The 72089-nt window shown below is 32.1% G+C and overlaps 4 protein-coding genes and 3 long non-coding RNA genes across 11 annotated transcripts in view; 2 read left to right on the top strand and 5 right to left on the bottom strand.

Moving 5' to 3' along the window:
• Positions 1-512, bottom strand: part of LOC103497533 (uncharacterized protein At4g13230) — a 2193-nt gene extending 1681 nt beyond the window's left edge. Inside the window, exon 1 of one of the 2 annotated variants that reach the window (XM_008459753.3) lies at positions 282-512. In XM_008459753.3, coding sequence (XP_008457975.1) covers positions 282-395 — 114 coding nt within the window. In that variant the 5' untranslated portion in view covers positions 396-512. The remainder of the gene's footprint in view (positions 1-281) is intronic. The other variant, XM_051086398.1, reaches the window with a different exon arrangement.
• A 31634-nt stretch (positions 513-32146) lies between these two features.
• LOC127144189 (uncharacterized) lies at positions 32147-33951 on the bottom strand. Its single transcript, XM_051079770.1, has 5 exons — positions 33630-33951; positions 33476-33541; positions 33008-33397; positions 32825-32920; positions 32147-32733 (listed from the first exon to the last, which is right to left on the bottom strand). The coding sequence occupies exons 1-5, from the start codon at positions 33930-33932 to the stop codon at positions 32176-32178; spliced, it is 1413 nt and encodes a 470-aa protein (XP_050935727.1). The 5' UTR covers positions 33933-33951; the 3' UTR covers positions 32147-32175.
• LOC127144193 (uncharacterized) lies at positions 33947-35548 on the bottom strand. Its single transcript, XM_051079774.1, has 2 exons — positions 34456-35548; positions 33947-34192 (listed from the first exon to the last, which is right to left on the bottom strand). Exons 1-2 carry the CDS (start codon positions 35167-35169, stop codon positions 34031-34033), a joined length of 876 nt encoding a protein of 291 aa, XP_050935731.1. The 5' UTR covers positions 35170-35548; the 3' UTR covers positions 33947-34030.
• Positions 35549-36100: 552 nt separating this feature from the next.
• On the top strand, positions 36101-38088 carry LOC127144196 (uncharacterized). Its single transcript, XR_007815754.1, has 4 exons — positions 36101-36528; positions 36632-36837; positions 37648-37705; positions 37782-38088. It is a non-coding gene; the product is annotated as an uncharacterized LOC127144196 (long non-coding RNA).
• A 4396-nt stretch (positions 38089-42484) lies between these two features.
• On the bottom strand, positions 42485-45722 carry LOC103497536 (uncharacterized). Of its 4 annotated transcripts, XR_007815765.1 has the most exons (6): positions 45415-45719; positions 45221-45323; positions 44733-44914; positions 44267-44415; positions 43536-43694; positions 42485-42845 (listed from the first exon to the last, which is right to left on the bottom strand). It is a non-coding gene; the product is annotated as an uncharacterized LOC103497536 (long non-coding RNA). The 4 variants fall into 4 exon arrangements; XR_007815759.1 differs by having other exon boundaries at positions 43536-44415; positions 45415-45722; XR_007815762.1 differs by having other exon boundaries at positions 43536-44431; positions 45415-45722.
• Positions 45723-50051: 4329 nt separating this feature from the next.
• Positions 50052-51865, top strand: LOC103497537 (protein DJ-1 homolog B-like). Its single transcript, XM_008459754.3, has 4 exons — positions 50052-50171; positions 50749-50949; positions 51020-51160; positions 51785-51865. Exons 2-4 carry the CDS (start codon positions 50782-50784, stop codon positions 51863-51865), a joined length of 390 nt encoding a protein of 129 aa, XP_008457976.1. The 5' UTR covers positions 50052-50171; positions 50749-50781.
• Positions 51866-53948: 2083 nt separating this feature from the next.
• LOC127144200 (uncharacterized) lies at positions 53949-55945 on the bottom strand. Its single transcript, XR_007815767.1, has 4 exons — positions 55886-55945; positions 54672-54730; positions 54401-54482; positions 53949-54038 (listed from the first exon to the last, which is right to left on the bottom strand). It is a non-coding gene; the product is annotated as an uncharacterized LOC127144200 (long non-coding RNA).
• Between the last annotated feature and the right edge of the window lie 16144 nt (positions 55946-72089).

The following is a 72089-nucleotide window of genomic DNA, read 5'->3' on the forward strand; positions in this document are numbered from 1 at the left end:
TAGCAATCAATTAAAAACTACTTCATCCTTTTTCTTAATTACAAAGTTATAGGAAATATTTCGTTAAATGTTAATTTGCCTAAAAGCTATACGGTAATGGAATATAGTTAAATTGTTACACATCTCTAGCTCAGACGGATTTAAACACGATCTTTGTCCTCTAATATCATATTAAATTGATTAACTTGAAATATAAACGAAAAATTATGATAAATTTAATTATATCACCATTTTAAAGATTAAAAAAAAAGGTATTTATTATAGGGAATATGAAAACTAACGTGTCTTGGTCTGAGAGAGACAAAAACTTTAGAACTCCATGGGTTGTGTACAATAATAGATCCAGCACGTTGAAGCTTTGGAAGGGTTGCTGATGTTGCCAAAAAGCTTGCCATTCTTCAATCCAACAAATTTTCTTTTTAATCTCTAATTAATTAGATTTTTCACTTTTTTTATACTTATAATCACATTCAGATCTCAGCTGATGAAAATATTTTGTTCTAAAGCTTTGAGTTATTGAACCTATTTATAATCCAAAAAATGAATTTAAAAAAAAAAAAAACTCATATCGGAAGTGAATGTGTGGAAGTCCGTGCCGAATTCCTCTCCGTGGCTGATGGTTAAAATAAAGCCTTAAGAATAGTTCTTTTGTGGTTTCATTTCTTGATATCTTAAGATTTATTCGTTCTCTCTGTTTTTTTCTTTTTTGTTTTTTTTTTTTTCCTTTTGGTTTTTAATTCATAATTGAGTTAAACTCATGAAATCTATTTAGTTTAATTTATTATAAATTTATATATGAGGATTTGTTTTTGGATTTTCAAATTAGATTGTTATTTGAGATGTATGTTGACCTTTGTGATTATGGTAAAGCTTTATGAATGATATATTCATGAACAAATATGTATATCTTTTGGTATATATTTGTTTGATTGTAAGGCTTTTTTCTAGCTTTTTATCTTTTGAATACATCACTTTTGATCCTAAGACATGATGAAGATGTTAGAAGTGTCAACCTAGTTGAGCATGCACGCCAGAACATTTTATATATATATATATAGTGTGACTAGTGTTACAAAATTAAACAATAAGATCAACAGACCGATATACGTGGTCGTCCATTAATAGTGTGTGAACTACGTTCACATAACAGAGAGAAAATAATTTTATTAAAGAAAATATTTCAAAATACAAAACGATGCTACTAGGTTAGATAGTATATATATTGCACTTCTCTAAACCCTAATGACAAAATCATAAATAACCCATAATTAAGTACATATGCTCAAAAGCTTTCAGGGCATTTCCCCAGAACCCCCACAAGGGACAAGTTGTTCCTAGATCTCGGCATGTTGATCAGACAGGCACAAGATCCTTATACTAGGTTACTCGTAGTGTCACATAACCAATTGAAGGCATTTCAACAACCAAATTAATAATCGATCAAGTCCATGGGAGACTTCTTGCGCGTATATGTTACACGAAAGTATTCATTTAAAGATATATATCCTCTTTTTCTTTTGATCATTTGTTTCAATTGCATGTAAGTGATGCAAGCCTAGCAACTCTAAGTTACATACAATTGATGTTCTTCAAATTTGTTATAAACAATTAATGTGCTTTGAATTTGTTATATATACATTGATGCGTAACTATGCAAGAATGTTTTTTAACAACGCAAGAAATATTGATGGACGATATGGTTGCACGCTTTAGTGTACATGCAGCTGATAGACATTGAATTGATAAGTGAATAAAATTTCTACACATCGAAGAAAATGGAAATGAAGGGAGAGTAAAAAAAGACGGTAGTTTTAGGTCTCATTCGACTTTATTGTAGTATGGTTAAAACCTTGATCTATAAACAACCTTCCTCTTAATTAATAGGTTTTTCCATGGCCTTTTGTATGTTTTAATCTCTTTTTGACTTTTGAGTTCTCCTGCTTGTTCGTCTTGTACAAAGTATCTTTTTTGAATGAGTGGATCATTATTGGATTTAGGATATGATTAGGGTACACTGAAGTGTTTCCCAAGTAGGAATTTATGATAACATGCTTCGAAGCCAGCTTACTTCTTCACTAGCAGTGGCTAGTGCTATCATTTCTGACTCCATTGGTGATTGTGCTGAGATGGTCTATTTCTTGGATTTCTATGCAACAGCTCCTCCTACTATATTAAAAATATAACCACTTGTGGCATTTGAATCATCTGAGAGGGAGTTTCAATCAGTATCACTATAACATTTAAGTACAACGAAAAACTTTTGATAATGTAATCTTAGGTTTTGGGTTTTTTTAAGATATCTCATTACTCTTTCTACAACATCCCAGTATTCTAGACTAGGTTTGATAGCAAACCTACAACATAAGCTATGTCTAGTATAGAACCAAAGGGTGCACAAGCTGGTTTGCTTTCAAAATAGTTGTATTTCTTTAGAATCTTTTCTATGTAATGAAATTGATCTAAAGAAATTCCATTTTCAATTCTAATGATTTTGATGCCTAGGATTACATTTGCTTCTCTTAAGTCTTTTATGTCAAAGTTTCCACTCAGCATTGATTTTACATTGTTTATGACATACAAGTTTGATCCGGAGATTAACATGTCATCAACATATAAGCGTATGATAGTACATAACCTATCTTCAGTCTTATAGTAGATACATTTGTCACTCTCATTTACTTTGAATCCTTTGAACATGATTAAGTTGTCAAACTTTTCACGCCATTGCTTAGGAGCTTGTTTTAAGCCATAGAGGAATTTATCTAGTTTACAAACTTTAGATTCTTGATCGTGAATTATGAAACCTTCAGGTTGTTCCATATAGATCTCTCCTTCTAAGTCACCATTTAGGAAGGCAGTCTTAACGATTTGATGTATTAAGAGATTATTCAAGGCAACTATAGAAATCAGCATTCTAATTGAGGCGATTCTAGTAACTGAGAAGAAAGTGTTAAAGAAATATATGTTTCCCCTCTGTCTAAAACTTTTGCTACTAGCCTAGCCTTATACTTATCTATTGTTCCATGAGGTTTGAGTTTCTTCCTTAAAATCCATGTACAGCCTATTGCTTTACAGATAGGGGTGGGTCAACTAGGTGCCAAGTCCTATTAGATTCAAGAGAGTCCATTTCATCATTGATAGCTTCTTGCCATAAGTTGACATTTACTGAGGATAAGACTTTTGTTAGATCTTTTTAGGATCTTTTACATATATTGTACATTTCGAAGTCTTCTCCAAAGTCTTTTATGGTTCTCACTCTCTTGCTTCTTCTAGGCATTCAGGATCTGCTTCCTTATCTTGGTTTTGGATCCTAATTGAAGGTAGACTACTTGAACTTGAGCCTCCACTAGTTTGACTATTTAAGCCCCTACTATTTCTAGATTTAAAAGGAAATCTATCCTCGAAAAAATCTACGTTGTTTGATTCTATGATTACCTTGTTCTCTAAGTCATAGAACCTATAGGCTTTACTGTTTTCAACATATCATACGGAGACACATTCATAGGCTCTATTAGCTAGTTTCTTCTCTTAGGATTGAGTATTCTTACATAGGCGAGACAACACCAAGTTCTAAGATAAGACAGGTTTGATGTTTTATTATTAAGGCGGACTTCATATGGTGAAGTTTTACTATTTGATTTAGGAATCCTATTAAGGACATAATTAATAGTCTTAATTATTTCACCCCACCAAGATGGTGCTGCTTTTGAATCAAGCAAGATAGCAACTACTAACTCAGTTAGAATTCTATTCTTCCTTTCAGCTTTTCCATTAATTTTAGGAGAGTAAGGTGCAGTTGTTTCATCTATTATTCCTTTTAAGTTATAAAACTCATTGAAAGCAACTAAATCATATTTAGTTCCTCTATCACTACAAAGTTTCTTCTTTCTTTTGTTAAACTGATTCTTTATTTCAGTTATAAACACCTTGAACATGTCAAGGACATCACTTTTATTCTTATGCAGGCAAATAAAAGTAAAGTCGAAACAATCATCTATAAAGGTTATAAAGTACCTTTTACTGTTCCTTGTTAACATGTGCCATCAAATTCACATAAATCAAAATGTATTAACTCTAAAGGTTCAGTTACCCTAGTTAGATTTATACGAAGTCTTAGTTATCTTAGCTTGACAACAACATGCACATTTTTCAAATTCATGTAAAGATAACTTAGGAATAAGATTCAACCTACTCATGTTGCTAATTAGTCTTCTATTAACATGACAAAGTCTAGTATGACAACATGTAAGCACAAAACATTTTCTTATTCATTTTCAATTTCAACTTAAACATTTCATTAGTAGTGTAACCCGTTCCCACAAATACATTGTTTTTTGTTAAAGTAAAGAGATATGATCCTATTGTTTGTGTGAAGTCCGCTTTATTGAGGAGATATCCTGAAACCCAATTCTACCGAATTTCAGGAGTTTACAAAACTTCCTTCAGCATAAGTGTCTTGCCAGATTTGAATTTCAGTTCTACTTCTCAAACGCTGACCACCTTAGTTGTGTGATGGTCTTCTAGAAGGATATTCTTATCCTTAATTTTATATTTTCTAAATAAGCTAAGGTCATGACAGACGTGTCGGGATGCACCAGTGTCTAGCCACAAACCTTTAGACCCCCCAATCACGTTTACTTCTGTGATCATAGCTACTAAATCCTCTTCTACCAAGTTCGTTGCACAGTAGGACGATTCTCATTTCTACAATTTCTAGTTATATGTCTAGTTTTATTACAGTTATAACAAATAATTTGTACCGTACTTCTGAACTAAGGTTTATGGGTGTTCTTCTGTTTCTTGGATCCTTTGTTTTAAACTTTCATTTTGTTTCCTTTTAACTTCAGGTCTTGTTTCAAAACTGCTATAGACTGCTTTCTGGAAATCACGTTCACCTCCTCTTTTTTATCATATCTTCTCACCTCCTCCTCTATTCTTAAACGCGTGATGAAGCTTTCTAGTTAGAACTCTTTTTTTTTTTTTTTGTGACTTAGAGTATTTTTGAAATCCTTCCATAATGGAGGCAACTTGTCAATAATAACCTACAACTTGAAATCGATCGTCAAATGGCACATCTTCGCTGATAATTTCATGTGCTATCTTCTGAATTTCATGCAATTGAGCCTCCATGGATCTATCATCAGTCATCTAATATTGCAGGAGTCTACTTACCGCGTACTTACTTGGATCCAACTTCTTCAGTGTCATACTTTTTTTGTAATGCATCCCATACTTCTTTCCCTGTAGACATGGTACTGTAATAATCATATAACTCATCAATAAGACCATTAAGAATTAAATTATTACAGATGAAGTTTGTCTCTATCCACATTGTAAGACTATTGATTTGCTCCTCCGTTGGATTGGTTCTGGAACCTTGGGTTTTTTAGTGGAACATGTGACGGCAACTTTTTTCAAGGTGAGGAAGAACATCTCTTTCTTCCATTTCTTAAAGTGTGCTCCTTCAAAGAGAAAAGGACGATTGAGGTTAGAGGACATCAAATTTCCTTGGAAAGGTCCAGCCATCGCAGCAAAATGGAAACGTATTAAAATTATTGTTGCAAATTGCCTAGGAGTGATGCGTTGAGAAGCCTTAAGACTTAGACAGAATGCGTGCTTCCTTGCCTTGTATCTTGCTTAATGTGTTAGTATCTCGCCTGGTCAGAACGTCTTCTCTAGTAAGCTCGCGTAATGGTTAAATCACCAGAGGATCACCTCACCTAATGGTAAAAACACTAACTGATCAACTCGTCTGTCGCCTGGTCAAACTGCGTACTGCAAAACAAAAACAGGTCAAAAAATGGTTGAGTCACTGATCTCGCTTTCTTTAAGAGGTTACGTGGCTCTGCTTTTTTGTGCAAATAGATTTGACTGTCCCGTTGTCCCCAAGATAAAACAGTCGTGTTATTCAATTAGGACTACATTGAAATTGATCAGAATTCTCAACACTCAAATAGACACTCTAATGCTCAGTATACTGAAGGAGAATTTTGGGAGAGAATGAAATCGTTGTGTTATATTTTTGCGTAGATTGAGAAGAGTAAAAGTCCATGTATTAAAAGTCCATGTATATATAGTGAGCGGGGAGGTTCTCCAACGACCACAAAAGTAATGGACCAAACAAAAAACAGATGATTTAATCTTCATTCAATTTGAAACAGTTTTGGTTTTAAATAAAACATTTATAACATAAGATCAAATGGTTATTTTTAGATTAAAAATAATTTTTAGCAAAAATATATTATATTATTATTCCTCTCCTTTCCTCACCCGACCAACGGCAGTGGCGCGCATGGAGATTTCGGCAAACCAACTTTTGTCTATCTCCTTCCAAAGCTTAGATAGCGTTAGTGCCCAAACCCATGAATGAATGTAGAAGTTTATAAAGGAGACTTCCATTTTGCTATCTAAGCAACATACGTGGAAATGCATGTTTAGAATAAAATAAAAATAAATATTTACTAACTCAAATTTTTTATTTAACAGTCTAGGCATTAAGACTTCACAACTTCTTCTTGGCCAATTGCAACAAAAGAAACATAGGCATAGTACTAATGATAATTTATAAAAGAGAATCACTTTTATTAACATGCCAATAGGATTCTTAAAACATGAAAGAAACATAAAAGTGTGTGCCTGCAGCAATTGTACAATACTTTACATATTGCCACTTCATCCTCAAAGCCTTCATGGGCATACTACACAGAAATGAAGAAATACAATATGTAGGGATATGAAATTTATTATTGAATTGAAATGAAGAAGTTGATATCATAGGAATGAAGAACAACTAATCGCAGCAGCAAGAAAGGGAGGGCCAATTGCCTGTGCATGAACCACCAGCCTCATACCCTGCAATGATGCAAGCTTTATTGCAATTTGGGAAATCCGAACATGATCCCAAACATGTCCCACTTTGCCCCCATGCTGGCACTGGTCCTGATCCTACAATTTATTGACACGATTAAGACTCATCAATGGCTCTCAAAATCTATCTCCCAATGTCATCTTCGATCTCGATTTATTTATGTATGCATATTTCTAAGTTTGACTGTAATAGACTATTGACATCCATCAATGAACTATGTTGGTAAATATTTTGATTCATTTTTCTATATTTGAAAACAAAACTTAAAACAAATATTTGACATGATATGAGAAAAAAGAGAAGTATTCATTGTACCAATTTTGAATATACCTTATGTTAGACATTCAAAACACTCTAGAGAATAAAATATAATTATGGTTGAATAAATATATTGTTTTATTATTATGTAAATTAATATAATTATGGTTAAATAAATATATTGTTTTATTATTATGTAAATTAATCATTGACATAAAGTTATTTCATTTTAGAGTTTATTTCATTTTAGGTAATTACAATAAATATCAATTTTAAGTATAATAATTAAGTGTATAACAATTTTTAAAAAAATTTAATTATAGCAAAGTTTATCAACCATATATTCTAAATAGAAGTATAGAGCCAATGGATTTTAACAAACTTTGGTATAAGTGTAACTTTCAAAAAATATTGTTGTAGATGAAAATATTTTGAATATGATTGCTACATTTATCACAATACTTTTCATTTATTTTTCTCCTTGACCCAAAACAAAATTTAAAGTTGATTAAAAGAGAGAGAAAAAAGTGCCAATTGGTATATAATGGGAGTGTGAATTCATTACCAGCAATGACAAGAAAAGCAATACAAACGATGCAAAGGAATGGAGATCTATGAGCAAAGGAGACGGCCATTTCTTTTGTGGTTGAAACTAAGCTAAATCCATTCCCCTTAAATAGTATTCATTTGCATCAATCTCTCTCTATATCACTCGACTAATTATTTAATTTCCATATTTGAGTTTGTGTATTTTACAGTTATTATGCTTCCATTCAATCATGTTTTCTACCATTTTTTCCTTCTCTGTCATTGAGATACAGTCTTTTTATTCCTTTTTTATACCGATGTTTCCATTTCGGCTCATTTTATTTCATGTAACTGTAGGTCTACTTATGCAATTTTTGTTTGTTGAAACTGTAAAATTTTTTAAAAACTATTTTAAGTTCTTAAACGTCCATGGAACTAAAATTTATTATCTGAACATGTATACAGTTTCTAAGAATTGGTTCCTAACTTCAAATTTAGAACATATTGATTCTAATATTTTTTATGTGTAACAATTAATTTAGTTCTATTAATAGTATTGAGCCCATCTCTATTCCAAGAAAGTATATGATAAGACTTAAATGAGAATTCTTATGCATGCATTGAAGCCTAAAGGTAAAACTGTTAGATTTCACTGTAAATATCAATTATGAGTGTGTGTGTGTATATTATATCAATTATGACAAAGATGTTTTGGTTGGATATTATATTTTCTTTTTGAAAAATGATTTTGTTGCATTTTGTTTATCTTCTCAAATCTCAATCTAAAATTTTTATTTTGATATTTTCAAATTTTAAACTTTAATTTAGTGTTTTTTTAAAAAGATCTTAATTGATTCAGTAATTTTAAACAGTAGATTAGATCTTATTAAGCTTATAATTTTCAAAGATCAATCTTGGACTTCTTCCGGTATATATTTTCAGCACTCTCAAATTTCCTTTGTTATTTTTGTCATTGTAGGAAATGATTTTGTAATTGTTCGACGTTGTGTTTGTTTGACGTGATTTTAACATATATAAAATCACTTTTGTCAATATCATAATCTCTTTCCTCCAAAATACAAATTGAATTTGGAAAACAAAAAAAAAAATTACTTTAAAAAAAGGATTTTTGAAGTATCACTAACCAAGTTATTTTTGTTGTTGTGATAGATATGGAATGAGCTTCGACATTCTTTTCGTACTAAAATTTTAAAACACCCATATTGCCACAAACTTATAAACAAACTACGACCCAAAATTATTAATTAATAAAAGAAAAGATTGTTTTGAAATTAATTTAAGAGTTTTTTTGCATGTCAGCCAAAATAAGTTTAAAAAATGTGGCCAATTACATAATGATAAGGCAATCATAATCCTCAATCCAAAGATCCAAGCTATAAACGTAGGAAGAACCTTTAAAATAAGAAACTAAACACCTCCTTATACTAATTTAGATCAAATATCTAGAAACAAGATTTGAAAATCTTGTTCTAAATTGAGTCACTCCACAATCAAACCATCAAGGTTAGATTGAATGACTCACATGCATTCTGTCACAAGAATTGCAAATTAAGGGAAAAGTCTCAAAAATGAGATTTCAAATTGCATTCATGTCTTCTTATTTTACAAATGGAAGGATATAAAAAATCTTATATAACCTCGGAGATTCTATCCTAATTAATGAAAATATCAAAAAGTCAAAATAAAATATTAACTAAGCTTTCTATCTTCTAACAATTATCTTCCAACCACCATCTTTACTACTAACCTATTAATGGTAGTTACCCTAACTTGTCAAATTTAAACAAATGAAAATGTGATATTAACTATATCATGAGGTCTCCAATGTGTTGGGTTCATGGAACCTTAGGGCCCATTTGGTAACATTCTTGTTCCATGTTTCCTGATTCTATTTTTATTTTTTAAGAAACAGAGGTGTTTGGTAACATTTCTTGTTTCTCGTTCTAAAAAGCAATAGAAACGTTTCTCATTTTATAAGGAATTATTGGGAACAAAAAAAAAAGTAGTTTCTTCTATTTCGTTTTTCATTTATTTCTATTGGTTTTCTTTTTCTCAATTTATTTCTATTTGTTTTCTTTTCCTTTTTCTCAATTGTTTTTATTTTCTTTTTCATTTTTCTCAATTATTTTTATCGGTTTTCTTTTTCTTTTTCTCAATTATTTTTATTGGTTTCCTTTTCATTTTTCTCAATTATTTTTATTTGTTTTATTTTCCTTTTTCTCAATTATTTTTATTGGTTTCATTTTCCTGTTTCTCAATTATTTTTATTGGTTTTCTTTTCCTTTTCCTCAATTATTTTTATTGATTCCTTTTCCTTTTTTTAATTATTTTTACTGATTTTCTTTTCCTTTTTCTCAATTATTATTATTTGTCTCCTTTTCTATTTTCTTAACTATTTTTATTGGTTTCCTTTTCCTATTATCTCCATCGTCTTCCCTAAATAATCATCGTCTTCCTCTTTCACTCATCGTCTTCCTCTACACATCGTCTTTCTCTTTGCTTCTCATCGTCTTCCTCTACAACTCGGACTCTTCCTCTTCGCTATATTGTTCCTCTTCGTCGGATCTATAGTTTTTGCTTGATTGTTCCTCTTCGTCGGATCCATAGTTTTCGTCTGACTCTTCCTCTTCGTCATAACCATAGATTTCATCTTCCTCTTTACATGGATCTGAATTTTCATGGTGAGTTTTTCTCTAAAGCATTATAGGTAGCAGAGTTAAAGGTTAAATTTTGTTTTGTTTCTTTCAATTTTAATATTGAAAATATAATAATTTAAAATTAATATTACATTCTAGATGCCATAAAATATCAATGGGTTGTTGAAATTGATGGATTAAGAAGTGAGTCGACATCATGTAAGAGAAATGACCCGAGTGAGAGATGATATTGTTAATCAAATTTGGCAACATTTGAAGGATAGATACAATTTTATGTTTATGTTATTATTTTTATTCGTGCATTGGTACTTCTTTGTATTAAATGAATAAAATTTTGATAATTTTATTTTTTATGTTTGATGGATGACCTATATTTTTGTTTAATGTTTAATTGAAGTATATGTGAAAAATAAAAAATAAATCTAGAAGAAAATCAGGAAACAAGAAATAGTTATCAAATACATTTTTCGTTTTTGTTTCTTTTTTTCAAGAAACAAGAAATAGAAATAGTTATCAAACACATTCCTGTTTCTTGTTCTAAAAAAAGAAGAAACGGGAAACAGGGAACAAGAAATAAGAAACAAGAAACAGAGAATAGAAACGTTACCCAAACGGGCCCTTAATGTACCTCATAGTCCACTTCAACCAAGAAAACATTGATATTCAATATCCAAATGGTCCTTTGTCTCTTGTATTAACATGTGGCACATGGAATTGAGGAAAAGTCAACCCTATCCACTTTTGTAATGTATAAAGTGTTGGAAGTTTTGTCAAAAAGATTTATTGAGAATCTCTTTATTATTAATAAGGTTAAATTTCAAAAAATAAAATATCTTCCTAAATATTAGGAATCTTTGGCTAAGATCTTATTAAAATTTATACATAAATATTGTCTTACCTGGTGTGAAGATAATCGATTATTGAATGGAATTATTGTCAAATCTGAGAAAGAGAATTCGCTTGAGAGAGTTCGCTGGTTATACGCAGTGAGAAAGGTAGTTATGACCATTGATGATTATATCTTAGTGATGCATATTCACTGATGACATTTTGATAAGCAATATGAAGGAAGACTCTACTTTATATAAATCTGATGATGAATTCAGAGGGAGCAACCATTTGTCTTAAAGAAGATTCTTTCATAAATTCAAGGGAAACCTGAATGTATCTATTTGTCGTTTTAATTAAAGAATAATTGATACATATAAGAAAGAAGTACCTTATTGTATTGATTGTAATTCAACTTAGTTGAATCCTAATAATATTGCTTATCTGAGCTATATCAGCTCCCCAGACGTAAGTGACATTCATCAAACTGGGTTACTAAGGGCCCATTTGGTAACGTTCTTGTTCCCTGTTTCTTGTTTCTGTTTCTTGTTTCTGTTTCCATTTTTTTAAGAAACAGAAGTGTTTGATAACGTTTCTTGTTTCTCGTTCTCAAAAAAAGTAGAAACGTTTCACATTTTATAAGAAATTATTGGGAACAAAAAAAGTAGTTTCTTTTGTTCCGTTTCTCAATTGCTTCTATTGGTTTCCTTTTTCTCAATTTATTTTTATTTGTTTCGTTTTCCTTTTTCTCAATTATTTTTATTTTTTTCCTTTCATTTTTCTCAATTATTTTTATTGGCTTTTTTTCTTTTTCTCAATTATTTTTATTGGTTTCCTTTTCATTTTTCTCCATTATTTTTATTTCTTTTCTTGTCCTTTTTCTCAATTATTTTTATTGGTTTCCTTTTCCTTTTTCTCAATTATTTTTATTGGTTCATTTTTCTTTTTTCAATTATTTTTATTGATTTCCTTTTCTTTTTATCTCCATCGTCTTCTCCAAATAATCATCATCTTCCTCTTTCACTCATCGTTTTTCTCTGCACATTGTCTTCCTCTTCACCTCTCATCGTCTTTCTCAACAACCCGAACTCTTCCTCTTCGTCGGATCCATAGTTTTTGCCTGATTGTTCCTCTTCGTCGGATCCATAGTTTTTATCTTTCTTTTTGTGCAAATCTGTGTTTTCGTTGTGGGTTTTTCTCTAAAGCATCATAGGTTAAGAGTTAAAGGTTAAATTTTTTTTTGTTTCTTTCAATTCTGAATATTGAAGACATAATAACTTACTTTAAAATTAATATTAAATTCTAGATGTCACGAAATAACGATGAGATTGTTAAAATTGATGGATTAAAAAGAGAAATTGCCTGAGTAAGAGATGACATTGCCAATCAAATTTGGCAACATTTGAAGGGTAAATATAATTTTATGTTTATGTTATTATTTTTATTCGTGCATTGATACTTCTTCGTATTAAATAAATAAATTTTTGATAATTTTATTTGTTATGTTTGATGGATAGACCTATATTTTTGTTTAATGTTTAATTGAAGTAGATGTGAAAAATAAAAAATAAATCTAGAAGAAAATCAATAAACAAGAAACAGTTATCAAACACATTTTTTGTTTCTTTTTCTTTTTTTCAAGAAACAAGAAATAGAAACATTTATCAAACGCATTACTGTTTCTTGTTCTAAATAAAGAAGAAACAGGAAACAGGGAACAAGGAACAAGAAACAAGAAACAGAGAATAGGAACGTTACCAAACGGGTCCTAAAGTTCTCTATGTTATTTTTCTTCTGCAGTTTACTTAGCTATTCCTATTGTTATTTACTTCAAAATTAACTAAAGGACTTTTGGTTATCTTACAACATTTTTCAGAATGAATGATTGGTTAATCTTTGATGCCTTAGATCTTGTAATTGGTATGTATGGAACATCATGTTTTTTATCACATAGACTTAGTTACTGATAAACATTTGATATACCTAATATATCTTGATACACCACTAATATACACTTGATACTCGACCAATATCCACTTTGATACACTTGATACACCTGTGACATACATGTAATACATTTGATATCCTTCTACCAAGCATTTGATACACTTGATATACATACACACTTGATACATGTGATATACATTTGGTACATATTTGCTACGTACTTGATATACACTTAATACACATTTGATTTACTAACAAATATATTCTAATTTAAGATAAAAGATTTTGAACTTTTGTTAAAGATAGGGAAAAGCCAAATATATATTACAACTATATAATAATTCAACTACAATAAACTAGGATTGTAATAACTTACACTTTGTACCAAAAGCCTTCTAAAAGAGTATTTCACATTTTAAAGTTGATAAAGGTCAACATAATTTAAAAAAATGTCACATTGTTTTATTGACCCATGTGTCATCAAGCATATTTACTTAATTGTTGTTAAATTAAAAACCTTTAATATTTTGTCATTTTCAACATTTATGCATACAAATATATATATCAGGTTGTGTATCAGATGTATCAAATGTATATGTAATGACCCAACTCTTTATACTAAGCTAAGGTCATTACTACTTAAAGGAAAAATAAAAACTCTATGAACAAAATGGAAAATAAAACTTTCACTGAAAAACCTGCAATGCTCGTTATAATTTTAAATAAATCAAAGTATGTAGAAATAAATCTCTAAAGATAAGGTCCTAGCTCGGGCCCTATCTAATTTTAAAAGAGAAATAATCAAACAATACAAAAATACTGAAATCAAAACTATAAAGTAAAAGCAGAAGCAAAACGTTTCCCTATGGCAAGTCGCGGTCACTTTTTGTCATTCACCAGCTTCCCTCTACTTCTATCTCTACCTTTGCCTGAAAATTAAACATAAAAAGAGTGAGTATAAACATATACTGAGTAAGAGACCTACTACTAGTCCCGCTAGGTGTTTGTTAACTTTCCATTGGGGTCCTATAAAGAAGTACCTGTAACTAGCGTGTTCCCCAACACACACAATCTAATGATCCTGTAAGAACATCTCTGGTCTTCGGTGAACCCAAAGAAACACCTACAACTAAACTGGTCTTTGGTGAACTTGAAGGAACACCTAGGATCAATTGGTATTTAGTGAACCCGAAGAAACACTTAAGACAATCGAGCTGTAGGTGACCCCGTCGGATCGCTCATATATATAACATCTTATGATAGACTGGTGATTCCATCAAAACACACAGTCATAAAAAGATGATGATCTCGAGGGATACCCATATGGGTACGACCCTAACAGATAAATTTAACAAAACTCCCACTTTATAGCATGTAGCATATCATAACATCATAAACATGACATGAATATTAATCATAACACTCTCAATCATGAGATTAAGATTTGATGTATCGTCATTAACATAAATCAGTCATCATCATCAACATAACTCAATCATAACTATCAGTCATCAACATACATCATCGATACATTTACATCAATGCATAATAGAGAAATCACATGCAAACTCTAAACTTTAATACGAGGGTCTAGTAAGAGAGTCTCTTATCTCGAGATTAGCAAACAAATACTAATTCTTTGGTTGACAGCAAATCTCCAACTTACTCAGTCCTAAATATAGACAAAATTAAATTAATAATTTTGCTAACCAATATTTACTAAACATTTAATTAGGGTTTCCAACATACCAAGAAATAAGATTGAAACCAACTCAACCTTTGAGGCAAAATTTCACATATACTTACTCCAAGAATTGACTAAAAGATCCTTCAAGAAAAATAATCCAACTTAAATCCAAAATTAATTTATTTAGTGTCCAAAAATTAATATTTGTTGGGCATACCTAAAACTCAATCAAATACGCACCAAAACTTACCAAAAATAGGAAAATGGCTCAACTTGGCTCATGCAACTCAGTTAAAAGAGATCGACTTGGGCGATGGCTTGGAGACATACATGCGGCTTGGACGCTCGGCTCGCAAAGGCAAACGGTTCGCTCGTTTATGCATGCGGCTCGTTAGGGAAGTGTGATCAACTTGACATAAACGGTGGCTCGCATGTGGGTTACGAATGGCTCGAAAACGGCTTGGATGGAGAATGGACGAACAAAGATAGGCAACTTACAACAGTGGAACAATGGAGGAGATTAACTTGGCAAGGAAAGATCGGTGGTATGCAGTGACGTTGACAGAGGAGATTGACTTGACAACAATAGTTTTGGACGAACGCGACGACACTTGGTGACTAACGACGGCTGGCTCGCAATTGGCTTCGACGTTAAGGCACGACAGGTGACAGATGGATGACAAGCTAGGAGACAATGAATGACTGAGGTGGCAGCTAGGCTTTATTGAAGAAAAAGATAAAGTTAGGGTTTTTTCTTGGAGAAGAAGATGAATACTTATAACACGTATCTCGAGGCCTATTTAAGAAAAATAATAATAATAAAATTTTAAGTTCAGTTTTAGGTTTTGTAGACCGACTTACGATGTATGTCTTTGTTTTTGTTTTTACCCCTATGGATAATATGATCATTCGTCACTCGCCAAGTATGTTTTATGATTTATGATGATTCATATGTTTATGACCTTGCCTGAATTAAACTAGATAAGTATAAATATTATGATTGTATTGTGAAAGACTTCTGGTAGTGGAATTTAGGAAAAATACCACCATGTAGAGGCACCCCTAGAGGTGGTAGGGAAGCTAAAGTAGCTAGACGTACCCAGCCTGAAGAACAACCTATTGTGCAAGCTTCCAACCCCACTACACCTATCACTCATGCGGACCTCACTGTAATGGAGCAAAGGTATCAAAATATGTTAAGAGAGGCATTGGCACCGTTTCAAGCTGCACAGCAAACCTTGACATTCCTTGTTTAGACCCTAGTGGAACCCTAGAGCATGCCAAATTAGCTGTCAACAGAGGTTAAACATTTTAGGGATTTCAGGAAGTACAACACTAAGACATTTGACGAATCCTTGGAAGACCCTACCAAGGCCCAGATGTGGTTAGCTTCCATGGAGACCATCTTTCGGTATATAAGGTACCCTAACAACAAGAAGGTTCAATGTGTCGTATTCTTGTTGACAGATAAAGGTACCGCCTGGGGGGAGATTACAGAGAGGATGCTGGGTGGTGACGTCAATCAGATAACTTTGGAGCACTTCAAGGAGAATTTCTATGCAAAATTCTTCTTTAGCAGCCTAAGAGACGCCAAGCAGCAAGAATTTCTAGAACTACATCAAGGCGATATGAATGTAGAGCAGTATGATGCAGAATTTGATATTTTTTCCGCTTTACTCCTTAGATGGTAGCAACTGGGACTGTCAGGGCCGACAAGTTTGTTAGAGGTCTCAAGTTAGATCTCCAGGGTTTTGTTCGAGCCTTCAACCCAACCACCTATGTTGACGCACAGCGTCTGGCAGTAGATATGAGTTTACATGAAAGCGTTGACACATCTAAGACTGTAGGGAAAGGGTCAACTGTAACGACCCAACTCTTTATACTAAGCTGAAGTCGTTACTAAAAGGAACAATGACAAGAGACACTTTTGAAACGAGGGAAGAATAAATTTTCATTAAAAACGGAATATGAAAACATTGAAACATAAACGCGGAAGCAAAACTGAGTCCCCATATGGCATGTCACGGATCCTTCTCTGTCGCTCGCCAGCTTTCGTCTACCTTTACCCTCGCCTGAAATGTTAAACATAGAAAGAGTGAGTATAAACATATACTCAGTAAGGGACCTGCTACTAGTCCCGCTAGGTGTCTGTTAACTTCCCATTAGAGTCCTGAAAATGGTACCCAATCTCTGGCACGTTCCCGAACACGTGCAACATGCGCTCCCGTAGGAACGAAAATCTGGTCTTCGGTGTCCCGAGGGAGCACCTAGGACATGCTGGTCTATAGTGAACCCGGGGGTAACACTAAGACAATCGGGATGGGAGGACCCCGTCGAATCACTCGAATCATATCTATATCCATGCTAGACTGGCGTCCCGTCGGACCACACAGTCCTAAATAGGTGGTGATCCCGAAGGACACCCATGCAGGTACGACTCTAATAGACAAAGTTAACAGAACACCCTATCCATAGCACGTAGCATAACATAACATCATAACATGGCATGAGTATTAATCTTAACGTTCTTAATCATGTGATTAATATATCATGCATTAACAATCATCAACAGTCATCAACAACATACTACCGGTCATTAACATAACATCAGTCATCATCATCAATCATCAACATAATAATCTCAGTCATCATCATCAACATCAACTATCATCATAATCTCAGTATAATCATTATCATCAAATTATGCATTTTAGCTACCATCAATGCATAATCATAATTACATGCGGTCTCTTGAATTCAGTTCGAAGGTCTAGTAGGAGAATCTCTTACCTGAAGATTTTAGCCAAACAAAGGTACTCCCTAGTTGACAGTAAAATTCTCCAATTAACTTGATCCTAATCATAAAAGGAACACTTAGTATCTTAATTAAATGAAATTAGCAATTGGCTAACATCCAAAAATCCTCCCAAATTAATTAACTTTCTAAAAATTGGGGTTGAAACCAATTCAACCTTGATTGGGAAAAATCCAAGATTTAGATCTTAAAAAGTTTAGCCAATTGAACCTTTAAAGAAAACCCAAATAGATCCAAAATTAAATTAATAAAATATTAATTTAATTTTATTGGCTTACCAAGGTTACTCAGATGGAGGTTGGAAAATCCTCTTATCCTTGATGAAAAAATTCATCACTTTAAATCCTCAAGCTTCCAAAGAGACCAATCCTAACTTCAACTGAGGCGGCGACAGCAGAGGGTTATCTTAGAGAAGAAGATAAATAACCTTTTTCTTTTTCCTTTAATTCCATCTTAAGCATTCCAATGCTATTTATAGACCCAAATAATAACAATAATAATAATTATTATTATTATTTCCTTTTCCTTTTCCTTTTAGGATATATATATATAATACCAAAAAATATACATATATCTTTATTCCCATTATCTTTCCTAAATCAATGCCTTAATCTTAGGCATTTATAACCATTAGTAATAATAATAATACTTCTTTATTATTATTATTTTTCTCTCACCAAAATCTACAATAAATATATATTTATTTAAACCATTATTCTCTCTTATAAATATATATCTTTTTCGTCCAATCAAAATCAATCATCTCTCTCTTCATGAATTATTTTCTTTTCCAAATAAATATAATTATATTCCATAATATAATTAACTACACTTTTCCAAATTATTAATTAAATATATATATCCATATATATATACTCAATTAATTACAATTCCACCAAAACTAACTTTTCCCTCCAAAATCTCAAATTAACTTAAGTCCTCAATTAATTTAATCAATCAAATCTTTTCTAATAAATCACTTATAACTTCCAACATGAATTATCTTAACTCAACCATAACAACTTCACTCCATAAACAATATTTATCTTTCTACAGAATAATTAATTATCATCCACAATAATTAATTATTATTTACCTTTCTTCCAAAATAATTAATTATCTTCCACAATAATTAATTATTATTTATCTTCTCCAAAAATAATTAATTATCTTCCACAATAATTAATTATTATTTATCTTTCTCCAAAAATAATTATTAATTATCTTCCACAATAATTAATTATTATTTATCTTTCTCCAAAATAATTTTTAATTATCTTCCACAATAATTAATTATTATTTATCTTTCTCCAAAATAATTATTAATTATCTTCCACAATAATTAATTATTATTTATCTTTCTCCAAAATAATTATCCTTTTACAAATAATTATATTTTCCCAAAATATAATTATTTTACTTTTTCTCCCTTACCAAATATCTTTTCTCCAAAATACAATTACCTTTTCCTTAAATAGTTATATTTCAACAAATATAATTATCTTTTCCCTTAACATAATAATTATATATATATTTCCACGTATACATATAATTATCAAATCTCCAACAAACTTTCCACCTTACGGTTTAATTAAATAACGTCCATAATTATTTAATTAAATTCAACTTCAACAACACTAAAAATCCACAACCTTACTTAATCCTCTTAACCTACCATTTAATAAAAACTCAACAAACACCACGTGTCAAAACCTCTAATTAATTAAATATTCATCCAAGAAATATTTAATTAATTTTAATTCCCACATAAATCAAATAATTCTCATTAAATGGATTCAAAATAACGCCCAATAAATTAAATCTAGATAAACAAAATTAAGATAACTGACTCCAAAATTATCTAAATTTTTGGGGAGTTACATCAACCTCAGGTCAGAAGAGGAAGGCTAAGTTGCAGCCTACTATACATCCACAATGGAACCTGGGGGCAAGTGGTGTTTTTCAGCGGCATCGTCAGGAGATTGTTGAAGCAGAAAATACCTTGAAAGAACTACCTGTCTTTCGTAGCTGTGGGAGGTCTCATGGAAGACGTTGCTTAGTGGGCAATGGAGTATGTTATAAATGCAAGCAATCAGGGCACATAGCTTACTTTTGCTCTCAGAAACTATTCATGGCTGCCTCGAACCAGACTTCCACTTCCTAACAGGGAAGAATACTTATCACTACTCGTTAGGAGGCCGAGCAAGATGGCACAGTAGTGACAAGTACCCTCCCAATCTTGGGGCACTTTGCATTTATGTTGTTTGACTTTGGGTCTTCTCACTCTTTTATATCCTCAGTATTTGTTCAGCATATGTGTTTAGAGGTAGAACCCTTGAGTAGTTTCTACTCCATCTGGAGAAATCATGTTATCGAAAGAAAAGATAAAAGCATGTCCAATAGATATAGTAAACCATGTGTTAGATGTAACTTTATTAGTTTTAGACATGCGAGACTTTGATGTAATTCTAGGCATAGATTGACTATCTGCTAACCATGCAAGTATAGACTGTTCCTGCAAGGAGGTAGTTTTTAACCCTCATTCAACGACTAGTTTCAAGTATAAGGGGGCAGGGATTGTGGTCCTACCCAAAATTATCTCAGTAATAAAAGCTAGTAAGCTACTCAACTAGGGTACTTGGGGTATCTTGGCTAGCGTAATAGACACTAGAGAGCTTGAAGTTTCCTTATCATCTGAATCGGTGGTAAAAGAATATCCTGATGTTTTCCTAAATGAGCTTCCAAGACTTTCACCGAACAAAGAGATCGATTTTACTATTGAGTTAGAGCCAGACACTGTCCCCTTATCAAAAGCTCCATATAGAATGGTCTCAGCTAAGCTGAAATGGTTAAAGGTCCAGTTGCATCAATTATTGGACAAAGGTTTCATTCGACCTAGTGTGTCACCTTAAGGAGCACCTGTACTGTTTGTGGAAAGAAGGATGGGTCGATGCGCCTTTGCATTGATTATAGAGAGCTGAATAAGGTGACAATCAAGAGTAGATATATGCTATCCATAATTGATGATTTGTTTGATTAGTTACAAGGAGCCACTGTATTTCTAAGATTGACTTATGTTCAGGCTATCACCAGATGAGGATTAGAGACAGTGATGTTTCTAAGGTTGTTTTTCGTTTCAGATATGGGCATTCACTATAAGAGATGGGGGTACTCCCGACGCTCAAAAACGTCGGTGAAAATAAGAAATACGTCGGGAAAGCATATGCCGATGTATATCACGGCATCGAGATAAATGTCAGAAGAACCGAGTCGGGAGAGGCACTCTCGATACCGTGTGAGTACGACGTCGAGAATGCCTCTCCCGATGCCTAAAAAATGTCGGCAAAGGTGGCATCGGGAATGCTTCTTTCCCAACGGACCTTATGTCGACGCACCTCACGGCGTCGGGAATGCCTCTTCCAACGTTTTTTCCCGACGTCTTTTGTGCGTCAGGACAATCTTCTCCGACGTCTCTTATGCATCATAGTCCCGACATTTCATTGCGTTGGGAATTCTTTTATATATATATATAATATTTCATTTCTATTTTTAATACCATAGTTGTAGTACAACAAATGATCATACGCATCTCAACAACCTAGAAGCAGGGAGAATCATTTTTTTTTTCTTCTTTAGAGGGTACATAAACTTGACGTAAAAAGAAAGTCAAATAATTGTAGAAATGAGGGACAACAAAAAAAAAACAGATCCTAAAGCCAAAAGAAATTTACATGATACCAAGGCCTTCTAATATTTTCTTTTAATTTAATCTTCTCTTGGGGAAAGTTGGTTGGAGGTCGAAGGGAAAAACCTCTTCAAGAATTTTTTTTTCTTTTGTCCATCACTGTGAAGTCCCACAATCACATCCTTGGAGCTGCATTGATAATAAATTTAAAATTAAAACAGATGTCCAAAATATTATTAACTCAAAATAATTTTCATGGGGATTCTTACTTTTGAAAATTTCAAAAGAATGTACTTAATAGTTGAAATGTCAAAAATAATAAACACTCATGTAACGTGACCAATTATTTGATCTAAGTTTTGTTCATAATGAAACTACAAGCCCGCAAAAAGGGAGCTAACTAAAGAAACTAAAAAAGATGCCCTCCAATTATTTCATCACATAGAATCTACCGAAATATGAACCCCATCGAAACCCTATTAACACATATTATTATTCCTCTACAACGTCCCCACAAAACTCACTAGGTGAGAAGTTTTGTCAATAGAAACCCAAAGAGAAACTATAACTTCTCCCATGCCATCAACTTACTCTAGAAACCATAATCTGGTTTCCCCCTTTCCAAGTGCCATTAGTTAAATAAACCCATTGTCAAGAAATTCGAGCTTTCTTCACTAAGCTTAGAGATACCAAGGCCACAATATCCCACTAAAATGGAAGATGGACAAAAGTAAGGTGCTTTCTGTAACAGGTCGAAAGACCAAATGCTTCCCTAGAAGTATATCACATGAAAAGCATCATGAATAAAAAGATGGTGGTAACATTCTTTTGCTCTCTTAGAGTATCCATTCATTTTGACCACCATATTAGAAATAAGATAAATCGAAGGACCTTTTATGAATTCAATCCAATGACCTAACAAGAACTGAAATAAAATTGTTTCTTATATGGATTAGACATGTTGTAGCCTACCTCCTCCAATTGTTGCCTCAGGCAACTGCTTAATCGAATATTGATGTCGAGTTATATATATGATGGGTACGCTAGGGATCTACAAGAAAATAGGTGAGTTACTACATCTAAATCCAACATTGTGTGTTCCCAACTATTGTGATCTGATCATACCTTGCGAATCCTACGCTTCAAATCTCTATCACAAGTAGCAATGATATAACACTTATGCTGCACAAAAAGAAACCTTCTGTTAAAAATAATAAAATAATAAAAAAGGGTGAAAAAGCAGGATGTAGCCCACTATCTCTACTTCAACTTTACAACACATTCATTCTTTTCTTTTAATAGTATTTATCTAATAGAATGTGAGAGCTTGGTTCCTCATTCCTCCAATAACTTAATACATTGTTTTTTTATTCTTGTTAAATATATACAAATATAATAAATCGTACCATAAGCCTAGTAATTAAATATCTGCTACTTTTTTTATGAATATCAGCAGTAAGAAGATAACTATGATTTAAACTAGTTTACAGTGTACTATTCTATATTTGATGGTGAAAAAATATTTTAACTTTCCCCTTTTTCCCATCATTAAAATCTTCGCATCTTACAAACCCCCCCTCCAATTTCAATTTTCATTTCAACTATAACCCCCCCCCCCCCCATCCCAATTCAATTTTCAATTTAACTATAACCCCCTCCCCCCCCCCCCAATTCAATTTTCAATTTAACTATAACCCCCCTCAATTCAATTTTCGATTTAATTATAAACCCTAAACCCTAAACCATTGAAATTTCAATTTAACTATAACCCCTCGCCCCAATTCAATTTTGAAATTAACTATAAATCATAAACCCTAAACCCTTCAAATTTAAATTCAACCACAAATTACACACATTCTATACAAAAATACATTTAACAAACAAAAATCTATCCCAAAAGAAAATCCTAAAACAATTCTCCTAAAAAAAACCCTAAAACATGAATTTAAACTAAACAAACTTTATATTTAAACTTACCTAAGGTGGCAGACGACAACGGAACGACGGCGAGGGACAGCAACGACGACGAAACGGAAGGCAACGATGGCAATGATGACGAAACGGAAGCCTCGGTGAGGTTCTCTCCTCCCTTTCCTCTTTCGGTTTCAGTTCTATGAAATACAGAACTGAATCGTTTATAAAGGGGATTTCTCGACGCAGTCGCGCGGCATCGGCAAATCCCCAAAAAGGCGTCGGGAAAACCCCTTATTCCCAATGTCATTCCCGACGCACTCTGCACGGCGTCAAAAATAATGTATTTTTTAAAATTAACTTGGCCTATTCTTGATGCGGTGTAGCCGATGCGTGTTTGATGCGTCGAGAAAAAGTGTATTCCTGATGCCTCTCTCGATGCCATGTTCATAGCGTCAAGAATACACTTTTCCCGACGTTCTTTATGCCGACGTCTTTGTTGGCGTCGAGAAACCTTTGTTTTTTTGTAGTGATTACAAGTTCATTGTAATGACTTTTGGCTTGACAAATGCTCATGTTGTATTTATAAATATGATGAACAGGGTGTTTAAGGATTCTTAGACACTTTTGTGATAGTTTTTATTAATGATATTTTAGTTTACTCCAAGATAAAGGTTGAGCATGAGGAGCATTTGCATCAGGTTTTGGAGACTCTTCGAGCCAATAAGCTATATGCTACATTTTTTAAGTGAGTTATAGCTGAAGAAGGTGTCCTTTCTTGGCCATGTAATGTCTAGTGAGGGAGTTTCTGCAAACCCAACAAATATTGAAGTTGTTACCAGTTGGCTTGAACCTTCTACAGTAAGTGAGGTTCGTAGTTTTCTAGATTTAACAGGTTATTACAGGAGCTTCATGGAAGATTTCTCTCGTATAACAGTCCTTTGACTTAGTTGACAAGGAAAGGGACTCCTTTTGTTTGGAGCTCAACATGTAAGAGCAGTTTCCAAAGTCTTAAGCAGAAGCTTGTTACTGCACCAGTCCTTACAGTGCGAGATGGATCTGGAAACTTTATGATTTATAGTGACGCCTCTAAGAAAGGACTAGGTTGTGTTTTGACGCAGCAGGGTAAGGTGGTTGTTTATGCCTCTCGTCAGTTAAAGAGTCATGAGCAGAACTACCCTACCCATTATTTAGAGTTGGCAGTAGTGGTTTTTGCACTGAAGATATGAAGGCATTATTTGTATGTCGAGAGGATACAAATTTTTACTAATCATAAAAGCCTAAAATACTTCTTCACTCAGAAGGAGTTAAACATGAGACAGAGAAGATGGCTTGAGTTAGTAAAGGATAATGACTGTAAGATGTTGTACCACCCAGGTAAGGCAAATGTGACAGCTGATGCTCTTAGTAGGAAGGTATCACATTCAGCAGCATTTATTACTAAGTAGGTTCCCTTGCACAAAGACTTTGAGAGAGCTGAGATTGTAGCTTCAGTAGGAGAAGTCACCTCACAGTTGGCTCAATTGTTAATGCAGCCGCCTTTGAGACAAATAATTATTCTTGCTCAGTTTAATGATCCATTTTTGGTTGAAAAGTGCTACCTAGCAGAAGCAGGGCAAGCTGAGGAGTTCTCCATATCCTCTGATGATGGACTTAGGTTTGAGAGACGATTATGTGTGCCAGCAAACAGTATAGTTAAGACCGAGCTTTTGACTGAGACCCATAGTTCCCCATTTTCTATGCATCATGGTAGTACAAAGATATACTACGACTTGAAGCTAGTTTACTGGTGGCAAAATATGAAGAGAGAAGTGATATATTTCATTAGTAAATGTTCGATGCACCAATAGGTGAAGGCACAAATGCATAAGCCAGCAAGTTTGTTGCAACCCTTGAGTGTGCCAGAGTGGAAGTGGGAGAATGTGTCTATGGACTTCATTACAGGACTAGGACCCTGAAGGGTTATACCATAATTTAGGTTGTTGTTGACAGGATCACGAAGTCAGCACATTTCAGGAAAATCCACTTATACTGCTAGTAAGTAGGGACAGTTATATATGACTAAGATAGTGAGACTGCATGGAGTGCTTGTATCAATTGTTTCTGACAGAGATGCTCGTTTCACATCAAAGTTCTAGAAAGGACTTTAAATTTCTTTGGGCATGAGATTAGATTTTAGCACAACATTTCACCCTCAAACTGATAGTCAAACAAAGTGTTTGAGCCAAACTTTGGAGGATATGCTGCGAGCTTATGTGCTGGAGTTTTCAAGGCGTTAAGACTCCCGTTTGTATTTGATGGAGTTTGCTTATAGTAACAGTTATCAGGCTACCATTGGCATGACACCGTTTGAAGCTTTGTTATGGTAAGTGTTGTAGATCTCCTATTTGTTAGGGTGAGGTTAGTGAGCAGAGAATGTTAAGTCCGAGCTAGTTCAGACCAACAATGAAGCCATACAAAATATTAGAGCCCGTATGTTGACAGCGCAGAGTAGACAGAAGAGTTACGCTAATGAATGGCATAAGGATCTCAAGTTTGACGTAGGAGACATAGTTTTTCTGAAGGTAGCACCTATGAAAGGTGTTTTGAGATTGGAGAAGAAGGGAAAGCTAAGTCCACATTTTGTAGAACCATTTAAGATACTTGGACGGATTGGCCTCGTAGCTTATCGTTTGGCGTTGCCTCCGTAAATTTTTGCAGTTCATGGTGTATTCCATCTCTCTATGTTGAGGAAGTATATGGCAAATCCAACGCATATAGTTGACTTTGAACCATTGCAAATTAATGATAATTTGGCTATAAGGAGCAACCCGTTGAGATTTTGGCAAGAGAGGTCAAGCTGCTTCGTAACAGAGGAATTGCACTGGTTAAAGTTCTTTGGCGAAACCATAGAGTTGAAGAGGCCACAAAGTTAAGAGAGGATGACATGAGAGCTCAGTATCTCGAACTGTTTGAGGATTAGAACTTTTGAGGACGAAAATTTCTCAAAGGAGGGAAGATTGTAACGCACCAAAGTAAGGTAATTTAATTTAACCATCTTGGTTTAAATTTTAATTATGTTGGATTTATTAGGATGTTAAATTGATTTTAATTGAGAATTTATTTGATTTTGTGAAAATTAGGATTAATTAATTATTGGATGAGATTTCAGTGTTATGTTGATTTAAGTTGAATGTTATTCGTTAATTGGTGAAATTTAAGAAATTAGATTAATTATATATATATATATATATATATATATATATATATATATATATAGATATATATAGATATGTATATAATTAATTTTAAAGGAAGGGTAAAATAATTATATTAAGGATAATATAACCGTTAAGGATTAGTATATTATGATTTTTGGAAAAAAAAGTTGATGTGATAGGAGGAGTTAATGATGAGAGAATATAAAAAGTTAGGTCGTTATCTAGTATATTAGGTGTATATTAGATGTATCATTTGTGTCGGACTTGTGTTTTATTTTTTTTGCTATATCTAAGAATTCTTAGGTATAGCAAAAAAACTGCCAAATTCTAAACTTAAATTGGCACTAACTATAATTTCCTTTGATTTTATAACTGTTTTAGAATTAACTCAATTAATCATAAACAATTAATTTTTTGAATTAATTTCAAAAGATAATAATTTTCTTCTTATGCTTGGTTATTAGTCATTTTTAATAGAATATCATCGAATTAGGTTATCGATATTTGTTGTGATTTTGTGTTTGTTTTCGATTTGATGTATTTGATTCAATAGGACATTGAGTCTGTTTTCAATTGTCCGTTGCTAAATTCTCTTATTTGACATTTGTGATTGGTGTGACAATCAATCTTTAATTTTTTTTAGGTATCACAATTTTTTTTGTATTAATATTTATTGAAAATTCGTAACGATTTAGTCCGTGTATTTTCAAGTATTCTCAATTTGTTTTAAATTAGACCAAATATCCTATGGGTTTTATGGACTATGTTATCATTAGACTCCTTGTAGTTCAATTCCATATATATCTGAAAACAAATTGGCAATATAAAGAATAACATATTTATTTTTTAGAAGATAAAACATTGAAATATAGACTTTTGTAAACTTCACACGAAAGGCCAACTTGATGTATGGATCAGATATATTTTAAATATGTGAAACATTAATCACAAATAAGCACTCGTAATATATGATGGTATCATTTTATAAATATTCCAGTGTTAGTAATTACTTGAAGTAAAATAGGGTGTATCATTTTATGGATATGCCCAGTCAAAAGAAAAAAAAAAGAGGCTATATCAAGTAGTGTGTATTGGTATCAATTATTGATTACTTGGAGTAACACGACATACGTGTATCATTTTATGGATATTTAATGCGTAGAACCAATATATCTCACAACAATATCGGGAAATTGCCAAAAATAGGTTAAAAAAAGAGATTTAAATGAATTTTGGGACAAGTTTTCAAAAGAAAGACTTTTAGGACAATTTGGGTGTGAATAGACAAAAATGCCCTTCCTTTCCTTTCCCTCTTCCACGTTGCTTTCCCTTCTCTGATTCGTTCTCTTTCGCGTATAGTTCCGTTTCCCTTCTCTTTTCTTTCGTGTAGAACACTTGAACCTACTCCGGCCATCGTCAGTTGTTCATCGTCACTTGCCCATCGTCGCTTGCCCATCGTCGTTTGCCCTTCGTCGCTTGCCCTTCGTCGCTTGCCCTTCGTCGGTCGTTGTCCAGTGCATTTCGTCGCTCCTATTCGGACCATTCAATCAACTTCGAGCGTCTTATTTAGGTGAGTTTCATGTATAACCGATTTTCAATTTATCTGCTGTAAGTAAATGTTTGTTAGGGTATTTGGTGCTATTTTCATCCGTAATTGTCTGGTTTTTGGAATTGGACTTATTTGCCGTAAATTAGTTTAGTCAAATTTTGGTTTTAGGTTCTTAGAAAGTTCAATGTTCAATGGCTAGTGAAAAATGAATTGAACTAGAGGATGAGGATTTAGTTGGATCAAATAGAGGAGGAGTAAGCAATAGGAATAGAAGGAATTAAGGTTTTTTTTTTTTATCTCGCATTTTTTTTTTATCTCGCACTTATCTCGCACGTATCTCGCACGTTCCAAACTTTCACTATTTATTTCAAAATCAACTTGGTACACCTCCTAATCCATTTAGAGCTATTCTTTGCATGTTTAGTAACTCTCTTAGGCCCTCATGCTTTATCTCGCACGTATCTCGCACGTATCTCGCACACATCTCGCACGTTCCGAACTTTCACTATTTATTTCAAAATCAACTTGGTACACCTCCTAATCCATTTAGAGCTATTCTTTGCATGTTTAGTAACTCTCTTAGGCCCTCATGCTTTATCTCGCACGTATCTCGCACACATCTCGCACGTATCTCGCACACATCTCGCACACATCTCGCACGTTCCAAACTTCCACTATTTATTTCAAAATCAAATTGGTACACCTCCTAATTCATTTCTTTACATCTTGCACGCATTTTGTAGGTTCTTAAGTTCAAATCAATTTTTTAAGATACAAAAGTACTTAAGGTAGTTTAAGGATGGCACATGTTCGGATTTTAGTGCGTCACGGTGGTGAATGGGATGAGGGACGAAGAAAATATGAAGGAGGAGTGTTAAAAGGCATTGTTGTCCCTAAAGAAATAACACACAAAGATTTACAGTCTGAACTATATGACCTTGCAGAAGTTGACCCTACAAAGTTTGACATAAAGATAAGATGTATATATGAGATCAAAGGGGAAAAGGAAGCTCCTCCATTTGAGTTAAGCAATGACCGTGATTTGAAGTTTTATATTCTTAGTGAAAATCCATTGGAGGTCCCCCTATACCTATCGTTTGAGCCTACAAGCAATCGAAGCATGAAAGTGTTAAACAAAGATTACAATTCAGTATCTGGGAGCAACCAAGTTCAAAATTTAAACCCTCATCCTCCTCCAATTGGAATGGATAGATTAGATGAGAATGAAGTTGATATTGGTGAAGTCGAGGGTGGCTTGTGTCATAACATGATAGGGACCAATTCGGCTATATGGGAATCATATGAGTCATATCATTCAATAGATGATACTTTTACATTGGAGTCAGTTGAGATGTACAATGAATTGTTTGACATCCCAGAACAAAGAGATGCTCCTACAAAAGATTGCAAAGGAAAAGGTAAAGTTGACTACAGGTCCTCTAGTCGGAAGTTGAAGACAAAAGGAAGTGGCTGGTCGGAAGAAAGCTCTACAAGTGAAGAGTTGGATGTAGGACAAATATTTTTTTGCAAGAGAGATTTGTCAATGAGATTAAGTGTGTTGGCAATGAAAAAAAAATTTCAGTTTGTAGTAAAAAAGTCTACAAAAGAGGTTCTTTTCGTTAGATGCATCGACAACAAGTGTGGTTGGAGATTGCGAGCGGTTAGACTGAAGGATTCAAATATATTCAAGATTAAAAAGTATGTGAAAGTTCATTCATGTTCTCTTGAGTTTTTGAATCGTGACCATAGGCAAGCAAAATCTTGGGTTGTTGGAGAATTAATCAAGTCCAAATTCAAGGGGCCCGGTCGCATATACAAACCACGTGATATCATAGAAGACATGAGGCAAGACTATGGCATAAATATGAGTTATGAGAAAGCATGGCGTGCCAGAGAAAATGCATATGAACGAGTGCGAGGGTCTCCTGAAGAGTCATATAATCTTTTGCGTAGATATGGTGAAGCACTCAAATTTACAAATTCAGGTACAATATTTCACATGGAACTCGAAGATGATCGTTTCTTTAAATATCTTTTTATGGCTGTTGGTGCATGTGTTAGAGGATTCTTAAATTGCATTAGACCGGTCATAGTCATGGACGGAACATTTCTTAAGAACAAATATCGGGGTCAGTTGATAGTGGCCGTTTGTTTAGATGGTAACAATCAGATCTATCCTCTAGCCTTTGGAGTAGTTGATAGAGAAACAGATGACTCAATACAGTGGTTCTTAGAAAAATTGAAAGGTGCAATAGGGGAGGTGCCTAATCTAGGCTTTGTGACAGATCGGAAAACATGCTTCGCCAAGGGTATTTCATCAGTTTTCCCATCTGCATTCCACGGCCTTTGTGTCCAACATTTGAGTCAAAATTTGCATGATAAATATAAGAATGACACGGTTGCTACTTTGTTTTATAATGCATCGAGAACATATCGTGAATCAACGTTTGTTGAAGCGTGGAGACATCTTCTTTCATTTCCTAATGGTTCAGGGAAATATTTAAATGATGTTGGAATAGCACGATGGTCTCGTGTTCACTGCCCAGGAAGACGGTATAACATGATGACAACAAATATAGCGGAGTCCATGAATTCTATACTGAAAGAACCTAGAGATTTGCCTATTGCTTCATTCCTTGAAAATGTTCGAGCTTTGCTACAACGTTGGTTTTGGGAGCGTCGAGAAGAAGGCATTAAAGTGACGTCTACATTGACCAAATGGGCAGAGTTAGTTATTCAAAAGAAACAAGAAGGAGCTTTGACAATGAAGGTCAACCCAATTGACTGTTACCAATTTCATGTCAAAGATTTAGATAAGGAGGAGGTCGTAAACCTTCAGACTAAAGAATGCACTTGCAAGGAGTTTCAAGCTGAGCAACTACCATGCTCACATGCCATTGCTGCAGCACGGGTTCGTAATATAAATGTTTATAGTTTATGTGCTAATTATTACACTAATGAATGTTTGTTGGCTGCATATGCGGAGGCCGTCTACCCAGTTGGGAATCAGTCAGATTGGAAGACAAGCGAAGACTACGTACATATGACTGTTTTACCTCCAAAAGTAGTCAAAAGAGTTGGTCGACCGAAGAAAAAGAGGATTCCAAGTGTTGGTGAAGCTCCGAAATTGCATAAGTGTGGTCGGTGTAAACAAATAGGTCACAACAGATTAACGTGTACCAATCCAATTTCATATACCGACAAGTCGAGCATACAAGATTAGAAATTTCCCTACCAATGTACCAAGTATTACACTAATTAATGAATGTTTGTTAATGATGTGTTTTCTTAATGATTTGTCCCAACATTCTTACTTTCTGTGCGTCCAAATGGATGAAGAAGACGAAAATAACGATTGACTTATTCATTTAAGAACACAAACACTGGTTTTATGATCGTTTAAAAATAACTAAATGTTCGTTTAAAAATATGTAAACGATCGTTTAAAAATAACTAAATGTTCGTTTAAAAATATGTAAACGATCGTTTGAATGCCTTGTAACTGCTAGTGACCTTGGTTGTCTAACTGTGCCAAACATGAAACTGTTTAGACAACAATATGTGCTGGAACTTTGGGCCAATAAATACTTTTGTTAATATTTGTATTCGTTTATATAATTTTTTTATGTAATTTTTATAGATAGAATAACATATTATAATTTTAAACTTTGTTATAAAATAAATACTTTGTGATATTTTCAATTAAACGCGACCAAAATTGAGAAAGAATATTTGAGTTAATATTTGTATTCGTTTAGATACATATCACAAAATATTCGTGTAGAGAAATACTCATCGCGCACATATGTATAAACGATCTTCTTAATAAACGATGTCTAAACGATCTTCTTAATAAATGTCAAAATATTAAGCGATCGTTTAGTAAAGTCTAAACGATCGTTTGGTAAAGTCTAAACGATCGTTCGGTAAGTGTAAACGATCTTCTTAATAAACGATGTCTAAACGATCTTCTTAATAAACGTCAAAATATTAAGCGATCGTTTAGTAAAGTCTAAACGATCGTTTGGTAAAGTCTAAACGATCGTTTGGTACAGTCTAAACGATCGTTTGGTAAAGTCTAAACGATATTCTTAAAATCATAAAAAAATTCAGCGATCGTTTAGCTACAAGTAGTTTTGCAACATAGAGAATAATCGATACTACTAATTGAAATGCAACATACACAATAATAGAACAGCCAATTGATACTTGTGATTTATGTTAATATTTCAATACATAGGAGTGTTGGTTGGTCCATACTTGAAATGCTAATTGTTTTCTAAAGTATGACATGTTTTCTTGACATAATGTATCTAAACCAACACCAGCAGCTATGTACTCAAAATACTTAATTGCGAATACGCCACAATCACAATTATTTCGTTGAAGTGGAATTGGGTCAACAATGACAACTGGCCAAGGTTCCTTGTATGTCGATGATCTACCTCTCCTATCAAAGAAGCCAGTACTATCTAACAACTTTGGCACCAACTGTCGAATGGGCAGTAATATGTTTGTCATCTCTTCGGCAGTTGTAAGTGACGGAAGCGAATCCCATACCTTCACTTGACAACTTACCAAATCCAAGCATAATAGAACCCAATGGTTGCCATGGACATTGAATGGAGAGTAAACGTAATCAACACTTGCCCAAGGATCTTGGAAGTCCACTTTTGACCCGACAACATAGTCAACCAACCTATACTCTTCGTCCCAGTCAAACGGGCGATTCTCTTTAATACATTCTTTGTATAGGGGCCACTTCGAAACTAAAATGCGCTGCAAAGAAAAACATACAAACGCAAATATCAGACCGAAAGACAAATATCAAACGCAAATACATACATAAAGTAACGAGACGATTACAAACCATAAAGATTGTGTCCGCAGTTGTGAAGTTCTGAGAAGAAGGTATCCCGGCTGCCTTAATCTTCAAGCGAATGAAAAGAAAAAGTGCATCCAAATGCTAATACAAACAAAAGTAAGCAGTAAATGTATAGAACCATAACAATGATAAAATTATAATTGCATAAATGATAAGATAATCCCATACCTCATCCGACAACCACCGGCGACACATAAACAAGTCTCTGAAAAAAGCCTTCGATTTTTTCCCATGAAAGGTTTCACGCAGCTCATCGTCTGTACGCTTGTCTGTAATCCACGCTCGAAGTCTATCTAAATGGACGTCAAGTATTTTGTGCATAGGATCATAAACAATTGCTTCAGACTCAGAGGTGCTGGTGGTTGATGTCAGAGACCGTTTAGGTAGAGTTGTGAATGGGGTTGATAGGTAAACACTTGCACGCTTCCTACGGGCGGGCCGAACGTGTGGTCGTTGAGTGAGAAATGGTTCTATCTCTATGACGTCCTCATCGTCAACGACATCTATTGGCTCCTCTAAACCAATATCAACCTTCTTCTCCAACACATCTTCGTCACCCTATGGAAGCTCATAATGCATTAGTGTATATAATGATAGAAATTAAACATCAATATTAGCATGAACATGGAACCAAACCTTCTTTTTAACTTCAATGTGTTCATCCTCCAAGCCTTCGGACACCTTGTGGTCCCCTTCGTCACCCTATGGAACCTCAAAATGAATTAGCGAGAACATGGTTACGAAATATGAAACAACTAACGTGAATACACTTAACAGTTTCATTCCTAACCTTTCTTTGAAGTCCAATGTGCTTCAATATGGTTGACATCAGGCCCTTCAATTCGTCAATATCGGATTTTATAGTATTAAGTTGGCCTTCAACAACCGCTACTCGATCTTGGAGATTTCGAATAGCCTTTTTCATCTTAATCTTGGACTTCTGTTTCTTACTCTTTTTCAACTCATCTTCATCGTTAACAACTTCTCGTACTCTTTTTGAACCACCATTCTTCGACTGAATAATGGTAGATGAGCGGAAGTTTTCAAAAAGTTCACCTGAAGCAATTTTCAATTGCTCCTCTTCAGGTGTCATCTCAATGACCGCCTTAATTATAAACTGCAAATAGAAAAAGGCAAATGTATTTAGGACAAAGAAATAAGCACAAAATCACGCGATCCTTAAGTAAGTTACTATTGCTTGCTACTTACCATTGGCGAGTCAAACACCTGGCTTATAGTTTGGGACTTTGGTGATTGTTGGCACACCCACCTCAGCATTCGTGGTATGGCATGATCGTTTACTTTATCTACACCACATCCAATGATGGTTGGTATAGACTCATATGCCCAAACCTATTCCACATTTGACAAACAAGTTTAGAAAGTGCCACAAGATATATATAGATATATAAACAAGTGGTTATACAATCGTTTGAAAACAACTATACGATCATTTAACATAACTAAACGATCGTTAAAAAGAACTAAACGATCGTTTAAATAACTAAACGATCGTTTAAAATAACTAAACGATCGTTTAAAATAACTAAACGATCGTTTCAAATAACTAAACGATCTTTTTAAAGTTTTGAAGTAAGAAGTAAGAAGTCAAATACCTGTAATGCATGCGGAAATCCATTGATAGTATATTTTTTTGTCTGTGTTGATTTCTTCTTTCCCTTGGCATATTGCTTGTCCAAGGCTCTTTTCAATGCACTTAGCGTGCGTACAAAAACAATCCGACCCCAATCATAATTATTAAATGAATTCCAATCATCAGCAATCTTCAAAAAACCAATGTCCACTTTGGTTCGCCTATCTTTTCCCAACAAAGATATCTCTATAAAGTAGACTAAAGCTAATTTGACGATATCATCGTCATCACCCTCGTATTCCAAAAATATATCTTCTAAGTCGCTAACGTAAACACAGTCCTTGTCTTTGAAAAACTTCTCCAACAGTCGACTGTTCCCACCCAACTGAATATAGTCCTCTTTAGGACCCCATAGTCCAGTTACGATGTTAAACTCTCTCCTACCGAAAGTACAAACAACGCCCCCTAGTAGGAAACTTATAGAATCCTTTCCTTCATCTTCCACCTCCCTTAACAGTAAGTAGTGGATGAGTGGCCCATTGAAGACAATATTTAGGTCCAAAAAGTGCCCAAACTTTGTTTTCCTAAATAAGGCTAATTGATCGGGTTTGAGTTTGGCCTTAATATTATGTGTTGTCTTTTCCAAATGAGACAAACAGCTTACTAGGGAATAAAAATGATGGGAAGGATTAATCTTGTAGAAGGGTCCGTCGGTCGATGTTGAAGTCGATGTCATGATTCAAGCCAAGAAAAAGCAAATATATTGAAAATGGGTTACAGATAAAACTCACTGAAATAAGAGAACACGCTCAAAGTTGATTCTTAGGTTCGAAAAGGAGAAGCGACGAAATGCACTGGAGGACCGACGACAGACGAACAGTCGGAGTATCTTCGAAGAGCAGAGCGGGAAATTTGAAAAGCCAAAGAAAGGAGATGTTTTTTTTTTTTTTACTTCAGGTGTTCTATGCGAAAGAGAAGGGAAAGCGAACGTGGGTAGGCGAAACAATCAATAGAGAGCGATAGAAATTTAATGAAGGGCATTTTTGTCTATTCACACCCAAATTGTCCTAAAAGTCTTTCTTTTGAAAACTTGTCCCAAAATTCATTTAAATCTCTTTTTTTAACCTATTTTTGGCAATTTCCCAACAATATCAACATTCATTTTACTAATATTTCAAGTAAATGATTTCATTCGATATTCATTTCAATAAATGGTGTATAAAATTATTGATATTTTAAGTACATTAACGTTATACCAAAAATCTCTTACGTTATAATTTATCTTTTATCTTTACTATATTCAAAGGATAAATTTGGAAGAATAACTTTTTTTTTTTTTTTTGTCTTCTTTCTACCTTCTATATTGAAAATTCCAATCATACCCATATTCAAACATGTCTATGTAGGTTATATATTGAAAGTGGAGATTTCAATTAATATTGATCCACTTTATGACTTAATAATAATGTAATGTCCCAAGGTTTCGAGGTACGTTCTCAACATAGTTACCTTTCGTTATTGAGAATTTAATTTGTAGTGTTAAACTATTTAAGTTTAGAAAGGAAAAGAAAAGAAAAAAAGAAGGATATAAATTTTATAATAATATGATATAAAATAAAATAATATAATATAAATTATATTATTATTGTATTATTATTATTATTAATTTTTTTAAAAACCCTAAGAACCCATCCCCTCCTCTTCGTGCAGCACCCCCCATCTTCTTCTTCCTCAACCAATTGCCGCCACCCCACTCCATCTCCTCGCTTCTCCACCGAACGTCGCCATTAGCCCCTCTTCTCCTACGACCACCCACCCACAGCCGTCCGTCGCATTTCCGCCTGTAAGCCTCAGTCTCGTCCGCCTCTGCCTTCAGCTGAACGCCGTCAGCCACTCTGCGCGGTGTCGTCCGATTTTGGAGCGTCTGCACAACTTCGACGTCGTCGCATCTCAGGTAACCACCCGATCCCTTTTTTCTTCTTCATTCCGCCAATTCGTAGCTGTCGTCCTCTCTTCGTGCACAGTCACACTTGGTCAGTCGTGTTCGAACCTTAAATCTGAGTCGCCACCTCTGCCTTGCATGCTGTGAGTCATTGTGAGTTCTCTTGTCAATTTTGATGTGCGTTTAGATGGGTTTTTTTTATCCATTAACGTTTGGTTAAGGATAAGTAAGTTAATTAGTTTTGGAATTTATTTAGGTTTCTTCAAGGGACCAATTGGAGATTTTTACAGCAGATTGTGGACCTTGTAGTCAAGGAGCGATTTGGTTTCAACTTAATTTGGCAAGCTGAATTGGAAAATTTAGTTGTTGATAGTTAATAATTTTATTAACCCCTTATCTATGTTTAGGACTGATTCATCGACAAAATTTACCTTTCAACTAAGTAAAGTAGCTAAATCTAAGGTAAGGGTTCCTACTACTGGACTCAAATATGAGATTTAAGCTTAGTAAATGAGATGAAAGTATGTTTTAGAGGTTGCATTAGATTGATGGTTATTTGTTCATATAAAAAGTAGTAATGATATACTCTTGACTGGTTTTGGATAACATGACTGCTAAGTGTAGTTTCTTTTTTTTCATTGATGGGTCGTGCTGCTGACTGAATATAGATGATGAGGAATTGACTGTTGTTCCTAACTTAGAATTATTGTTGGGTAGTGTTGTTGATGGAGTAGTGTTATCCGAATGTTCTGTGGTCTATGCATATTGTTGAGTTGTGTTGTGGATGGACTAAGTATTTGGGACCGTCATATGTAGGTTGTATATTTACTGATGGATTGTACTGCAAACTGAATTTAGACGTTATGCATAGTATAGATCACTTGTATTTTGTGTTATTGTTTGGGCTGAGGCAATGTAATCGTCAGGTGTAATTACATAGTGATGATTTGTTTTGTTGACTAGATTCAGGTAGTGAGACTGTATTGTGTGAATTGGATAAATGTATAGTGACAGATAATACTATTGACTAAACCTAGATTATCTGACTGATTATGCTTAGAGACTAGATTGTTAGTTCGAGCTATATTGTGATGTGACTGTTTTAGACTATTTAGAATGAACTGAGGGGTAACAATTAGCTTTATCTGTGGGGTAGTGTACCTTGCAGACACGATGTCCTACGGAATCACCACACATTGTGTATCCTTCAGGATCACTAGACTGATGTGTGTATCCGATGGGATCACTAGACTGATATGTGTATCTCTTCAGGATCACTAGACTGATTGATGTGTGCATTCTACGGGACCACTAGATTGTTATGTGCAAGGTACCCTTTAATAGGAAGCTAATTGTTATTACCCTAATGGGATATATACTCACCCTTTTATGTTTAACTTTTTAAGGTAAGGGTAATGTACGAGGCAGACCGGCGAGAGGCAAGAAGGATCGTGAATGCCATATGAGGATGTCTACTTTAATGCTTCCGCTAGACGTTTCTTTTGTTTTGTTTCGTTTTTTATCTTAAATTGTTTTGAGGATGGGAGTGAGTCTAATTTTAGGATATTTAATTGTTTTGTTTGATAGTTTTTCCTAGGCGGTTATATGAACATTTGAATTTTGTTTTAAACAGGGTCCGAAAACAGTTTTTCTATAGTTCGGATGTTATTTGAATTTGAACAGAATTTATGAAACTACTTTTCATTTTTGTGACGTGTTTTGGTAATGAAGTAATGACCTCAGCTTAGTTTGAAAAGTTGGGTCCTTACAAATAAGCAATTGAAAAGGTTACAAATTAATTGATGCATTCTTCACCAACCATGCATCATCGAATACAATTGAAAAGATTTGTTATTATTATATTATAATTATGTTTGTAAATAATGGATGAAATCTTTCTACTTTCTAAACCTTTAAATTTTTCTCTTAACTTTTCAAATTCTACAACAAATTGAATAGGGTATTTTTCTCTTCCATTCCTGTAAATAGTTTTACATATTTCTAAGGGTTTTATTGCTAAGTAAAGAAGAATTGTATCAAATGGCATTGATTCAAGGTATATCTCAATCTTATATTCAATTTCTTTTTTTTTTTAAAGAAAATATTTATGTATTAAATTGAAAGTAGGCTTGAGAAAATGTCATTGTTCATTATTATTATTTTTATTTGGTTAGTTTTATAATATGAATTTGTTTTGTAAAAAAGTTTTTATTTGTAAAGGAAATTATTACAAAAAAAAACATGCATTTTTAGTATTACTTTGGTAACAATCTATCTTTATCTTATCTTATTACCTAACATGGAGAATCATTTTCATATCATTTTATCCAAATGATAATTCTCTAATTTCAATTATGTTCTTTACTTCGTTCTTGTTTATATTAATATTTTATATGCTTATTGATCAAGAAGTTTTAGGATCAATTAATAATGTGTTTCTTAAAACATTTAATCTTAAATTTACGATAATAGCATTTGTATTTAAACATAAAAATTGTTGTTATTGGATATTTTAGGGTAGGTTGGTTGTTTAAAAGAAAACCATTCACGTACACAATGCAATGAGTCTGTTTTTTAAATAAATAAAAAACATTGCTTATGACATATTAAGGTTAAAATGATTTAATTATTATTAATTATTAAAAATAAAATAAGAAACATTACATTAAAGTTAAAATGATTTAATTACTAGTATTATTAAAAATAAAATAAAAATATTAATTTTTTATTATCTTTTAATGACAGTCTCAAAACATTTCTTAACCTAGTTATAAAGATTTTAAGAGATAAAAGAGGTCAAAACATGAAAGGTCTATCTCTTTGTTTCAATAATTAATTATTGAATTTCTAGAATAATTCATATAAGTTTAGAAGGTTTTGTAAATTCTATTTTTGTTAACAATATAAAGAACTCTTCAACCATTTTTCTTGCAAACATTTGAATATTCAATTCTACGTAGGCTTTCTTTAATTTTTTTTTTTTTCTTATTACTCACTCTTAGTCTCATAATTTCAATGATTGTTCAAATTTAACATCATTCTAACCTTGCTTTTATGTTGTAGTATTGTAACTAATACTTTGTAATAGGTTAGGGAAGACTCAAAGATATGCATGTAGCTATTGATTATAATTATTTATTTTTGTATGTAAGAGAATAAGAAAACGATATACAATATATTATCAATTGTGAAGTCAACTTTAACAAAGCTTTGAATTTTGTAATTTTATATATTTTAATTTGATCTATAGGATGATATTTACAAATCAGTCGGGAAAAAAAACACACAACTTTATTTTTGAAATTGATTAGGAGGAGAATCTCCTTTTTTCTTTTAACTATCTTACCCATATTTGTCAAAATCTTAAAATACTTTACTATTATCAATTAAGTTTTTTTTTTTTTTTTTTTTATGTGTTGATAATTAGAAGAAAAAAGAGAACCTACCAGTCACGTACTCAGTGAAACCTTTTCTTTAAAATAATTTTTATTGTGCATACAAGTTAAAATAATAAACAATATGTATTAACTATTTATTTTCTTTTACATGGTCTCATCCTCACATTTATTAATTACTTACAATTATATTTAAACAATAATTATACTTTAATATGTTTTGCTTTTCAGACAACCAAAATTCAAATTAGTATAATACTATAAAAAATTTAGATGTTGGAAATGTAAGAAAAAACATTATACATGAAAAAATACTCATTTAAGCTCTATTATATGTCTCTAATATTATTATTTTTTAAATTTATGATTACCTCACTTTAGTAAAAATATATATTAACAAGGTTCTCATTTAAAAATTTCTAGTTTTGAAAAAAAGTAGGTATGTTTTGTTCTACGGAATAAATCAAATAGCAATCTAAAACATGAATGAACATTTATTTCTTTTATTGATACTCAAAAAGTATATTTGACAGTAAATCTAATAAGAATCCGCCACTAATCAATTTTAAATACTTCATTGTATAGTCTATGTATCGTATATTAGTATATGAAGTACAGATTCAGAATCCAAAAAAGTATATTAGGTAGTAATTCGTTGGGCTTTATTTATCTTGCAGCCCAATATGGAGAAGATATAGATACCCTATTCAAAATCTGAGATGACATATAAATATAACAGCTTATGAGGTGTATAAAGTCGTTGGAAATCAAAAAGTATCTTCAGTATTCATTATATTTCAATTGAAATTTCACTATAGTGTATAGTGTACGATTTAGAGAAGTGAATCGAATTTGAGTGAAGTAGTAGGGTTATCAGAATTACATGAAACATAAAAATGTATAGTTGTTCATTTAGATATTGTAGTTCATCTACAATATGTAAAGATAGTAGTTTTATTGGATTGAAAACAAGAAGTTGATAGGATGGGAATTAGAAATTATTGCAACAACAAAGACCATCAGAATAACATTTACCACCCTCCTTGTAACCTTGGTCGAGGCAAGTTTGGTTACAATTTGGAAAACCTGAGCACACTCCCAAACATGCTCCAGTCGTCGTTTGGCCACATATTCTCTCCGGTCCTGTCCCTGCAATTTCATATAATATCATCTCCATTCACTCTTCTTGCATTTTGATTGTTTATGCTACACTCAAGAATGTTTTTGGTTTTTCTTTAAAATTTCATATTTGATTTGCACATCACCCTTTTTCTTTTTCTTTTTTTTTTCTTCTTATTAGATGGGATTAACGTAAGGAACTTGAAAAATATAATAAAAATAATATTTATAAGATTATATATCATGCTCTGTCAAATAATAGATCGTGATAATCATGAATGAACATTTTGATTCTTGCACGTTCATTTTTAGAAGTGACCATTTTGATTCTAAAATGAAAATGAAATGAATTAGAGTGATCACTTTTTTAAAATACAAGAGAACTAAAGTTAAAAGTACATCACAAAAATGAACATTTTAAAAATAAATATGATTCATCTTAAAAGTATATATGAGTCAAAATAAACTAAAGTGGAATGTATAGAAACTAAAATCTAACCTCTTTCAACATTTTAAACAGATAAGAGAGTGTGAATTACCAGCAATGACAAGGAAAGCAATACAGACCATGCAAAGCAATGAAGATCGGTTGGCAAAGGAAACAGCCATTTCTTTTGTGATTGAGACTTTGTTAACTCCATTCCCCTTAAATGATATTCATTTGCACGAAATTCAATTCATTATTTAGTTTCTTTCCATATTTGAGTTTGTGTACTTTACCATTATTATGCTTCCATTTGATCTTGTTTTTATTTACCATTTTTCTATCTGTATCATTGAGATACAATCATTTTTGTTCGGTGTTGTTTCAAATAGGTCTCTTACTTGATCCTTGAGGCTTTATAATGGATATTTTTAGTTCTCGAAGGTTGAATGTTAGTTATTATTTTTACGGATTTGCAGGGATGTTAAATGATGATGTGTACTTAGCTTAAAATTTACTAGAATAGATTATTTTATTAGATGAAAATGTTTAATGAGTTTAAAAAAAAAAGAAAAAGAAAATGAGTCTTCAAAAATAGAACAAATTGACAAAGTATTTACACTTTATAGAACAATTTTGACACTACTACAAAAACACTCTCTTGACAGTTTTAAACTGTCGAAATTCTTGACGGTTTTAAAACCGTCGTTGAAGCAATTGTCAAGAAAGTCAAAGTTCTTGACGATTGGTAAAAACGTGAAGAATAATAAACGTTGACAATTTATAACTATCAAATATACTAATTTTCGTGATAGTTTAAAACCGTCAAAAGTATAAATGTTTATGACAGTTTAAAATTATCAACAATATGAGTATCCATGACAAAAACCATCAAGAGTATGCTTTTTCATGACATTTAATAACCGTAAAAAAAGTGATTGTTTGACTTCTAAAAACCATCAAGAATGCAATTGTTTGACATTTTAAAATCGTCAAGCATTTTTCTATTTTTTTTAATTGTAATTCAATTATATTTTTATTTCTGTATTATGCTCACATCGGTCATGTATAATAGTCCAACAATTATTCCATAAATATATATAAATGATTATTCATCAAATATAAAACTCTTCACCATATCATTTCCAAAACTTTACAAATATTCATATCATTTACAAAATCAATATAAATAATTCCATCAAATTTCCAAGGATTCAACTCAACATCCTCTAATTAACTAACTTAACCCAAAAGCATATCATCTTTATACATAAAATTTCAGAATGGCAACCGCAACAAAGTTTCAGGATGGCTACCACAGCAAAGTTTCAAAACAATTCAACTCTTAAGAACAATTCACCTATCAACCCTCCATATGAACAATTCACCTATCAACAATTCAACTCTTATGAACAATTAACCTATCAACAAAGTTTCAGAATGGATATCACAACAAAGTCTCAAAAGTATACCAATCAATCCTCCTCTCCATATGAACAATTCAAAAAATCAGCCACAAAAAGATAAATTTCCTGTTTCAGAATCACAAATAAGTCGGCAATCATATGTATGAATCCAAAAAAATCAGCCAACTCAACTCGCACCTCATCTAAACTCGACATGTGTGTATGGTTTCATGTATCAATGTAAACATGCAAAATAAATGAATTCATGAAAATTATTGTAGTCGCAAAAGAAATAGTTTGATATATAACATACTGAATCTAATATGACAATGGTTCCCCTATTTACAATTTCTCTCATAAACTTCATGACATAGTATCCACACTTGATACTCCCGACTTGTAGTGGACACTATAAAAATAACAAATTAGAATAACGGACTAATCCTAATTGCTAGTAGTCTACAAAATACAATGAATTTAAATATTTATACTTGTCTTTACTGTTTGCCATAAATTTGTTTCCTGCTTTTATTAATATTATTTTGCGAGTGAAACATCGCTATTGCTCTGTTTTGCTAAGATAAGATTGCACATATTTCATAATATTGTACATGCATTAGAATTAACAGTACTACATGATATAGAAGGTTAACTTACGTGTCGGTTACATATTTTGTAGTTGATTTGGATATCATCGTTAGCAAGTCAAGGCAAAACATTGTATCCTTATACGCATTTATGGTAAGTAGTGTCCAACGACCCCTAATATAAGTACAATTTTATTGTCAATGCAACTGATAAACTAACTTAACTTACCTAGGATTAAAAGGAGTGAGAACTACTTGGTTTGCTTTTCACACATCAATTAGATGCAATCTTCTTAAAGGTGCTTTAAATGCCAATTGATCTCGTAATCATCCTTGAGAGCATCAAACTCATGGAGTTCATTGGATGACAACTATGATCCATATCGTTCTACGTCAATTGAAGTTAGAGGTGCAACAAACATTAGAATATTTAAAATGAACAGAAAGAAGCAGCATTCAAGAATTAGAATCAAACTAATTACCAAATCAGTTTCTATATATTATGAATTCAAGACATTTATTTCCCATAAATCAAATAAAGCCAAGGTTATTCACCCCCTCATTTCCAGTAGCAAAAACTGTGGAAATGAAGAAGATGCTGAATTCTTTGGTCTTCAAAGCTTAAAAATGATTCAAAAAACCTACAAGAAAATTGCTTCATAAAGATATAACAAAAGAACTAATGCATGATGCATCAAAATTTGTTCCTCCCTCTCAACATACTAACAGAAATCTATGCCAGAAATTGCAAAAAAAGAAAGGTGGAAGTAAGTTTATAACTTAATTTTAAGAAAAAAACTGACATTTTGTCCCTCCTTCCTGTTAGAATTTCGTGTGGATAAGACTACAATCATCACATATTTTATAACGTATTAAAATAAAAGGCCATTGACATCTCTTATCTCACCAAGTCAAATATAAATATTTCCCAAGCAAGAGAGAATGCAAGATGAACAGCACCTGATGACCAACATCCCACAAAATTCTGTCCTGTGGAGCATTGAAGACATAGTGAAGAGCCACCGAGAGCTTCACCACGCCAAGGCTGGAACCCAAGTGACCACCAGTTTTAGAAACGTTGAAGATGACATCGGATCTTACTTCATCACCTAGTTGATAAAGCTCCTAAATCAGCAATACCCCGACAAGAAATCAACATTTCAAAGAGTATCAAACGGATCAAGAGTTCAAAAAATTAGTTCCAGACACCATAAGTGATTGTACATATTAATGGGGTAGACGAATACAGTAGGTTGAACACAGAAGCTTTCATAATTCATTTTTTTACTTTAGTACCATTTTATTCAACTATCACAAAGTTCAAGGGTTTCAAGTCAAAAGTTAAGATATGAAGTTTTTTTTGGTTATTTACAAAGAAAGTGGAAAGCTTGATTTGATATTTGTGATTTGGTTTTTTATTTTTCACCTTGATAGATAGATTTTTCATATGAATTGGATAGTTTATTGTATCCAAAAGAGGAGTTGGTGTAGATTTTTCATATGAATTGGATAGTTTATTGTATCCAAAAGAGGAGTTGGTGGCCTCTGCGAAGGATACTCTCCCGTCTTTGAAAGTGATGCACAGATCCCACCTGGCCTTTTCTTGACCTGCCTTGAAACAAAAAGCCAACAACCACGCCTTTCAAATTTATTTATTTATCTTTGTTTCTGAATTTAAAATAATCAAAATAGAAGGTCAAAATTCAAACAAAGATAACAAAAAAATTTTAAAAAGTGAAATGAACATTTTAGTTGTAACTCTCCTCGGAACAAACGTCAATTGAAAAGGTGAAGAAAAGCCACAATTTCCAATTTTCAATTGCAAAAAGATCGGAAAGATTCCTTTCTTCTCACTTGGGTTTTCATCAAACACTTGGTGCGCATAATTCCCTATCTTATTTTTCTAAGCAGTACCTGATTAACCCTTTTCTAAAATCAGAAAACCAGATCCGTTCCCCATAAGAACCGAGAAGAAACAGCAACACTTGAACCATCATGCTCTCTCAATCCAACTCGGCTAACATGAGCAGGAAAAGTTAGCATACAGAGCGCCATTAGTAGAACTCTCAAAATCAAACTACTTCAATCGCAAAAATCAAAACCCTCACCATATCAAATAAGCATTAATCTACTCATTCAAAATCTCCCTTTTTTAATTTTCTTGTTCCAATTCGATAAAGTAAGCTAGGGTTCTTATAACTTCCGTTTCCATCTTCGTTCTCTCGCCACGGAAATAGTTGGGTGCGAACCGACGGCAACGACGGAGGACTGAGTTTTCGTGAACGGAGAAGACGAAATCTGGGAAGTAGACGACTGAGTTTTCGTGCGAGAGATTTTAGGGCGACGGCGGAAACGAACAAGGAAGACAAAGAGACTTAGGCGCGCGCGACGAAGAGATTTCAAAATTTAGGGCTTTTTTTAATTTTTTTATTAAAGAAAAGTTTAATATTTTATTTTTTAATTATTAGTAAATCTTGACGTTTTAACGTTTTTAAAAACGTAAAGGAAAAGTATCTTACCTAACGTTTAACAAACATCAAGAAATTTGAAAGATAACTCCCCTCCGCATTGTGGTGTTTTAAAACGTCAAAAATTAATCGATATTAACTGACGTTTTTAAAACGTCAAGTAAGTACATATCATTTGACGTTTAAAAAACATCAAAAATTTGGAATTTACAAAAATTCTTAACATTTTAAAAATGTCAAGAATTTAATAGATAATACTTGATATTTTTAAAACGTCAAGGAAATATGCATATTACTTGACATTTTAAAAACGTCAAGAAAGGTGAAAATTAACTACCATTCGCCTTTTCATAAAAATTATTGACGGTTGTTCTTTTAAATCACCCATTTCTTGACTTTTTTTTCAAAAACCATCAAGTAATTAAAAATAAAACCGTCAAGAAAAACTCTTTTTCTAGTAATGCGAAAACGAAACAAACTTACAGATCCACAATAGAAAATACTAAAAAAAATCGCAATAACCACACGATTAATCGACCACACGTGCGACTAATTTTCTTCTAAACAATTGTGTACTATAGCCTAAACGAATGGTCTAAGATCGTTTGGGTCATGATACATAAGATTGTGTAGTTCTTTTTAACGATGGGAAAAAAGCTTCAATTTTAAACGATCGTATTGACCATACTAAACAATCATGTTAACTATGGTAGGCGATCATTTGTATCATATCTATACAATCATATAGTTCTTTTTAAATAATAGAAAAATAACTTCAAATCTAAACGATCATGTTAACTATGTAAATGATCATTTAGATCATATCAACATGATTGTGTAGTTCTTTTTATACCATGGGAAAAGGGATTCAAATTTAAACAATCGTGTTGATAATGGTAAACGATCGTTTAGATCATGTCAAAATGATATTTAAACGATCTTGATATTCTTAAGTATGAGGAAGATGAAGAAGATGAAGTAACTTCAAAGAATCTTGTCGAAAATGGTGAAGATGAAATAAGAGATTTAAACTGTTCACGGAGTTAAACTTGTGTTGAGTATTTATGTTGATTTGATGCGATGTGGTTCGATTTCTAGAATTTGATCCTCTGATTCTCTCTCGACTGGATGCTTATACTTGATTTGAGGAAGCGAAACATTGGAGTCTTGGAAGAAAGACTGTATCTTCGAAGAAGCTTCAATCTTCGAGGGTGTTCTTGAATTTGAAGATTTGAATCTTTTGAAGGCTTCTATCTGTTGGGAGAATTCTCTCTAGATTTTCTGGAGTCAAAAATTTACAACCCACAAATGAAGAGAACTCCTCTATTTATAGAGTTCCCTGGTGGGCTTTTATGGACTTAGGTCCATGGACCATACCCATGGGTTCAATCACATGGATTTGGGTCATATTTTATTTTAGGCTAAATTAAACTTATTTTTTGGCTCAATTGAATTTTAGTCTAACTAAATAGTATTTAATTGATCCAAAATAATTAATTTGACCCAATTGTCATAATAAAAACACGTGACACCATTAGAATTGTCCAATTTGTCTTTAAATTTAATTTGGAACACATGTCAATTTTTAGTTAATCCCAAATATAATTATTTTAGTAAATGATGTGGCAATTTGTGATTGGTTCCAAAATTTCTTAACATAAACAAAAGAATAAATCATTTAAAAATAGAAGAAGAAATCGCAAAGAAAATAGAAGAATAAATAGAAGTGCCGCAAGGACATATCTACAATTATAAAAATATTTTGTCGACTTCATAGACTTTTATCTTTCATTATATGAGGCATAAATATTTTTTGACTTTATTATATTTATATAAATTAAGCAAAACAAAAACAAATATATATGCATGTCCACACTAACATTTTTTTTAACTTCTCTTTATAATTTTATTTAGAATTGGATTTTCTGTCCAACTTTTATTATTATTCTTCTTTTTTTTTATTAATTTTCACAAATACGACAAACCACCAAAATATTTACAATCCAGGTAACAAGATGAAAAAGCCCATAAAACTAAAATTGATAGAAATTTTTCATAAATTCTAGATTTACCCTTGACATTGCTGAAGATTCATGACTTCTCATTATTCTTCTTCAAATAAATAGGAATAATAATTTGTACCAAGATTTTAAGTATCTATGACCAAATTAAAGAGCCCGTAAAGACAAGTATAGTCATTTGGGCTAAACAAAATTTAATTTCAAGATTTGGTTAAAAAGAGCATTTGAGTGATATTTTCCAAATATCATAGGAAGCACTTCATCAAAGCCCAACCGACATTAAAAGGTTTTGATAACACTATCATAGATGTCAGTTGCCTACCGACATCTATCCTTTTTAATGTCAGTTTTAAATCGATATTAAAGCCATGTTTTGTACTACTAGTGAAAATTGGTTGTATTAGAGAGAATAACCTAAAAATTAGTATAAACGTGTTTATGTAACTGTCGGAGTATCTCGAGGTTACGTGTTTTGCACGAGCAAGGTGGGATTGCAGCACAACTGCACTCTCTTTAGGGGTAACTTTACAATTTTGGTGCTCTCTTCCTCAATTGATTGAATTAAGCTCCATTTTGGTCTGTTTTAGGTCCATTTCGTCAATAATGATCCATTCCATTTTTAGGTGCTTGAAACCTACAAAATAATCAACCCTAGCAAAGTGAAGCTAGATAACACATTTTCGATGCTATCATAGTTATTGTTTATTTTAATTTAAGTAACGTTGAGAAAAAAATTTTCTTTTGACGCTGTAGAAGCTCCGTCGGAAAAGATTGGCAAACCCGACATGACATAAGACGACATCTATATAAGGTAATTTAATGAAAAAATTGTAAACTTCTCCCAACGTAATGCATAACGGCATCGGGAGAAGTTTATAATTTTTTTAATATATTTAACTTCTCCTGATGCCATGCATACCAGTGTTGGGAGTTTCCTTTTAAAACCTGAGAGAGAGATAGAGAGAGAGATTTCGAACTTCCGAAAAAGGAAAAAGATTCCTATCATCGTCCACTGTCCGATCTTTGCCATCAAACTCCATCGGAGTCTTCGCATTCGCTTGTCGCCCCTCACCAATGGTAAGCTAATCTCTCTCTCTCTTTTTTTTTTTTTTTTTTTTTGGTTTAGGGATTAAAAATATTATTAAATTTGGGATTGTTTTTGTGTTTTTCTTATTGTACATCAAGGGCGTCTCGATGTGTTATTCTAATTGCTGCCACCGCTAATCCTTTTTTTCACTTGTCGTTGTCGCCAACCCACCGATATATAATTCTTTTGTATCAATATAATAATGTTTAAACTATGTGTCATTTTGTTGTGGATTGTGTAAATTTTGTTTTTCTTGTTGATTTGTTGTTTTTGATTTATTGCTATTGTTTCTTTATGTTGTCGGTCCTCCCTTCCGATGCTACCGCTGCACCTATCTCTTCCGGTTAGTTATTTGTTTAAGTTAGATTTTTGCTCTAAAATCCTAGATCCTACTTCTAATTTTGCCTTAGCTTTGTTAATTTTTCCATTCTTTTGCTTAGATCTCGTTCTCAGTTTTGTAAAAAAAAAAAATAGAGGATCTCTCGATGCACAAATATAGTGTCAGGAGATCCATTAATATCTCTCTACACTTTATTTCGTGCATCGAGAGATGTCAAGGGATCTCCTGACGTTATATTTTGTGCACTGGGAGATCCTCTACCAGCTAATTTTTTCTAACTCGATCACGACACGAATTTATGTGTCGAAAAAGGATTTTCTGATGCTTTTTCATATATCTCCCGACACCTTTGTGCATCGGGAGACCTCCTTTTCTTGTAGTGTTTTCCAACGCAACCCTAAACATTGGATCCCAAAGTAATAATTTAAAATTGAGTAGTGCATTAAATAGTGTTCTTAAGAAGCATAAGAGGACAAACCCTTAAACTTAAACACTGCTACAAAATTGGATTTACTTGACGCTTTTATAATTGATATACTCGACAGTTTTTATAACATAAAAAAGCGTCAAGAATAAGAAATAGTGAAAAAATCTATAATTTTTGTTTTTTTTTGTTTTAAATACTTGACAGGTTAAAATTGTCGAGATTATTTTTAATTACTTGACATTTTTAAATGTCAAGTAATATATATTTTTCAATATTTTAATTAAATTTTTTCTTGTTTTAATTTTATAACTTTCACAAATTTCCTCTTTTCCCCCAAATTTTGTAAAAGAACCCTAACTTCCCCCATCATATTTCTCTTCTCGATCGCAAGCCCCCATTCATTGCAAGTCGTCGCTGAAGACGTTGAGTTCGTCTGCCGCTGAAGATTTGGTGTGTTCGTCCGCTGTCGTTCAAAACAGGTTCGTCCGCCGCCGCAACAAGTTCATCTGTCACCATTCACATGTTCGTATTGTACATTTTTATGGCCTTTTAGTTTCAATTTTTGGGTACTTTAAAATCAGAAAAGTGTTTGTTATATTTTAGGATCCATTGAAATGTTTGAAAATCTCCTGTTCTTATAAGAACTCTTCAGGTTTGGTGTTCACGATCTATTGCGATTATATTAAATTTTCTTTACTTGAAGCTAATGGAATGAGATGACCTGTTAATTCAATGGTATTTTGTGGAATTATGTTTGTACTTGGTAAGAGTCATTTATGGCTTAGCTCCTAGAATTTTGATTGGCATTTACTTGTGAAAATCTCTTTAATTCAATTTTATCTACGTCATTGGAACCCCAATGATTCATGAAGTTCTTCATCTTTACCCATTCCAAGATTAATGTTTCTTCACTTGTTCGAATTTATTTGGTAGACTTAAACATCTTAGCGCCACATGTTAAATATGTTTTAAAACGATAATTTCATTTCAATCTATTACCTCAAGCAAACCCTATGATTCCAACTAAATGATAGGCCTCTTTTAATTTGAAATTAGAATTACCAGGTGATAGTGAGTAATATTCATACTTTGCTTTCAGATTCTCGTACCTATTGCTAATGGTACTGAGGAAATGGAGGCTGTTATGATCATTGACATTCTTCAAAGAGCTAAAGGGAAAGTGGTGGTGGCTTCTGTTGAGGACACACTAGAGATTCTTGCATCACGAAAAGTTAAACTGGAGGCAGATTTACTTCTTAACGGAGCTGCTGAACAGTCATACGATCTAATTGTTTTGCCTGTAAATTTAAATATTTGGATTGTATGTATTAACGATTAAGTTGAACTAATTTTGTCCTACATGTTTGCAGGGAGGGCTTGGTGGCGCAGAAGCATTTGCAAAATCTGAAAAACTGATTAATTTGCTAAAAAAGCAGAGAGAATCAAACAGACCCTATGGAGCAATATGTGCATCCCCAGCTTTGGTCTTAGAACCTCACGGCTTGCTAAAGGTATCATCTGAACATATTTTCAATTACTTTTTTCTCCTGATTACGGCCATCTACACTAAGATCACACCAAATTGAAAATAATAAATCTCATACTGCACAATTTTAACTGAACCAAAGTGTGCATCGCTTGTAATCAATCAACCATCGGTTTCATGCTTTTTCATACAATCGTGAGCTCAGAAAATTGCATGATAAAATTTTTAAAATGAGACACTGAAATCGTTATCATCTATTCTCATTCAGACTTTATTAAAAAAATAGGCGGTTAACCATGGTACGCAATGATTTGTTGGAGAGTGAAGGAGATTGCCATGATTTTGGCTGTGGCAGATAGCTTTAGACGAAATGTTTTGTTTGATCTGTGTAATTTGTGTATGCGTAAACATTAGGGGCTCATTTTTCATGATCTGTTTCTCACATTTAGGCTGTGATATTTTTGCATTTTCCATGATTTTGGTTGTGATGTTCTGCATTTTACATTGTGCAAAACTTAAGTCGAAAACATTGTACCTTTCTATAAGTCTTATAAAGTTTAGCAATGTTGTGTTTAAATGATTGTTTGAATTATTTTATACACTTCAAGTAATCAAAGTATTAACTTCAATATTTTGGGTTTCATATCAGATTGATAGAAGGAGCGTATACCAATTTGAGTTGGATGAAGTGCGAATGGAGCGTATTGATTTTTTGGGTGGCCACATGTAATTATGGTGATAGTTAAGTTCTTTTGGGTTAGATAGACAAGTTTTGTTGATACTGGATATAGGCGAACTAGTTTTGTTGATATTTTGTTGATACTAGATGTAGGTGAGAAAGATAATTTTTGATATGGTACACTTTTCAGGCTACACATATATTTTGTTTATATCGACATAAATGTAAAGCTTAGACTCTTGTTAGAAAGTTTGGACACTGCACGTGTATATTTTGTAATAAGTATGTAATGACCAACTTATATATGTATGGTTCATTGGTATATATATATATATATATATATATATATACAATTTCTTCGATGGAAAGTTTGAGTTGATTTCAATTTTAATGTGTATTTTAATATTGTTGGACTTCAAAATAGGTGCAAGATAAATTATATGGATGTTTTTAAATATATAATTTTTCATTTGAAAAAAAAACTTGACATCACAAATACTTGACATGTAAAAACTGTCAAAAACAAAACCCTCTTATTCTTGAGACTGGATTACTTGACGCATAAAAACTTTCAAGAAATCTTATATACTTGACAAATACTTGACAGGTAAAAGGTGTCAAGTAAACCCAATTTTGTAGTAGCGAAAACATAAAGATCAAACATGAACATCTAAAGAAAACCACAGAACATATATTTGAAGGCATGCTACAAAACAGTTCAAGCTTATGTAGATTAAACCATTGATACAAAGAAAAAAACAAATGTAAGAGTTTGATCAGCCTGTGGTTCATTTGAGTGAAAGTGTAAAAAGGACAAGAAGTGACAACAACATGACTCAACAAGGTGTCTGAAATTAATAAATGATTTTTTTTTTCTAAAACATACAAACTTCAATTGAAAAGATAAACGCAGTGGATACAGGTAAAAACTTGCAAGCTCATTGTGGGCTCCTTGAGATTGATCTTTGTCTCTACATTTTTAGCCAAACTCACAATAACCCAAAATCCATCACTTCTTTTTTGAACCATATTTTACTTTTCTTGGGAAAGAAAGAAATCATCTAAGTGTAAAAGAAAATCCAATCTACGCAAATTTTCAACTTTAAAATTTTGGTTCTAAATTAATACAAAAGTGATATTATTCCTCTAAGCTATTGACCACAGGAAAAGAGAAAATAAAGGTTTTGTAAAACATGTTTGATTTGACTTTTATATATCTCTTCTTTTTTTAAGGATATTACTTTAATAAAAAGTTATGACTCAGCAATCAAATTAAAAAATTTATTAAAAATAAATATCATTGAAAAGTGACAAAATGGTACATCTACGATTGTGAATTGTATATCCATTGTTTTATATGTTAGTTTTACATAATAAAAGCTTTGAACCACGTGGATTCAATTGTTACATTTTTTCTAGAAGTTTTAAGATGAAGTATATGGACTTTTTTTTTTTGCTAGTACTACAATTTTGAATGAATAATACACTTATGGACACTCACAAGATATTTCACTAGTAGAAAAATAGCCTACGATGACAGTTAAATGTTGTCATTAAAAGCTTTTGTGACAGTTTTTTACAGTCATTGATGCGGCAGTCATGGAAAGTATTTTATGACAGTTCTCCAAACTGTTACGAAATGTGGTTTTTCATGACATAAAATAAATGTCACGAATTTGATATCTTATGACAAATTATAACTGTCATTATTTATTTTCGATGACAGTTAAGAATTATCATTGTTTATATTTTATGTCATCGGATAACTGTCATTGTTAATATTATATGATAGATATTAAATGTCATTATTTATCTTTTATGACACTTATTAACTGTCATCATTTCACTTTCCATGACATTAATTAACTGTCAATAAAACTTTTTCGATGACAATTTTTTTTTTTACATTTAAATGTCATAATTTTGTTTTTAGTCACTTTTTTTCTTGCACTATTTTTTATTGAATTCTGTTTTTCATGTTGCTCTGCCATTACACAGACCAATACAATCACATATGGAAAGAAACGGTAAACACTTTAATATAAAGAAACATACACTTTATAATATCGCTTTAAGTGTTGGTACATACATGGTTTGTTACAAACAAGTTATTTAAATAACTACATTTAAACCAGAAATTTTCTTACCAAACCCACAAAAATGCCTATACATCAATAAATTGTCGCAAATATGGCTTCGTTGCTCCAATGGATTCTAGCAAAACCTAGTAAGAAAATAAAATGAAACAAAATTGATTCGACAATACAACATATTCACTTCAACAACACAGCACATAAACACTTCCACAAAACATTTACATTTAAAAATGACAACCCTACAACCAGGCTAATAGTTATAGATGCAATGAATTTATCAAGGTAATTTGAAGAAAGCCACCAAGAAACAAATGAAACCCCACTTAATAAAATCCAAAAATAATAAACCGAGATCGAAAAATGAAAAAAAATGAGAAGCAAATGAAGAAAGCAAATGAAGCAAACAAAAAAAATATTTGATCCATAACATTCCACCACATGGAAGCAAATGAAGAAAGTATTAAGAACAAAGAGAAAGTGAAGAGCTTACTTCTTCTATTGCAGACAACATATGAAGAAAGAGTTGCAGCAAGAGATCAACTGCAGAAGGAAACAATGTGTGCCAAGGAGTACTGGAACCAACATGAAAAATGATGGTCGTTGTCAAGTTACTATGATATTGTAAAAGGAGAAGGAAACAATAATGCCAATCCTACTATGATATTATGTACATAACTAAAAAAATACTATTGGAAAAAAAATTGAATAGGAAGGTTTCACCATCAACACACTGTTTAAGTGCAGATAATGGTTAGTATCACCTTAAGAAATGAGTCAAAAGCTGATATCTACCACACAACCTTGTGCTTGAAAATCATTACTGCTGAAAAAAAACACAGCATTCTATTAGACATTGTTAATACTCAATAATATTCCATTTCACATCAGCAAAAATGTAATACTGGCATATAAAAACAATAAAAGCGCTTTAAAAAGGGCAAAAAAAAAAAAACCTGGAGCAAATTCTTGACAAGGTTCAATTAACTAACCTTATACCCCTAACCCCCATACATGATTTATAAAACTCACGAGCTGGTTCAATTAACTAACCTTATACCCCTAACCCCATACTAGAGAATACCTAACAATTTCTTAAAGAAATGTGAAAATCATAGTATGGACATTTTGGGAGGAAATGAACATAAATTTCAAGAGTAGAAAACTAAAAACTAAACCTTTATCAAATGGGACCAAAAGTTTATCTACCAATAATTATTTAATGAACTTAACATGATTTAATATTTGGAATGTTAGAAAAAAGTGGGCAAGGAATGATCTCTTAATAGGACAGATACAACAAAACAAATGCCAGATTTGCAAAGAAAAGATTCCAAAAGTTTCTACATCCAAAAATCACAAGGCAAGATACAGATTCTAGAACCAAAGAAGAGGGTGTACACATTGCTAACTAAGTCATAAACAATAATTAAGTATCTGAAAACCAAAATTCAAAATAGGTTTTTTAATCAAAAAGTTGAAAATGTAAGACTCTTAATTCCGTTACAAATTTTTTAGTTCAACTATATCGGGAATGGATTTTCATATCACTTAACCTGTGCGATATATCTTATACTTCATTGTTTGAGTTTTATACCATTGTTTGAGAAGTTTTATACAACAAGATGAATTTCATTGTTTGAGAAGTTGCAAAAGAAGCTCAAATAATGATATCAGGAACAGCTACACACAACAAAAGTTAATTAGGTCATCAAACTCGAAGGTTAATAATGCTAATAAGCAACAAAGTGACATAAGGATATGAATCACAAGCCCCTTGCCCCACATTAAGCAGTAAAAATAAAACCACTTTCATATTCTTTTTTTTTAACAAGGAAACAAAATGCAGAACTCTGATATTTATAACATAAGTTCAATAATTGATCCATTCAAAATTTTGGAAATAAACAAACATTATCTTTTACTCAGGCTTGCTATTCGAAAGACAATCAAAAGCTTACTACTCTTCTTAGCTTACAGCATAGAGAGATCAACGTTTGCCACCGCAACCGCCAAGCTTTAATCCTTTGGATGCAGCTCCCCTACCAAGGTTACCTAAACCCAAACAAAATAGGAAATGCAATGGAAGTCTAAACTCTGAGGTTTTGTGGGTGATGCCACTGCCAAGTAGAAATAGAGACTAATAAAAAATGATCAAGCAACATCAGTTTTACTTAATTAGCATCAAATTTTATTTCTTGATTAAAAATCATCCAAAAGGCCCCTTTAGAGTTTTTAGTTACACTATTTTAAGCTTTGCAGTTTTAGGAGTCTCATACGTATATTAAGAACTACTTGAAATCTATTAATTCTACCTTAGCAAGAGAAGTTCAGAAATTCTACCTTAACTACATATGATATACCATAAAAATTATACACATTAGAGGATAAAAAAACTAAAAATCATGGCAAGGGAATGAATGTCCTAAAAACTAAAGTAATAGCCAGGCATCAATGAAAATCCATAACAAATGTCAAAGAAAATCCACAATAGCATACCATCCTCCCATAGGCATGAAATCTCCCTTGACCTTGATTTTCTAATTCAAACAAACAAAAATCAATTAAAAATCAACCAAATGCTTCATTGAGGCATTTCATGAAACAAATTGTAAGCTACCAAAATGCTTCATCATATAGCGAATAATATATTTCACAAAACCATCAATATACAAATAAGTTCCAATCAATCACCTATCATACATAATCTTGCACTTCCAACTTCCAATTTTATGCATTGACATGAAATTCTTTTGAACCTAAAACAAGAATTGATCTAACATTGTGCTAAGAAAATATAAAAAGTTTTTTCCCAATTTACACTAGAAAAATTAACAATTACAAACAAGAAAACGTATTCTCAAGACCTTGTTATTCGAAAGTAGAACTTCACTCGCTAGTGATACATAATAGGAAACTAAAACAGAAATACATGTGGTTTTCCTTTTTCTTTTGGACAACATTATGCTCCAGCTATCACTCCTTCAAAAAATTTCCCAATTTCAATTCAAGCTCTAGTAAAATGGGGTTGTTCAGAAAATGATGTAGTGCATCGGGAAGTCAGACCATGGGAGAATTTAAAGAAATAAACAAAATCAAAGCTTATGAATTTAAAGAAAAAAGTTTTGAAGATAGAAGAGCAAATTATGAGATTGAAAGATAAAATAGATCAGCTAGAAGTAGAAAAACAGCATCTACGAGACCAAACTTTCTTGCCGGAGTAGAGGCCAAAGGAAGGAAGAAAGGAAAAATGTCTATACAATACCTTGCAATAAACCATCGTCCGAGAAAAAAGCCGGTCACCACAGACGGGAAGGAGAGTGTGCGTAAGGGTTTTGCTTGAGGGAGGAGACGAGAACGTGAGGAATTTTGAAGAAGGAAAGGGGAGTGTGCGTGAGGGTTTTGGGTGAAGGAGAGATTTTACCTTTTCATTATTTTTTATTTTAATAAAAAAATTAATTAATTTTTTTAATGCCCTTACATATTATGACAACAAATAACTGTCATGTATTTGGGCATTATGAAATTACCGTCTTTTCCCGCCAAAATCCCACTTTCTGACATTTGATGACAGTTATTTGTTCCATCCTTTCAATTTGGAATGGAACCAACTGTCATAATAGGGGAGTTTTCTTGTAGTATTTGGTCATCCACTTTATAAATGGATGTTAAATAATACGACTTTCAATAGTGTTTACCGACAAAAAATGGCACATTCATAACAAAAATTCATCTCACAATTTTATATATATCCAAATCATAGACCTCTTTGGTTCAACATATATTAACTTTAGATGTTATAGTTCAATTCAATATATATCTCAAATATTATGAAAGAAGTACGTTTACGATCAAAACTTTTGAATAAAGTAATTCAAAAACAAATTGGATGATGAGAGTTTTAACTATAACTATTTCTTAGAGTTCTTAAAACCATTTTTACCATGTTTTATGAGTACTATACTTTTGAATGGAAAAAAGCACATATTCCCTTCCCAAAATCATACCAACTTCATTATATATGTATATAAATAAAAGTAGTGTTATAGTCGAAAGGAAAAGGGGTTTAGCCAGAGAGAGGTTAAAGACAAACTTTGTAACTTGGAGGGTTTTCCTTTTATTTTTGTTTATTTAGTATTATTTTGGTCAATATCTTAGTAGGAAAGGAAATTTAAAGTAAGAAGCACAAGTATATATAATATATACCTCTGATTGACAGCCATTGAAGTATGGGGAAAAAGGAGCTATATAATTGATGTGAGTGTAGAATATATTCTTACCAAAAACTTAATGAGTGTCACATCAGCCAAACTCTTATCTTTTCTAAAATGAATATGAAAGATGTAAAGTGAATCCATACTTTATTTGTACAATTAGGTTCCTTTCTTCAAACTTTGTTTAAAAATCTTTTATGTGACCTCACTTCATTCTATTTGAAATTTCTCTTCGATAGAGAAATTGTATTTTAGACTAAACTCATCTTTAACTATCTATTCAAAGGTATTTTTGAAAATATGTGAAATATAAAAAAGAAAAAGATCATACCCAATTTATTTGAGGAAAAGATACTTGTTTTAAGATGTTACGTTTTTCAAAATTTAAAAGCACTCGTTAAGTAACACTTGACCTATTCAATTACATAAAAATGTTAATTCCAAAATACTTTCAAAACAAAGAACATAAAAAGCTTCCACATGTGATTATTGAAGGAGCTGTAGGCAAAAATATGTGTGAAATACCTAAGTATTTTTCTGTAATTTGATAAATTAAATTACCTAATATACAATAATAATTTTTCCTTGATAATTGCAAAACATTTTTCTTAAAAAGAATACTAAAAAATTGACCTTTCCGAAGGCAATATCAGCATAAGAAAGAAGTTCATAAACTATTTATTTACAGTCACCTAATTCTTTGTTTTTTTTTTTATACAAGCTTTTAAAGATGTCAAATATTGTGGCTCATAAAGCTTTGATTACACAATTTTGACATCTAATTCATGGAGCCTCAATATTTGACATCTTTAAAACTTTGTGTGATAAAAGAACTTTAGTTTGGGTTAAACAATTTCCCATAGTTAATTTATAAACTAATGAAGGAAAAAATTAATCATTAAAAACATAGAAAATTATTTAGAGAAACAAATAAAGACATTAGGCTTGTTTTGTGTCTCCAAAGTTAGTCACTAGTTTTTTCTTTTTTTCTTTTTTTTCTTTTTCTTTTAAATAATTATAAAAATGGATAATAGCAAATTGTAATCAAATAATAGAATCAAAAAATTATTAGGTCCACAAATTGACTTTTGTTAGCCAAAATTCAAGGAACAATCTCAAGCCAATCAGGATTTTGTTGCTTATGGAAACTAACCAAAATATTTGGAACCCTACTCTCTTAAAGAGAGATAAGCTTCAATCTTCTTCCAAATATATTTTGAAATGCCCTATAAACTCTATGAGGTTGGCAGAATGTCAACATTATGTCATTAAACCCTAAATATTATAAAATTAAGAATAATATTCAAATTTAGTTCCTATTGGAAGAAAAATGAATTTATTATAAATATTATTAAGTAGATGTACCTCCATATGATTATTATTGAAATGTCATGTGTCGCTCCTTCTACACCTTATTTAAATTGTCATGTGTCTTGAAGATACTAAGACACTTAAGACATTTGGGGCATAAAGTGGGTCCTTATTGTCTGTGTTTGGAATGTAGAGTATTATAGCCTAATGTTATTATAGTCTGTATTTAGGGTGCAGATTATTATTGTCCAATTAATAGCAGTCTATAAATAAACATCGATTATCGTGTCTATTTTTTCATTATTGTTTTTTTATCATACACATATTTGGTACATGAAATACAATTTTTAGAAAACATAATTGTACATTCGACTAATTTATACAAACTAGTTATATATTACTACTTTTGATTCAATGATTTTGAAACAAAACTACCCAACAAACAATAACTACCAACTATTCCTTATGAAAATGCAATAAACAAGTTCAACACTGTCATCAAAATACTTGATGATATATACCATTAAGGTCGAGATTTCCACAAATAAATCCTTAATCAATTGAATGATGTGATAAATGATTAAGGAGGAGATTTTATTCTGATGATCTTTGTATCATGATCGTGATAGTTTTAATTCAGTAAAATTGTATCGCTGATAATATAGAGTGAAGATATGAATGTAAAAGCTCTATACTTGACATCATAAGATTGTACTCATGATTTATTACTCAAATAATAAAATCTCTCGTATCTGGTCAAAGACCCCCCAAACGTAGATGCAATATCATCGAACTGAGTTACCAAAGTACGTGTTCTTATTGTGTCTCCTTATCTACTCATATTGTTGTTCCTACTGTTAACTAACTAAAGGCTCATCCTCTTTACTGTTGTTGATGTTTTCCTTCTTTATCAAAGTCTTCACTGTAACGACCCAGACTTTTAAACTAAGTTAAGGTTATTACTAAAAAGACAAACATCAAAAGACACTTTTTTGAAAAGAGAATAACTAAAATATTTATAAAATTAATATCAAAACGTTCACGAAAACATAAGATTTTCAAAATTAACAAAAATAATTTGAAAACGTGACCCCCGGGTTCTAACAATTTTAAACAACTAAAAACAAATAAATAGGACAAAATCTTTAAGTAAAATGGTTAAAATTTAAAAATATTAAAAGACATAGGAATGAGTGCGGAAGCTGAACTGTGTCCTTATATGGCATGCCACGGATCCCTCGCTGTCGCTCGCCAGCTTCTTAAGTTCTTTACCTTAGCCTGAAATATTAAACATAAAGAGTGAGTATATAAATATACTCAGTAAGGGACCCACTACTAGTCCAGCTAGGTGATCTGTTAACTTTTCATTAGAAACATAATCATAACGTTGTGTGTCCAATGGAGCATACCTGAGTGAGTGAGACCTTACGAACACCCCTAAATAGTGCGAGTGATCTCGAAGGAACACCCCTAGTCGTGCAAGTGATCGCAGGTACACACTCCATAAACATATATGTAATACGTAGGTACACCCCTAATTGTGCGAGTGGTCCCGTCGAAACACCCCTAGTCGTGCGAGTGATCCCGTAGATAGAACCACAATACATGTGAGGTAAAAAACTTAACAGACAAGGTTAACAGACACACCACAATCCAAAGCATGTAACATCATCATAAACATCATAACATGACATGAATATTAATCATAACGTCCTTATTCATGTGATTAATATATCATGTATCATAAACATAATAAACATATCAGTCATCACCGTCAATCTTAATATCAGTCATCATCATCAATTATAATATCAATCATCATCAACACAATATCAATCATCAACTATAGCATCACATTATGCATCTTAGCTACCATCAATGCATAATCGTAAATACATGCAGTCTCTTAAATTCAGTTCGAATGTCTAGTAAGAGAATCTCTTACGTGGAGATTATCTAAAAATATTTCTTTACTGACAGTAATTTCCCAATTAAAGCAGATCCTAAACAATAAGGGAAAATCAATAACTTAATTAATAAAATTTACTTAATAAAATTTACCAATGGCTAGGATCTATAATTTTCCAATTTAACTTATCCAAAATTTAAGGATGAAACCAATTCAACCTTGATTGGGAAAAATCCAAGATTAAATCTAAAAATTTAACCAACTGAACCTTTAAAAAAACTCCAATTAGATCCAAAATTAAATTAATAAATTATTTATTTAATTACCTTGGCTTACCAAACTTGACCAAATAGAGGTTGAAAAATTATCTAAACCTTGATGAGAAAATTCATCAATTCTTCAAGCTTTGCCAAAGGGACCAATCATAACTAAAATTGGTGAAGCAACGGCGGCAGAAGGTTATCTTAGTGAAGAAGATGAAGAACCTTTTTCTTTTTCCTATATATATATATATATAATACCAAATATATACATATATCTTTATTTCCATTATCTTTTCTAAATAAATGCCTTAAATGCACAAAATCTTAGGCATTTATAACCACTAATAATAATAATAATAATAATAATAATAATAATAATAATACTTCTTTATTATAAATCCTCAATTAATCTAATCAATCAAATCTTTTCCAATAAATCACTTATAACGTGAATTAGCTTAACCCAGCCATAACGTCACTCCATAATCAAGATTTATCTTTCTGCAGAATAATTAATTATCTTCTACAATAATTAATTATTATTTATCTTTCTCCAAAATAATTAATTATCTTCCACAATAATTAATTATTATTTATCTTTCTTCCAAATAATTAATTATCTTCTACAATAATTAATTATTATTTATCTTTCTCGAAAATAAATATCCTTTTATAAATAATTATATTTACCCAAAATATAATTATTTTTCTTTTTTCTCCCTTAAAAATATCTTTTCTTTAAAATCAAATTATCTTTTCTTTAAATAATTATGTTTCAACAAATATAATTATCTTTTCCTTTAACATAATAATTATATATATATTTCCACATAAACATATAATTATCAAATCTCCAACAAACTTTCTAATCTACAATTTAATTAAATAACATCCATAATTATTTAATTTAATTCAACTTCAACAACACTAAAAATCTACAACTTTACTTAATTCTCTTAACTTACCATTTAATCAAAAACTCAACAAACACCACAGGCCAAAACCTCTAATTAATTAAATATTCATCCACGAAATATTTAAATAATTTCAATTCCCACATACATCAAATAATTCTTATTAAATGAATTCAAAATAACCCCCAATAAATTAAATCTAATTAAACAAAACTAAGATAATTAACTCCAAATTTTTTTCGGGGCGTTACATTCAATGCCTAGCATAGCTCCTTCAACTACAATGCCTGGCTTGCTCACCTTACCTTTCTTTACTTGGTCTCAACGCCTTGAAAACTTGGGGAAGGGAAACTTAAACAATAAGTTAAATACTTAGTGAATGCGATTTTTGAAATCCTTTTGGGGAATACAATGCAATCACATAAATTCATTTCATTTTCATAAACAGGCTCTCAATGCCTTATTTCAATAAAACATATAAATCACAATTCACACTGTAACGACCCAACTCTTTATACTAAGCTGAGGTCGTTACTAAAAAGAAACAATGACAAGAGACACTTTTTGAAACGAGGGAAGAATAAATTTTTCATTAAAAACGGAATATTAAAACACTGAAACATAAACGCGGAAGCAAAATTGAGTCCCCATATGGCATGTCACGGATCCTTCTCTGTCGCTCGCCAGCTTTCCTCTACCTTTACCTTCGCCTGAAATGTTAAACATAGAAAGAGTGAGTATAAACATATACTCAGTAAGGAACCTACTACTAGTCCCGCTAGGTGTCTGTTAACTTCCCATTAGAGTCCTGAAAATGGTACCCAATCTCTGGCACGTTCCCGAACACGTGCAACATGCGCTCCCGTAGGAAAGAAAATCTGGTCTTCGGTGTCCCGGGGGAGCACCTAGGACATGCTGGTCTGTAGTGAACCCGGGGGTAACACTAAGACAATCGGGATGCGAGGACCCCGTCGAATCACTCGAATCATATCTATATCCATGCTAGACTGGCGTCCCGTCGGACCACACAGTCCTAAATAAGTGGTGATCCCGAAGGACACCCATGCAGGTACGACTCTAATAGACAAAGTTAACAGAACACCCTATCCATAGCATGTAGCATAACATAACATCATAACATGGCATGAATATTAATCTTAACGTCCTTAATCATGTGATTAATATATCATGCATTAACAATCATCAACATCAATCTACCAGTCATTAACATAACATCAGTCATCATCATCAATCATCAACATAATGACAGTCATTATCAGTAGCATCAAGTTATGCATTTTAGCTACCATCAATGCATAATCATAATTACATGCGGTCTCTTGAATTCAGTTCGAAGGTCTAGTAGGAGAATCTCTTACCTGGAGATTTTAGCCAAACAAGGTACTCCCTAGTTGACAGTAAAAATTCTCCAATTAACTTGATCCTAATCATAAAAGGAAAACTTAGTATCTTAATTAAATGAAATTAGCAATTGGCTAACATCCAAAAATTCTCTCAAATTAATTAACTTTCTAAAAAAAAGAGGTTGAAACCAATTCAACCTTGATTGGGAAAAATCCAAGATTTAAATCTTAAAAAGTTTAGCCAATTGAACCTTTAAAGAAACCTCAAATAGATCCAAAATTAAATTAATAAAATATTAATTTAATTTTATTGGCTTACCAAGGTTACTCAGATGGAGGTTGAAAAATCCTCTTATCCTTGATGAAAAATTCATCACTTTAAATCCTCAAGCTTCCAAAGAGACCAATCTTAACTTCAACTAATGAGGCGGCTGCGACAACGGAGGGTTATCTTAGAGAAGAAGATGAAGAACTTTTTTTTTTTCCTTTTACTTTCTAACTTAAGCATTCCAATGCTATTTATAGACCCAAATAATAACAATAATATTTATTATTATTATTTCCTTTTCCTTTTCCTTTTAGGATATATATATATATAATACCAAAAAATATACATATATCTTTATTCCCATTATCTTTCCTAAATAAATGCCTTAATCTTAGGCATTTATAAACATTAATAATAATTATCTTTATTCATTATTTTTCTCTCACCAAAATCTACAATAAATATATATTTATTTAAACCATTATTCTCTCTTATAAATAAATATATATCTTTTTCGTCCAATCAAATCAACCATCTCTCTCCTTATGGATTATCTTCTTTTCCAAACAAATATAATTATATTCCAACATATAATTAACTTCACTTTTCCAAATTATTAATTAAATATATATATATATATATATATATATATATATATCCATATATATATACTCAATTAAATCCAATTCCACCAAAACCAACTTTTTCCTCCAAAATCTCAAATTAACTTAAGTCTTCAATTCTTTTAATCAATCAAATCTTTTCCAATAAATCACTTATAACTTCCAACATGAATTATCTTAACCCAACCATAACAACTTTACTCTAGAATCAATATTTATCTTTCTGCAGAATAATTAATTATCATCCACAATAATTAATTATTATTTACCTTTCTTCCAAAATAATTAATTATCTTCCACAATAATTAATTATTATTTATCTTCTCCAAAAATAATTAATTATCTTCCACAATAATTAATTATTATTTATCTTTCTCCAAAAATAATTATTAATTATCTTCCACAATAATTAATTATTATTTATCTTTCTCCAAAATAATTATTAATTATCTTCCACAATAATTAATTATTATTTATCTTTCTCCAAAATAATTATCCTTTTACAAATAATTATATTTTCCCAAAATATAATTATTTTACTTTTTCTCCCTTACCAAATATCTTTTCTCCAAAATACAATTACCTTTTCCTTAAATAATTATATTTTAACAAATATAATTATCTTTTCCTTTAACATAATAATTATATATATATAACTTTCAACATGAATTATCTTAACCCAACCATAGCAACTCCACTCCATAATCAAGAAGATTTATCTTTCTACAGAATAATTAATTATTTTCCACAATAATTAATTATTATTTATCTTCCTCCAAAATAATTAATTATCTTCTACAATAATTAATTATTATTTATCTTTCTCCAAATAATTAATTATCTTCCACAATAATTAATTATTATTTATCTTCTCCAAAGTAATTAATTATCCTTTTACAAATAATTATATTTTCCCAAAATATAATTATTTTACTTTTTCTCCTTTAATAAATATCCTTTCTCCAAAATACAACTATCTTTTCCTTAAATAATTATATTTCAACAAATATAATTATCTTTTCCTTTAACATAATAATTATATATATATTTCCACGTATACATATAATTATCAAATCTCCAACAAACTTTCCACCCTACGGTTTAATTAAATAACGTCCATAATTATTTAATTAAATTCAACTTCAACAACACTAAAAATCCACAACTTTACTTAATCCTCTTAACCTACCATTTAATAAAAACTCAACAAACACCACGTGTCAAAACCTCTAATTAATTAAATATTCATCCAAGAAATATTTAATTAATTTTAATTCCCACATAAATCAAATAATTCTCATTAAATGGATTCAAAATAACGCCCAATAAATTAAATCTAGATAAACAAAATTAAGATAACTGACTCCAAAATTATCTAAATTTTTGGGGCGTTACACAGACACTAGCTTTCACTCATTCCTTTCCACCAAAAACATGAAACACTTCCACGCCTAGACTTGGAATTCAGTTTACCAGCATCCTTTGGGTACTTTTCGGTTCATTTCTCGTTGTTTAGATTGCTGACTCAAATGCTTGGCCAACTTCTTAATGCCATATGATCTTGTACCACCATGACTGTCTTTACTCATTATGTGCACATAATAGCGAGTCCATCAATGGGAATGAAGTTAATGGTTTACTCGCATACAAGTATCACAATCATCACATAGAAACTTTAGTTTTCTTATAAATAGCAACATCAACATAAAAAACGATACAACACATTCAATACTTACTACAACATAAAGACCTAAAAAGAATGCTTTCAAAATACTTTTTCCATTTAGAAAATCACTCATAAAATACTTAGTTTCCTTCCTTTCAAAATGCATAACTTCAACCCCTTCTTCTCGCCTAGCACTTTCTTTAGCAGATCAACACTTAGGAAATTCTAATAATAGCAATACAATCTTTAATCTTTTCAATCTTATTTATACTAATCCTTTAACTTGATCAGTCATCCTTCCGTCTCTCAACTTGTTAGCTCCTACTTACAACTTACCATATAACCAGTTGTTAACTGAATATTAGACATTTCCTTGAAATGTTAAATCCTCAACACCAACTTTCTTAACCTATTGCACCAAAATGCTTAACTCTTCTAGTATCAAAACGCCTACTTTTCTGCCCCATTACTTGAATGCATACTTTCTTTGCATCGCATCGCATCACTTCACTTTAACGCAAACCTTAGGATGCCTAATCTACTAAAACACCTTCAAAGATCAAAGGCCTTCTATTCCAGACTGAGGCCTCACACCGAATCAATTTCATATTGATCTACACTCAAAGGTGAGGGTGTAGAGTTTGGAGAAGAAGATAGGCGGCTACGCTTTGAAGAGGTAGAGATTCCTCTTCCTTTGCTACTTCCTCTATCGAAACTTATTTTTCTAGATAGACTTTTTAGAAAGGAGTGAGAGCTTTAGAGTTAGAAACTCCTTTGAGAGGTAGTTGGCTAGGAGGTTTGGTTCTTCTTTTACAGACAAAATTCAAAGTCAAAGCAAGAGAGTATGTCTTGCCATCTGACAAAAATTTGTTTTGAAACAAAATTGTTTACATCTTCTTACAATAAAAATTTTGAAGCTCTCAAATCTGTTGTAATCATGAATTTTGTATTGATCACTTCAACTTAGAACATTTTAGCACAAAGAACTATTACAAGTAATTCCTTTTTACCGATGAGTAATTTTTTTGGGCATCGTTCCAAATTATGGAGTGAAATCGAATTATTTATTCAGTCTTATCTAGACACTGTATGATGATTCCTTTATATCCTAAATTAGAGGCATCAGTTTCAATGATAAGGTTTGTTTTTGGGTTTATGTGACTTAGATAAAGAATTGATTTGACTAAAACCTTAATTTTTGAACAATTTGGGTATGTGTGTCAGAACATGATTTTGGAATTTTCTTTAGCCTTTGGTAGAGTGGTTTGCAAATGCGCCTAAGAGTTTGAATAAAATCAAACACATAATTTAAATAGTCTAAAAACCTTTGAAGTTGGGTTTTATCAAGTAGTTAATTTGGAAATTTTGAAGCTTAACTCAATCTCGAAAATCTAATTTTGGTTTCAAATAATTTAACTTTAGGTAGAGAAACTACCAAACGATTTCTTTTTATGATATCTATAAAAATATTGGTATGTTTAAAATATTTTTCTATATTGGGAGAAAAGCCCATAACATCATCCATAAAAACAATTGTAAGGTTGCACCCCACCCCAAATGTTACTTTATGAGACCAAGTGAGGACGTGGTCGCCAAGACATTCTATGTGAGTCTCTCAACGTGATAAATGTAGAATGCCTAGTAATCAGATTAACTACGACCAACGAGCTTAAATGTGGAATATGAACTAAAATGAAATAAGAAGACTTCATTGATATTTTAACATATTACATTCTATGCATAGTACAAAGTTCCTTTTAGACTCTTCTCGCCTAACTTTTACATGTTATGCGAGTTGATAGTGGTCATTACCAAAATGATGCGTTCACGAATGACATAGTAGGCGATCAAGGTTCAAGCTCAATGCTGGATTGATAGAACATAAGCATGCAAAATGGAAATTGGATCTAAATTTTACCCAAATTGCTAAGATTAACATGCATCAATATAAACTATATGAATTAGAGTTTTTCAAGCAAATACCTTTGAAGTTTCGTTTACTCGATAATCTTTACATAATATTGATCGACCACCACTAGTAGTCGTCTACTATCCTTCGAACTCAAAATCAGCTTGTTGGATCCTATAAATGAAGGAAACCGAGAGAGAGAAATGAGAGAGAAAAGATGGAAATATGAAGGGATAAGTGAAGGATTGGGAAAAGGAAAAACTTGGTATTTTTTTAATTAAATAAAAGAAAAGTTCCAAAAGTTTTTTAAATTTTGAAAAAAACCCTCTTTCTATAAACAAATTACATACAAATTGAATCACCAAAGTCTAACATCTCACAATCTACTAACCATTAGTGAAATTATCCACCATTACAATTTCCTTAGTGGGCTTGGAGTCATCACCATATGAGCCTCCACTTATCCTATTAAGAGTTAGTAGGATCATCCAACAAAATGTTGGATTTTTCCACTAACTTTAGTCAAGGAAAAAATGGTCATTCGACCATTTTGGTCAAAGTCAAAAGTCAACATTTTGGGAATTTTCAATGCACATGTATTGCTTTCCATCAAAGATGGTCAGCTACCTTATAAGTAAAGCGATTAAACATGCTTTCCTCTATGTTTTGTCCAGTAGTGTTATGAGGGTTACTAGAGATCTAATTCAATTATTGTACTCTATTAGCGCTCCTAGTAGCTAGAACATGTGCTTTACCTGCTGCCTCGCCTTGGCCTTCCTTGCGATGCCACTACTCCTATAACACATAAATACATTTGACTTTCATACCATCATACGACTCTCTATATGCATGACTCTAAGACTTTTCCTAAGAACTTATGCTTGGATACCAACTTGTCACCCCCACCTTAAATGTTACTTTGTGTGACCAAGTTGGGACGTGACCGCTGAGGCACTCTATGTGAGTCTCTCAGTGAGATACATGTAGACTGCTTAGTAAGTGGATTAAATACAACCAACAAACTTGAATGTAGAATATGAACTCAAATAAAATAACAAGACTCCATTGATATTTTAAGTAACAAATTACATTCAATACATAGTACAAAGTTCTTTTCAAAAGAATTATACACAACTTAAAACGACTCTTAGACTATTCTCGCCTATCTTCTACATAATATGCGAGTTGACAATGGCCACTACCAAATGACATGTTCACGAATGACATAGTAAGATCAAGGTTGCAAGTTCAATGTTGGTTGTCCTTCGCTACTTGGGGGGGGGGGGGGGTAAAACAAAACGTTTGAAAGGTTATATGAAACAATATATCTAGTGAGTGGGGTCTTTTAACAACACCTTTAATAAATTAAAAGTTGTCGTGACGCACTACAAATAATTTCACCAAATCATGTGATACAAATGCTTTGTTTCCATAATAGTATGCCATAGCAGATCACAAGCAAGTATGAGACATTATATTCTAGATCACACATTAAGAATAGAGCATCTTATCCTCGATCATAGAACAAGAATAAGACATCTCATACCAGATCACGCAGCATGTATGAGGCATTCTCATCACATGGGGTACAAAGATCATCATTTCATTATTTCAACTCATACCAAATCTTATACATTTATAGATCACGAACATTGGGAAAGCATAATAAAAATCATATATTCGAGGCTTCAATGGAAATATCATTAAGGATGTAAACACATTGGAAATCCTTTATATTTTGAAATTTTTTTTAAAGAAGAACCACTCACAATCAATGGGCTTCCTCGCCCAACTTTTTAGCCGAGAAATTCCGCAACTCCTTGTCTAATTCAAGTTTTCTAAAAATCTTATGGAAATTTTGAAAATTCTCTTCATTATTTCATAAGTTGGGTCAGGGTAAAAGCACCTTCAAAATGGTTGGACTTCATCTATTTATAAGCCTTTCTGGTGACACTTTCCATACAAAAATGATGACTTTTGCTTGATGGTGAGAATCAACCAATGTCAGTACGCCACATGTCACTGTCATTTCCTTATCCTGAATTTGGATTAGGCGACAAAGTCAAATCAATCGCCGACTTTCTTGTGAAGTCAGTACTTCCTGTTGAAGTAAGCTTAAAACACATAATAGTTCCTTGTGTAACCTTCATCACATAGTCAATTTTTTGTTGCATGCATTTCTATCACGTAAGGCAAAACGTGTTCAGGGCCACACATGTAAAATCTTGAAAATCATTGAAAATATAATTCATAATTATTTGAAATTCTGATAGGGCATTTTTTAGCCCAAATGGTATTACGTTCCATTCGTACTGTCCAAACGAAACATTAAAAGCAGTTTTGTATTTATCCTTTTCAGCTATTTGAATTTGCCAAAATCTGAGCAAACTTTGTTTGTTAGGAATTGGATATCTAATCCATTCAAAAACTTTATTTAAAGGTTTGTAGTTGATTAATAACCATGGAACTCCATGCTCCTTTTCACCCGACGTCGTTAACATAGAAGGTAACTCATGACCATGGGCTTTTTAAAGGCCTGATTAGACATTTATGCAATAAGTCTTGTATTTCTTTCCTGGAATGTGATAGCAAGTCTGGATTCATTTGAATCGATCTAGCCTTTATTGGAATATCTGATTCTAATTCTTTAGAATAAGAAAGATCAACTATATGCTTTTTTCTTTTGCAAAATGTGTTTGGTAAAGTTGAGCAAATTACTTTTTCTATTTTAAATTAATTTCCTTTATTCTATCTTGAATTCAAGGGTCCTTTAAATTTTCTTCAATTATTTTGTAATCAATTTCTTTTAGAAAATGATTTTGTTTTTGTTTTTGTTTTTTTATTTGTTCACTTTTTAGAGCATTGATTTCTAAAAGTTTATGATGATTGGAGAGGTGAATTCAAAAATTAGTTCCTCTCCAAATTTATTTATTACAATTTCCTTTTCTATTATTGTTAAAGGGTATAATTGAGTAATAAAATATGTTCCAAGACTTAATTCTTGGCTAAAATCTTTAACTGAAAGAAAAGATGTTTCAAAACAATGTTCCTTGCTACAAACATGTACTTTTGAGAGTTTAAACTTGATATTTAATCTTTTATCGTTTGCTCATGCAAGAACCTCTGGGGTTTTTTTTTCAAAAAATATTTAGTGGGGATTAATCGTTCTTGAATAAAATTTGATCTACACCTGAATCTATTAGTGCTTTCAAAGTAATTTTGATATCTTCTATATTTAGTCTAATTAAATAATACCATTTTTTGAAAAATTATTCATGAAATTAGATTCATTTCAGGATTTAGTTCATTTAAAAAATCTTTTCCCCAAGTTTATATCTTCTGAAGTGTTGTTATGCTTTATTTGAGATTTCTTTTTTAATTTTTAAAACTTCATACTTATGTTGAGAATATCTTTAGGCAATTGAGTTCAAACTTTAAATCTTCAATAGAAATTGGTGTTTCTTCCTATGGAGTTTGTAAATTTTTTAAAGGCTTTTTCAAAAATTGTTTTCTTCTTTAGAGATGGTTTTGGAGAAGATTCTCATGTTAGAGAAGCTCTAAGTGTTGCTAGAATATTTCTTTTTAATTCTTCATTTGAAACATGGTTGATTGTTTGAAATAATAAATCATGTTCGGAAGTTAAAACATTTATTTAGTTTAAAACACATTTACATGGATCTTTAAGACAAACACATTTACATGGATCTTTAAGACAACCACATGTTGTTGGTCTCTCGTTTG

Source organism: Cucumis melo, chromosome 1 (genome assembly GCF_025177605.1).
Source record: "Cucumis melo cultivar AY chromosome 1, USDA_Cmelo_AY_1.0, whole genome shotgun sequence".
In the NCBI taxonomy this organism is placed as follows: domain Eukaryota; kingdom Viridiplantae; phylum Streptophyta; class Magnoliopsida; order Cucurbitales; family Cucurbitaceae; genus Cucumis; species Cucumis melo.

Excerpts from the sequence above, each read along its gene's own strand:
- LOC127144189 (XM_051079770.1), bottom strand. The coding sequence starts at position 33,932 with ATGACACCTGAAGAGGAGCAATTGAAAATTGCTTCAGGTGAACTTTTT. Across the intron at positions 33,542-33,629 it reads ACATTGGACTTCAAAGAAAG|GGTGACGAAGGGGACCACAA; the intron begins GTTAGGAATGAA and ends GAGGTTCCATAG. Across the intron at positions 33,398-33,475 it reads ACATTGAAGTTAAAAAGAAG|GGTGACGAAGATGTGTTGGA; the intron begins GTTTGGTTCCAT and ends GAGCTTCCATAG.
- LOC127144193 (XM_051079774.1), bottom strand. The coding sequence starts at position 35,169 with ATGACATCGACTTCAACATCGACCGACGGACCCTTCTACAAGATTAAT. Across the intron at positions 34,193-34,455 it reads GATTTCCGCATGCATTACAG|GTTTGGGCATATGAGTCTAT; the intron begins GTATTTGACTTC and ends AATGTGGAATAG.
- LOC103497537 (XM_008459754.3), top strand. The coding sequence starts at position 50,782 with ATGGAGGCTGTTATGATCATTGACATTCTTCAAAGAGCTAAAGGGAAA. Across the intron at positions 50,950-51,019 it reads ACGATCTAATTGTTTTGCCT|GGAGGGCTTGGTGGCGCAGA; the intron begins GTAAATTTAAAT and ends ACATGTTTGCAG. Across the intron at positions 51,161-51,784 it reads AACCTCACGGCTTGCTAAAG|ATTGATAGAAGGAGCGTATA; the intron begins GTATCATCTGAA and ends GTTTCATATCAG.